Here is a 72,089-nt window from a genome sequence, read left to right as displayed (position 1 = left end):
ACCTACTTGAAATTAAATTGGTAAAAGTGCACATGGCCATGTTTACATAAAAAAAAAAAGGATCATTACTCGTAGAGAGCTGAATGTTTCTTCCACAAAAGCCTTCTTGGTGGAGTTTTTATTGTCCAGGAGAGCCTTTATGCCTCGTGGGGATGACTAATGAAGGCTGCATCGCCCAAATTTTGCCGCACAGAAACTCTCTAGATTCTGTTTTGATGTGCTCATTTTATTTATTCGGGTCGCATGTATTGCAGACAAATGCAGGTGTGCAAATGAGGGCAAACACAACTGCAGTCACAATAGGAATACGTGTATCCACTGTATAGAGCACAGGTGTCAAACTCAAGGCCCGCGGGCCGGATCTGGCCCACCACGTCGTTCTATGTGGCCCGCAACGACTTGAAAGGCATATGACCACCAACAAGTGGGTCACGGACCAGTTTTTAGTGCGTCGCGGGTCTTTGATGTTAATAAAATAAACCCTGTGCTTTTATTTTGAAGGGGATTTGTAATTTTTGATATTGGTCTATATAAAATAAACTGAATTGAATTGGAAATTAAAGTTATAACCGGTGCGGTGCAACCATGATGCTGAGGTGGCCCACGGTGAAAATGAGTTTGACATCTCTGGTATAGAGGTATATATATATATATTATATAATCTCCATTTTATCTGCTACGCTCGTTCTCCGAGTGCCTTTTTCCCACGAGGGACTTGACCTTTACATTTTTCTTGAACCCCACGGAAACTCGGGGACAGCGCGGCCGCTAGTGAGGACGAGGAAGTCCAATGAGGTCAACCTGGAAAACACACTCTGCTCCTCTTGGGCGGCATCGCTCGGTCGGTGGCGCCTGTAGAGCGGCCGCTCGACTGTAGACGAGGGGCCGCTCCTATATGTCCTGCTGCTTAGGCTGGTGTGTATATTATTATTTTATTTCAATTTATTTTCCCAGGAAAAGCCTCATTGAGATACAAACTGCTGTCCAGTAGCTAATTAAACACAGTTTGAGACATACAACATAAAACTGATAGATAATTAAAAAAAGAAAGATAATTTTTTTTAGATCTAAGCACGAGTAAAACCAAAACTAAGACTCAAGTCATCTTATCCCAGTTCACACAGGTGAGCATCAGACCTATACCTACATGTATTCTCTCCCATTCACACCATGTGATGTTTGCATGTAGGACTTTATCATATGGTACATATACAGTATATATAATGTTTAATTTGGCTCATCTCCCATCGAGATGCTAAGAGACTGTAAAATCCACTTAATTAAAATGTAAAGCAGTGACGTATACAGTCGTCGTAAAGACTTTATTTAGAGCTAAACGTCAGTTATTTGTATTTATTGACTCGCGGGTCAACTCTCTGTGGCTATTAGTTTATTTTTGAGGAGCAGTTCATCGCCTGACAGCAGAGAGTTCAACACAAGTGGAAAGGGCCGCGCGGCTAATAAGCTGCATTAGCTAGCCCTTTCCTTTGACATCGAGGCAGCTTGTTATTGGTCGAGGCTCAAGGGTCAAAGGTCACCTACATCCAGCCGGACCGGGCCTTGAGAAACATCTATTCCCCGTGACTTCGCCTGGAGAATAACATAATGTTAGAAATAAAATGACGTGTAAATAAGAGAGCAACCTCGCGTATATCCCCATGTGTGTGTGTGTGTGTGTGTGTGTGAGTTTGGTTGTGCGTCTTGGCGTCCACCGCTCGGTCCGCTGAAAGACATTCTTGCCCCGTGCCTTCGGTCTCTGTGGTCCCAGGGAGCGGCTGATTGTCCCACAGGCAGACGGGAGGAGGGCACACAGCTGCCACACACATACACACACACACACACACACACACACACACACACACACACACGAGAGGGCTGGCCAGAGGTCAGCGTGTCAGGAGAGCGCAGAGAGCGAGCCAGGGCGGCGTTGGAGCTCGGCCACTCTTGCAGCGTCCACCTCGGTGCCAGAAGGCGGAGCAGAAAACAAGTCTGGACCGACCTCCTCGATGAGGCCCGCCGCTCGCTGCCAGACCAGAAGAACGGGGACCTCGGGTTGGACCACCGTCTGGCTCCAGAATTCATAGTCATAGTCGCAAAGAACCTCGCCAGGTTCAAGCAACGGCGTGCAACCGCTGCTGTCCACGTGTCTTTGATCCAGATGTCTCTATTTTAATAGATTTTAACGTGGATGTTAACACATAGGAGTGGATATTGATATTATCCCTTAAAGTTTTCAATAATTCACCTCTTACTTTTAGATCATTTATAAATAACTATCTTTTACATTGAGCCAACTATTTAAACCATTTATCGATGAATTTGAAGCAGTTATTTCAACCAGTTATCCATTATTTTAAGTTTGTTCGTCTATTACTTTAAGTTATTTCAACTGTTTATCTTTCTTTAAGCAAACAATATATTCTTTAAAACAATGATTATACTTAATTCTTTTTTTTGACTGTTCATTAATTACTTTTTATTCCATTCTCACAAGTTGTGATGTCATCTCTCTCAGGTGTATGTGTGCTGTGCAGTCGGTCTACCAGCTGTTACCTTAGTGCTTATTTAGACAGTATATTTACTTTAAGGATCAGCATCATAACAATTTTTTCTTCCTGCACACAAACAAATATGTAGATGATCTTCCGTCATACTCTCTATGAAGCACCCCGTTGGGTACGTGCACCCCGGGGTGGGGAGTCTCCGATCTCGATGAAATAATAAATAAAATTGCATTTACTTTACGAGATAGAATAAATCCAGACGCTGTCCCGAGGCGGCTGTCAGACCGTTGGATTGAGTGAGAAGCTAAAGACTATATTTCAACCATCAAATTCAAAATGTCCTTTTTTATACCGAGAGGCCGAGAAAGACGAGAATATTCCTCCCGAGGCGAAGAGACGGAGATAAGACGTGCAAAAGATGCCCAGATATGCGTTTGCACTTGAATGCCTCATTTGTGTAATCTGCTGAACGTCTGTCTGTGTGTGTGTGTGTGTGTGTGTGTGTGTGTGCATCCATCAATGCTTGTGTGTCTTTGACAGCAATCCAAGGTTGTGCAGGTGCGTGTGTGTGTGTGTGTGTGTCCTTCCACCCCCGCCTGCTATCCAGGACCTCTTCAAGCCACTAGACTGCCTCCACCACCCCTTCCTCCAGACACACACACACACACACACACACACACACAGCTCTCCCATTCTTCGCCCTATGTCTGCACGCTGCTGAGGGCTCTTATTTGATTAGCTGCGATTTGCTTTGTGAAGCAGCGGAGCGTTGGGCTCACCGGGGGAGCCGCGCACAGCACACACGAACACTTTCACGGATGCATGCAGGGGGTCTCAGACAACACACACACACACACACACACACAAAGAAACATACGGGATACATGTGCATACATAAAGGGGAACAGAAACATATAATTATGGACGTGAGCTTTGACAAAGGAATATCTTGAGAGCGGCAAAACAAAAACAAAAAATGTCACTCTCAAAAGCATGCGGAGGCGACGTGTGAGAGGCCGCGGCCCTCGCCGCGCACTGCTCCTTTAACGGCAACTGACCGACGCCTGTTTACTGGCCGTGACCTCATTCCGGCCTTCTCAGGAAGTCACCTCTGATTACACGAGGATGACTGCGGAGCGATACCCTATCCATCGGGCCTTAGTCGCACTAACCACCTCCTTCAATAATGAATGCCAGGTCAATGTGTTGGCGAGGGTGTGCGTATGTGTGTGTGCATGTGTGTGTGTGTGCGTGTGACAACACAATAAGCGTCTGTCCTTGTGTCAATGTCGGACTCCCTGTGGCTTTGTGTTCTGTTCGTTCATCGGGGAAGACGAACACCCGACAGATTAAAGGAAACCAATGAGAAGTGTTTAAAGGTGCTGAGTCAGCAACAGGCTGGACAGTGTCAACATATTAATCTATTGATTTGTGGTCATGGACATTATTTTTCTCTCCATTTTTTGTTTGGTTATAAAAACAGTCATGAAGGCGCCACTTAATAAAACATGTTCAAGACACGCAGACACTGGTCTCAGGGTTGATTTATTTTGTCTTGGTGGTTAGAAATAACCACAACGCTGCTTTTATTATGGAGTATTTTATTTTGAAGGGGAACTTTACTTGGTCGGGGCTGAAGACAACAAGAAATCTGGAGATGAGGAAGAAGGGATCTGACTTCTCTAGCACACTTCTCATCTCATAAATACCCGAACATCCTAATTGACTTATACACACACGGCAGACTGTCTGTGACAATATCTCTATATCTCAAAATTCATCCATCCATTCTCATCCGCTTATCTCTTCCCACTGACCGCTGTGTAACTACGGCAACGTTCAGAGTAACGTCCCCTAGTTATTTGTCTCTCATTCCTATAACTTCTCCAATATTAGCATTTATTGATGTTCAAAACACACAAAGAACGTGAAAGCATGTTTTTTTTTGGCTCTCTCGGACGACGTTGGAAACATCTTGAAAACGTTATAAAGTGCAACGCACACCAATATGATCAAAAGAACATAAAAGAAAAAGTTCATATCTATCGCTCACAGACGACATTAGGCACTATTTTGTTTCTTCAGAACATCTATTTTGTATTTTCTAAACCCACGAGCACAAATAAATCCCGCCCTCCCCCCGTTTTCATTTCTGCTTCTCTAATCTAGCGCTCCTGTCTTTCTGCACCCCTCCCCCGCCCCCATCCACCCCTTCACCCCAAGGGGTTAATTAAAACTGATTGGGCCCTCGGAGACTCCACCTGCCTCTGACAGGTAAGCCACCGGGCTCACATGAGCGCCGTGTATATCCGCGTGACTCTGTGCGGGTGATATGTGCTGAGCACATGAACACGTGTTGGCGCATGGCGTGCTGCGCTGCTCACGGGTTCACGGCGGTCCCATCAGAACGCCGCGGTGGTGCCTGTTGCCTTTGAGACGTGTGCCTGTGGGTGTGGCATCCGCAGCGTTTATCTCTGAGATCTACGTGTGGTTTGTGTTTTAATGCGTTTCACTTGCGCGGCAGCGGCGGCGCCGCCCGTCCTCCGGCGCCACTTGAGGGTCTCACGCTTCACGAGCTGATTAGACTCTGCTGGCTGGAACCAATCGCGGCTCCGCTGTGAGTTCACGCCTGTCTGCCGCTCGGTCGCGTCGTTGAGAGCAACCGAGAGGAGGAGGAGGCGTACGCGGTCTGAACCTCAGATCACCACCATCACCACCATCACCCTCACCCTCACCCTCACCCCCACTATCACCCTCACCATCACCCTCACCCTCACCCTCACCATCACCCTCACCATCACCACCACCACCATCACCCTCACCATCACCATCACCCTCACCCTCACCATCACCACCATCACCACCACCCCATCACCACCACCATCACCACCACCCCATCACCATCACCATCACAACCATCACCATCACCATCACCACCATCACCCTCACCATCACCACCACCCCATCATCACCATCACCACCACCCTTACCATCACCCTCACCACCACCACCATCATCATCATCACCACCACCACCATCACCATCATGATCATCATCACCATCATGATCATCATCATCATCATCACCATCCTTATCACCACCATCACCATCACCATTACCCTCACCATCACCAGCTCCATCACCAGAGTCACTGCACACAGGAGGCTGATGGAGCCTTAAACTGTCAAATGTGTGATTGAAATAGTGATGTAAAACACAATGGCTGTGATTTTATGTGTGTGTGTTTCTGTTGTGTGTGTGTGTGTGTGAGTGTGTGCATATTTGTGCTGGCAATTGAGGTGTTTGTGTGTAGAGGCAAGAACCAGTGTTGTATAACAGCAGCTGGCAGGGGAGAGGTACACACACACACACATGCAGAGAGAGAGAGAGAGAGAGAGAGATCCCGCTGCTAGGTTGGCAAGTAGAACAGTCAAATTAGCCACTGGAGAACAAACCGATCCAAGCACTCTGCTGGGAAAAGGTGAAGGGGGAAAAAAAGCAATGGAACGGGGAGAGAAAGAGAGAAACCGCGAGAGAGGGAGAGAGAGAGAGATGGAGTGGGTGGACGAGGTGAAGGAAGAATGGCACGGACATGACAGAGAGAGAGAGAGAAAGGAAGATAAGAGCCAGCGCCGCGAGGAGAAGCCACGACAGAGTTGTAAACCAGGGGGGGGGGGGGGGGTGTAATTGAGAAAGGGGGAGATGGGCAAATTGAGCCAGCATGAGTAAGGGGGGGGGGGGGGGGGGTAGGGTGGTGGTCAGTGTTGGGCAAGTTACTGAAAATTAGTAATTAGTTACAGTTACTAGTTACTTCTTTTAAAAGTAATTTAATTACTTTACTAGTTACTGTATATCAAAAGTAATTAGTTACTAGGGAAAGTAACTTAAGTTACTTTTGTGTCTGCTTTTTTAATGTAATGAACAGTACTGAACAGTCAAACACAATAAACATATGTTGTAGACCTATTTATTGCAATCAACAGGGCAACAGGCCTTCAAATCAAGCAGTCGTACAAAAGTCCCTTTTAATACTTAACTTAATACAAAATAACTGTCTGTCATTTAACAGTGATTTTTTACCACATTAGGCCCAATGAAATAAAAGGGATTGGCCTACAGTATTAACACTAATTAAAAGAGAAAACAAAGGTGCCTTGAGGTGCTGCATATAATTGAGGGGGGGGGGGGTGCTAGTGAGAGTGTGCTCACCTGTGTGCGCGGATGTGTCGGCGTGTACATGCTGATCTGGAGTCAGTTTGGTAGGATTTGGGTATAAATAAATTATTTCATTTAAAATATGGATTTTTATTTAAAGATATTCATGTAATTTGCATGCAAAATAGGTCTACCCGAACCAGCGGACAAAAAATTCAACCCGCGGCAACACTTCAAAAGTAGCCCAATTCCGCGGGAAAACCGCGGACCTGGCAACACTGGAAGTGGCTGTCAATCACAGTGTGGCACCGTGCGTGCTGGTCGAGGGGGCGTGCCTGTGATTGGCGGAGTAGAGGGGAGGCGGGGTTAACCTCCCGGAAAACGGAAGTTAAGGGTGGTTGACGGGAACCGTTGTTGTTGATGTTCGAGCTGCTGAGCCGAGAGGAGCAGCTGTCTGTGTTGGTGGATGCCCAATAAAGGGAGGATTAATAACGTCGTCCCGTCTCCGTGTCATCAGTCCATAACGTCCGAGACGTTACAATATCATTGCGCCACCAAGGTCCTGCGATGTCAGATCAGAAGTAGCTAAAGTCGGCCTAGCTTATCTTCTTGTCTGCAAGTGTTCATTTTTCACAAAAGAGAGTAACGCGAGTAACGAACTCATTTAAATTTCAGTAATTGTAACCGTTAGTTGATTAAAAAAAATACTTCGTTACATGCTCGTTACCGCTAAAAGTAGTGGAATTACAGTAACTCCCAACACTGGTGGTGGTAGAGATTATTGTGACACAGCACCATGGGAGGGGGGGGGGGGGGGGTTCGGCTGATGTACCATTCAAGTTATTTTAAGGGACGTGAGAACATTTGATTTTAATAATAAAATATAAAAAAAGACAAAATCACAGAAGTGTCTGTTCCACACGATGGAATTCATCGTTTATATTCAGAGATCTAACAGAATGTCCACGGCCATCGACAGTAACGCCGGAATAACTGGAGATAAAAAACAACAAGGTGAGAGTAAACACGTGTTCCCTCGCGGTGCGGCGGCGTGCCCTTCATGGCCAATCAATTCAATTCAATTCAATTCAGTTTATTTGTATAGCCCAATTTCACAAATTACAAATTTGTCTCGGAGTGCTTTACAATCTGTACACATAGACATCCCTGCCCCAAAACCTCACATCGGACCAGGAAAAACTCCCAAATAACCCTTCAGGGGAAAAAGGAAGAAACCTGGAGGAGAGCAACAGAGGAGGATCCCTCTCCTAGGATGGACAGATGCAATAGATGTAATGTGTACAGAAGGACAGATTTAGAGTTAAAATACATTCAATGAATATGACAGAGTGTATGAATAGTTCATAGTAGGCATATTCCACGATGGAGACCTCCACGATCCATCAGGCAGATGGCGGTGGGGAGGAGGAGGGCGGAGTCTCAACAGGACAGTGGCGTAGTCATGAGCAGGAATTCCACGACCCAGACGATCCATCAGGCAGATAGGATCTATGCCGTCTCATAGGGTCCGATGACCCCATGAGACGAAAGTCAAAAGGACTTCCGGGAGAAAGCAGAGTTAGTAACGTGTGATTGAGAGATGAAAATTCATCCTTAAGGAGAGAAAAAAGAGGAGATAGGTTCTCAGTGCATCCTAAAACGTCTCCCGGCAGCTATAAGCCTATAGCAGCATATCAAGGGGCTGGACCAGGGCAAACCTGATTCAGCCCTAACTATAAGCTCTGTCAAAGAGGAAGGTCTTAAGTCTACTCTTAAACGAGGTGACTGTGTCTGCCTCCGGACTGAAATTGGAAGCTGGTTCCATAAAAGAGGAGCTTGATAACTAAAGGCTCTGGCTCCCATTCTACTTTTTAAGACTCTAGGAACTACAAGTAGTCCCGCATTTAGTGAGCGTAGCTCTCTAGTGGGGCAATATGGTACGACAAGCTCCTTAAGATATGATGGAGCATCACCAATCAAGGCTTTGTAGGTTAAGAGAAGAATTTTAAAAGTGATTCTTGATTTTACTGGGAGCCAGTGCAGAGCAGCTAGTGCAGGAGTGATGTGATCTCTTTTCTTAGTTTTAGTGAGAACACGAGCTGCAGCATTCTGGATCAACTGGAGGGACCTAAGAGATTTATTAGAGCAGCCTGCTAATAAGGAGTTGCAGTAATCCAGTCTCAAGTAACGAACGTGAACCAATTTTTCTGCATCTTTTGAGACAAGATGTGCCTGATTTTGAAATATTACGAGATGAAAGAATGCAGTCCTTGAGATTTGCTTTACGTGGGAGTTAAAGGACAAGTCCCGATCAAAGATAACGCCAAGATTCTTTACAGTGGTGTTGGATGCCAGGGCAATGCCGTCTACAGAATCCACATCACCAGATAATTGATCTCTGAGGTGCTCAGGGCCGATTAAAATTACTTGGTTTTGTCTGAGTTTAACATCAAGAAGTTGCAGGTCATCCATGTTTTTATGTCTTTAAGACATGCTTGAATTTTACAGAGTTGGTTGCTCTCCTCTGGTTTTATCGATAAATATAGTTGAGTGTCATCTGCATAACAATGAAAGTTTATGGAGTGTTTCCTGATAATATTGCCCAAAGGAAGCATGTATAAGGTAAATAAAATTGGTCCAAGCACAGAACCTTGTGGAACTCCGTGATTAACGTTGGTGGTTATCGAGGCGTTATCGTTTACAAATACAAACTGAGATCGATCTGATAAATAGGATTTAAACCAAATTAGTGCCGTGCCTGAAATGCCAATCGACTGCTCCAGTCTCTGTAACAGGATGTCATGGTCAATGGTGTCGAATGCAGCACTAAGGTCTAACAAGACCAGGACAGAAAGGAGTCCTTTATCTGCTGCCATTAAGAGGTCATTTGTAATTTTCACCAGTGCCGCCTCGGTGCTGTGGTGTTTTCTAAATCCTGATTGAAATTTCTCAAATAAACTATTATGATGTAGAAAGTCGCACAACTGATTTGCGACCACTTTCTCAAGGATCTTGGAGAGGAAGGGGAGGTTAGAGATCGGTCTGTAGTTAGCCAATACCTCTGGATCCAGAGTGGGCTTCTTCAGGAGAGGTTTAATAACAGCCACCTTGAAGGAGTGTGGTACGTGACCTGTTAGCAGAGACACATTGATAATATCTAATAGAGAGCCGCCAATTAAAGGCAAAACGTCAGTGGCCCACGGAACCACGGTGTGCCCTGAACCCTCGAGCCAGGCACCGCACTCTTCACCACGCAGCACCGCCGCTCATCGAAATGTTATCCAAATTCACAAACTGATCCACAATCTCAAAAAGGGAACAATTATTACGTAAGAAGTGGGCGTGGTCGCCGTGACGTCACCCATTGGTTCGTGGACGCTGTTTTTGAAGCCTCCAGTTTCATTTCGGCCGTCGCCATCTTGGTTTTTGAGCGTTGCGATATCAATTCTGTCATGATCTGGAGTTTGTGTCTCGTTTTGTGTCTTATTTTGAAGTTATTGTGTCGTCTGTCTCCCTGTGATTGTCTGCCCTGGCCCTGATTGTTTCCTTCTGTGTGATTGCTGGCTCCGCCCTCATTGTGTCCACCTGTGTCTCGTTCCCCGTTGTCCAATCACCTCCGCCTGCCTGTGTATGTAAACCCTGTTCATCTCATTCCGGCTTCGTACCGTTTGGTCCGCGTTTTGTCGTCCTGTCTAGTTTGTGGAATTAAATATTGGTTTTGCAGAAGTTATGTCGGCATTTGTGTCCTCTCTCGCTGCGACATCCGTGACGCCTCCTGACACATTCTGTTTTTTGCAACCAGGTGTGACGGAGAAAGGTGGAGCTAAGAACGCTGCACACACACACACACACACACCTAGATACACACACACCTACACACATACACAGACACACACACCTACACACACACCTACAAACACACGCACACACAACTACATGCATGCACGCGAGCAGCATACACACACGCCCACACACCTACACACATACACACACACCTACATGCACGCACGCACACACACACAACCACACACCTACACACAAGCACACACACCTACAAACACACGCATACACACCTACATGCACGCACGCACACACATACGCCCACACACCTACACACACACACACATCTACAAACACACACTTACACGCACGCACGCACACACCCACACACACACACCTGCATCTACAAACACACGCACACACACACACACCCACACACCATCTATAGACCCTCAGAGTAAAGAGAGGCAGAGGAGGACCGACAGGGTATTCTGAGCAGACCCACGACAGCTCGGTCCAGCTAATTACGCGAGGGACGGGGATGGGGGGGGGCGGGGGTGACTTGTCCTTTGGACGATGGTCAATTAGCGGCGGCGAGAGCCACGGGGCCGCGGCGGCTCTCGGCGTGGTCATCCTTCGAGGAGACAGCCCGGGACGCCCCCGACCCCCGAAGGCCGCACAGCTCCGTCACGGGAAATGTTAACGAGGTGTAAATGTGTCCCGTGGTTCACGGGAGGAAACAACCGGACGCCGCTCTGAAAATAGACACGCGGCGCCGGAAACAGACGAAGGGCGTCTCAGAGCCACGCGCAGCGGGTTGAACCATCTTTATTCATGTTTGTTGAACATTTGGGATTTGAAAAAGAATCAAAAAGACATGGAGTGTAATCCCGTAGATCCAGAAACTGAAGGTGTGACCGGCAACCATAAACCAACCTCCACACGGCGAGGGGGATTGTTAGTGTCCGTGAACTCATATTTCATATTCAAGGACTACTTTTATTGTGTCTTTGTATAAGCCCCGAAAGAAAAGAAGTCACGTATTACCCAAAATATGAAGAAATGAAGGTTGAATATCATGTAAAGTATTTGATTTGGAGATGTTTAAGGCCTCCTGTCCCCAAAGCGTTTAACGGTTCTCTGTAGAATCCTTAGACTTTAAATAAAACATTCATCAGTGAACTGTTTGTAATAATCCTGTGATTCCACGAGCAGTTACAAGAATTCAGAGGTGCAGGACCAAGTGCCCACCTGTGTGATGACGTCATCTCTGGTGGCAAAGTTATTCAAGGTCGACAACTACGAGAGGTCACAAAGGTCACAAAGGTCGCACACACACAGCTTTTATTATCAAACACACACATGTTTGTTTGAACACTACACATACACTTACACACACACACGCACCTACACACACACCTACACATACACTTACACACACACACGCACCTACACACACACCTACACATGCACACACACATGCACGCACGCACCTACACAAACACATGCACGCACGCACGCACACACACCTACACATGCACGCACACTCACTCACCCACACATCGAGATCCACACACACACCTACACAAACACACGCACACACCTACACACACCTACAAAACACATGCATGCACCCACTAACACACACGCTTACACGAACACATGCACGCACGCACACACACACACATACCTACACACTCACACACACGCACACACACACCTATATCTACACACACACACCTACACGTACGCATGCACTCTACGTGCACACACACACACGCACGCACACAAACACACGCACACAACTACACACACCTACAAAACACATGTATGGACCCACTAACACACACGCTTACACGAACACATGCACGCACGCACACACACACACATACCTACACACTCACAAACGTGCACACACGCATGCACATTAAATGCACACACAACTATACCTACACACTCACACACGTGCACACACACGCGCACACACACCTATATCTACACACTCACACACACATCTACACGTACGCATGCACTCTACGTGCACACACACACACACATGCACTCTACATGCACACATACACACACACTCCGTGGCCGTGCCGCTGCAGCCCCCGGGGGAACAGGGATGTTAACAGGCTTTGTTGGGGGGGCTGAGCTGAGGGTGTTTTTAATAGCTCATGATTACTCTGGAGAGGGGGAGCCCGTAATTACAACCACAAATGATTTCACGCCCCTCACCCCCATGACGTGCTCGCTTCCTAATCACAGGGCAGCACAGGAGGGGTGTAGCGGAGGAACCGGAGCTCCCACAAAGAGATGCCTCTTTGTTTTCTGACAGGAGCTCCAGAAAGTGAAAAGCTCCTCGTCTCTCCAGGTGAACGCGGCGCGCCGCGAGCAGCCGCACAAAGACCCTCGGCTGCTTCAGGTGAACGTAGACGACTACACCTCATTTATTATCTCTGAATTTAATCAAAACAACCCCTTCACTTACACTAATTACAGCTGTGAAACACACACACACACACACACACACAATGAAGATTAGCAGCCGTTGTATTCACGTTGTCGTGTTCTGGGATACATATTGATGAGATGACCAGATACCTCTCATTGTTGCGACCCTGTATCACAAAAATGACGTTCCCCCAGACCTAAAATGCAATTTGCAGTTACGTTTGACTGAAACGTATTTCTCTCCAGATTACGTTTGTATTTGACGTATTATAATTACAAATGTGTGAAGCGATGTATTAGTTTGCATGCATATCAGTGGAAGTTGAAGGGTAAATCATGTTTTATTAACAATTCCCAAATTATTTCCCAGATTTTTCCGGGTACCTGCTCTTTTTGTTTGATGAGAAGTAAACACGCCTGTAAATAACGCCATGAAGGGTTTATTGTTTTGAGTTGTTTGACTGTTTAGCATTTTCCTTATTGATTTTGATGTATGCCTTATATATTGTATTGTTTGAATAAATATAGACGTTTTATACTACTTCCGCTTAACAGATAAATCGGACTTTTATTTTGAAAGGTTAAAAGGAAGCGCACTTTTTTTTAGGTTAAAATGCGAACTTTATGGTTTAGATTACGGACAGATGCGCATTTTATAACAAGTTTAATCGTTGATTCGACCGGTATGGGGCTAACTCTGTTAAGGTGGTGATAGTGTACGAGTTTTAATTAATGTATTGTCACCTAAAGAAAGAAAATAATGGAGAGTCACCAGCAGTAAGTCTTCACGCCAATTCATATGATCCGTTACAACGCTTATTGCTGTCATAATACGCAGGCGAAACAACATATAACATAATAATAAATAAGACTAGAGGACGCTTTTTACAATTCATAACAGCATTGTAGAAAAGAGAGATAACAAACGGCAAAGATACGTTCATCAGAGACGTATTTGTAATTATAATACGTCAAATACAAACGTAATCTGGAGAGAAATACGTTTGTCAAACGTAATTTGGAGAGAAATACGTTTCAGTCAAACGTAATTTGGAGAGAAATACGTTTCAGTCAAACGTAACTGCAAATTGCATTTTAGGTCTGGGGGAACGTAATTTTTGTGATACAGGGTTGGTACCAGACGTCTCTTTTAACCTCCGTCAAGACTGCCTGCTTTTTTTCTTTTCTTCTTTTCTTCTCCCCCTGATTCCTTTGTTTTAGCCAATCTACATCATCCTTTCACATCTTCCCGAAAAAGCTTGAGAGGGGTTTGTTTATCCATCAAACATGTGTGTGTGTGTGTGGGGGGGGGGGGGGGCTTTCAAAACAAACCGCCGTGAGACAAACATCGCGATGCAAGTTGGTTTTTCCCCCCCCAAAAGAACGCTTCACGATCTTGACCGTGATGTCCTCAGACGTGGCAACAGTCTTTAACACACACACACATGCCCAGTCAGACCCCGTTAGCATGCTGCCCACACGTCTCTGGTGGCCGTGCCAGCCAGACACACCAGCGCATAACGGCCGCTCTGCAAACAGAGGAATGCCGGGTGAGAGGACGTCTGGCCGCGCCGGGCGGGCCCTCGATGCTGATTGGCCGCCGCCCCCCCCCCCCCCCCTGCAGGAGTAAAACAGTTAAATAGGGCTTCTCCTATTCTTCTTCTTCTTCTTCTCTTTCATTGTCTTGGCTCTTAAGTCTGAAAGAGAAAAAATGCTGGAACGCGGGCGAGTGTCTGACACCTCACCGACCGCTTTAACCTTGACTAACATCATATTTACATGTTCTAGTAGAATAAATAACAGTCAGAGCGAAAAACAGGTCACCCTTTTTTATATTAATAATGCTATTATGGTGATCCCTTGATTAATACTTAATAATTTCATAAAAAGCCAACAAGTTTTTGGTGAGACATTATAACAAGGAATGTTGGTCAAAACCCCCCCCCCCCCCCCCCCACACACACACACACCACCCAGCATTACAAACACTTTATATATTGTGTAATTATTTGATCTTTTTGATTATTTTTTCTATTTTCTTCCTTCAACAAGGGATGAATTACATGAAATATGATCCCTCGAGGAGACAAAGAAAAACACCCTGCCATGCGCTCGCTAAATTTAAAGCATAAAGAAAACAAACAAGTACATGAACGCCATTCTTTTTCCCCAAAAAATGGTCACGCTGCCATGTGACTGTGGACTTTATCCTCCATCTCACACATCGTGCTGTCGCATATGAACGAGAGGAATCATAACAACAACTCTCTGTTGGGCCTTTGCTCTCCTCCCACTCATCCACACTAGTCTAAATTGCTTCCTGAGATACTTCCGTGAACACGTTGAGGACGAGGGTCGGTGTGTGTCTCCCCTCCCTCTCCTCTGACGGTGTCGCCGGCTTTGTGCCGCCCCTCGCAGCCGCCTGGTTGAATGAACACAATCCCATTATCGGTGACAGTCAATTAAACACCTAAATGCCAAATTCTGAACGCTCGACGCTGTGACACAGAGGGCAATTGAAGATCGTTGGCCAGAGACGGATTGGCCCTGGGAGGGGAGAGTTATGGCAGCTTGTGAATGTTTTACTGCGATATCGAAGCACCTGATCGCCGACGTTTACAGGAAAGTATTTTGTTCTGAAGCTGGAGAAAGAAGAATGGAGGAAAACTAAGACCGGGCAGAAGGAAAAAGGTCATATTATCAGTGTGTGTTTGCTTTATCGAGAGAGGGAAGTCCAGTGAACATTTCTGTCACATTGTGTTGACACAGCAGGGGGGGGGGGGGGAGAAGATGAGGAGGAGGAAGGGGCTGAGCGTATAAAAAAAGAGAAAGAGAAAGAGAGAAAAAGAGCGAGAGGAGGAGTGTTTATTCTCTTTTCCTTCCCTCCTCTCCTCAGTCTTTTCCCTCCCTTTTTGTCCATTCAGTAGTGTATGTGCGTATGTGTGTGTGTGTGTGTGTGTACGCACTTGAGTCTTTTACTGATTACCTCACACACATGAAGTCTTTCTGGAGGGCTTTTAACGGAGGAGGATTATCAGGCAGCCGGAGCCTTTTAACCCTTTCTCTGCCCTCGCTGCTCCGACCGGGGCAGCTGACAAACTGACTGCATCCACACACACAAAAGGTGCGACATGCAACGGCGTGAGACTGTATGCGGAACAGGTGGAGCAGACACTCTTTTAGTGGATATGAGCTGAAGGAAAGAAGAGAAGAAGTAGCACGCTCCTCCTTTACAGGCGGGAAGTGACATAAAGAAAAAGGCCAATGTGCACATACAGATAAGTCAATAACAAATTATTTGTAGTTGATGTTTACGTTCAGTAAAACTAGATCTAACATTATAAAGCTATAAAAATGACATTACCCTTTTTAAATATTACAAAAGTACAAATATGACCTTCCTGCATTCGCATTAGCGAAGTCGAAATAGAAGATATGTAACAATAAACAGACGACAGGCGTCCTGGATATCAATGAAACGGCTTTCTGCCACATAAAAAACACAGAATTACACTTGATAAGCCAACAAGGAGTGTGAAATACTTCTATAGGACAAGTTGAGTGACTCCGGGTCCCATTAGCTCGTCCTCGCCGTGGCTCTGTGTGTTTGTGTTGTCGGTTCAGTGTTGTCGCGTACATACGATGTGGCTCACGGAGGCTCAGGGCCCCTGTGAGCCGATGTGTGTGCCATCTCTGAGGTGGTCGGGTGTTTGTCTCTTCTCCCTCCCCTCCCCATGTTTTCCTCTGTTTTATGTGTGTATCCTGGCCATCCTCTTCCATTCAATCCCCCCCCCCTCCTCCGTTTACCATGACAATGGCTGCCTGCAGAGACCGCTCTCCCGTGTATTGCCCCTGACCACCGCCGGCTACTGGCAGGGACCCCCATTCACTGCTGCAACCCACCCCGGACAATAAAGAGCCTGGCAGGACCAGCTAGACCCCCCCCCCCCCCTCTCCTCTCGTCCCCCTGTAAGCAGCCAACACCACACTTGTTGTGTCTGCCGTCTATACCGGGGGGGGGGGGGGGGGCGGTGGCTGTCGGTTTTATGTCAGCGGTGAAAGAGGAGGAGTTTTGTTTTTTTATGTACCCAATAGGACAGACCTGCACTTTCAATGGACAGGAAAACTGTTAAGGACAAATTGTTCAGCGTTTAACTCGAGAGCAAGAATAAAAGAAAATGGCGGATGACCAGATTGTTTCAAGAACCAGACATGGTAATAGCAGTCTGAGTGCTAGCTGTGTGTGAGCGTGTCCCCCGTCTGTGGTTTTTTCCTCCAACTCCAGGAACAAGAAATCATTTCATATATTCTTGGTGTTCTGTACTTGTGTGGTCTGAATCAGGATTTTTTTTCCTGCAGTGACAGCATCCCTCAAATTGAGGTTTTCTTGTACGCATGCATGTTGTTGTCGTCTTGGCACCATCATCATCAGGCTACAGAGTGATTTGATTTAATTAAAATCTATTTGGGCAGACACTAAAAATAGTCTGTTGTATCACTGAGACGGCACGACCGGATATGAACGAGCTGCGGACCGACACTCGTAGCGGTTGCTTTGCGGTCGCGGTGCATTTGTGGTTAACGTCTTTTTAGAAGTCAAACAAAAAAATCTAACTTAGTTAGATTAACGCAACAAAACCACTTAGTTAGGTTTAGGAAAAGAGATCGTGGCCTGGGTTGAAATAAATGTTTTTTCTTCTTTTTTGACTTTATACTATGTCACCATAATCACTAGTTTACTTGAGCTTCTACGTACATTGAAGCGTGAGCTCGAAAAGCTAAAGGGTGCCTTTGGCGTCAGTATAGAATGTTGAGCTGTGCTGGGAATGAGAACTGACGTAGGATGTAGGACGTAGGAGGGAGTAGACAAAAGACAAAGCAGGTGTTGAATTAGCACAAACGATAAGTAACATCTTGCAGGAGTCAGTGCTAACGCCATCAAGCTAAGCTAACGAGTTAAAGCGCCAACTTTCTGAGTTGAAAAAACAAGCGTCACAGTGTTATAGGTCAAATGTTTAATGTCGCTAACGGTAGCGACTTTAACCAATGCTATGTGAGCTTAGCTACTTTAACCAATGCTATGTGAGCTTAGCTACTTTAACCAACGCTATGTGAGCTTAGCTACTTTAACCAATGCTATGTGAGTTTAGCTACTTTAACCAACGCTATGTGAGCTTAGCTACTTTAACCAATGCTATGTGAGTTTAGCTACTTTAACCAACGCTATGTGAGTTTAGCTACTTTAACCAACGCTATGTGAGCTTAGCTACTTTAACCAATGCTATGTGAGTTTAGCTACTTTAACCAACGCTATGTGAGCTTAGCTACTTTAACCAATGCTATGTGAGCTTAGCTACTTTAACCAATACTATGTGAGTTTAGCTACTTTAACCAACGCTATGTGAGCTTAGCGACTTTAACCAATGATATGTGAGTTTAGCTACTTTAACCAATCTTATATGAGCTTAGCGACTTTAACCAATGCTATGTGAGCTTAGCTACTTTAACCAATGCTATGTGAGTTTAGCTACTTTAACCAATCTTATATGAGCTTAGCGACTTTAACCAATGCTATGTGAGCTTAGCTACTTTAACCAATGCTATGTGAGCTTAGCTACTTTAACCAATCTTATATGAGCTTAGCGACTTTAACCAATGCTATGTGAGTTTAGCTACTTTAACCAACGCTATGTGAGCTTAGCTACTTTTACCAATCTTATATGAGCTTAGCTACTTTAACCAATGCTATGTGAGCTTAGCTACTTTAACCAACGCTATGTGAGCTTAGCTACTTTAACCAATCTTATATGAGCTTAGCTACTTTAACCAACGCTATGTGAGCTTAGCTACTTTAACCAACGCTATGTGAGCATAGCTACTTTTACCAATCTTATATGAGCTTCGCAGAGCTGCCAACTTTTCAAAAAACCTTGGAGTGAGATTTTGTCGGGGGTGACCAAAATGTTGCCGCGCACGCAGCCACACACGTTGGTGGCTCAAATATCAGGAAATTTTAATTAATGTGGCGTTGTACCCATGTTGTACCCTGCATTCTGGCCTGGCAAAGGTCTTTTACGAGAATTCTTTGTTACCTTAAATAATTAAAATGTTTTTTAATAACTCTACTCTCATTTACAAAAACATGACTAATTCTATTGCACAAATGTCCTGTCTTTATGTTAAATTCTTTATAATACATCTTACTTGTTCAAAGTGCTGTTTGGAAAATTGTTGAGAGGGTCATTTTCCTAGGCCTGCAAATAAAGTGATACATGCTATTTGGGCAGCCTTAACAAACAATGCTCTGATGTTTTGAGCATGCAGGATACCAAGAGGTTAACATGGTGCTCTCCTGCTGCTCCTTATGACAGCTGAGTTTACATCACCATGGATCGGCAGTTGCTCGCCGCCTACCAGAGTTTTTCAACTCTTACTCGGACGTCCCGCCAGGAACAGTAACGGAACTATCTCCGTCCATTTTAGGCGCGATCTCACGCAAACGTCGCCGACGGAGGGGGAAGCGAGCTGGCGTGCTGGTCAGGCTGAGACGTCGAGCCAATCGACCCCCACTACCCACCATTTTACTGGCAAATGTACAGTCTTTGGACAATAAGCTATGCGAGCTACAGGCTCGTATTCAATTCCACCGGAAACTAAGGACAACTGCATCATCTGCCTTACGGAGACATGGATGTCGGAGGAGGTTACCGACTCAGCCATCGAGCCGGCAGGATTTTCCGTCCACCGCGGACAGAACAAAGACTCTCTCTGGTAAAGATCGTGGAGGGGTATGTCTCATGATAAACAGATCTTGGTGCAACCAAAGTCATGTACATACTCTCAAGTCGTTCTGTTCCCCGGACCTGGAGTACCTAATGCTCATGTGTCGACCATTCTGGCTACAAGGGAGTTTACAGCAGTCACCGTAACTGCTGTGTACATTCCGCCTCAAGCTAACACGGACATAGCGCTGAAGGAACTCTACGGGCGATCAGCGAGCAGGAGTCGGCACACCCGAGGCTGCTTTCATTGTGGCGGGGACTTCAACAAAGCGAACCTGAAGAAAGTTCTCCAAGTTCTACCAACACATAACAAGCAACACGCGGGGAGCGGATTTCGACCACTGCTACACTCCCTTCCGGGATGGATACAAAGCCCTCCTCCGCCCACCGTTCAGCAAATCGGACCACCGCTCCATCCAACTACTCCCGCCTACAGGCAGAGGCTAGGGCAGCAACCAATCGCTGTGAAGGAAGTGCAACGCTGGTCGGACCAATCGGAGTCTATGCTACAGGACTGTTTTGAACGTGCTGACTGGGATGTGTTCAGGGTCGCGTCGGACAACAACGTCAGTGAGTACGTCCTCAGTCACCGGGTTCATCAAGAAATGCATAGATGACGTTGTTCCTACCAAGTCGGTTCGGATTATCCCAACCAGAAACCGTGGATAAATGGCGATGTTCGCTGCACTCGCGCGTAACACCGCCTTTGACTCGGGAATATGGCGGAATACAAAAGAGCCCGCTACGACCTCCGTAAGACCATCGGCTCTGCCAAGCGGGAGTTCAGGAACAAGGTGGAGGAAAAGCTCAAGAGCCATGACGTGAGAGGTGTGTGGAAGGGCTACAGACAATCACGGACTTCAGAGGGAGAACCAGCGGTGAAGAGAACTCCTCTACCTCCCTCCCAGGCGAGCTAAATACATTCTTTGCTCGGTTCGACGTGAACGGCAGCCCGCCAACGGCAGCGCTGCCGAGGAGACCAGCCTGCTGATCATCTCAGAGGCTGACGTGCGCAGAGCCTTCAAGCGGGTGGACATCCGAAGGCGGCAGGTCCCGACCACATCCCGGGCGCCCTCAGAGCATGTGCAGACCAGTTGGCAGGAGTCTTCGCAGACATCTTCAACCTCTCCCTGTCCCAGGCTGTTGTTCCTGAGAGCTTCAAGATGTCCACCATTGTGCCTGTCCCCAAACACCCCAAGGTAACCTGCCTGAATGACTGGAGACCCGTAGCCCTCACCTCGATTGTCAGTAAATGCTTCGAGAGGTTGGTCAAGGACTTCATTTGTTCCATGTTGCCTGCCACGCTGGACCCATGGCAATTTGCATATCGTCAAAACAGATCCACCGATGACGCAATTGCCATGGCACTTCACACCGCCCTTTCCCACCTGGAGGGGAGGAACTGTTGTGTGCGAATGCTTGTTGTGGACTACAGCTCAGCGTTCAACACTATTGTTCCCGCCAAGCTCGACACCAAGCTCAGAGGTCTAGGCCTGCACTCTACCATGTGCAGCTGGATACTGGACTTCCTGTCGGGCCGCCGCCAGGTGGTGAGGATGGGCGGTACCACCTCAGAGCCGCTGACCCTCAACACGGGAGCCCCTCAGGGATGCGTGTTGAGCCCTCTCCTCTACTCCCTGTACACCCACGACTGCACGGCCATGCACAGCTCCAACGTCATCATCAAGTTTGCTGACGACACAACAGTGTTGGGGCTGATCACCGACGACGACGAGACAGCCTACAGGGAGGAGGTTGGATCACTGGTACAGTGGTGCCAGGAGAACAGCCTCGTCCTCAACGTCAAGAAGACCAAGGAGCTGATCGTGGACTACAGGAAGCGGAGAGGAGAGCACACCCCCATCTCCATAGACGGAGTTGCAGTAGAGAGGGTCAGCAGCTTCAAGTTCCTCGGCGTGCACATCTCCGAGGACCTCACATGGACCACGCACACCACTCACGTGGTGAAAAGGGCCCAACAACGCCTGTATTTCCTTAGGCGACTGAGGAAATTCAACATGGCCCCGCATCCTCAGAACATTCTACACCAGTACCATCGAGAGTGTTCTGACAGGTTGCATCACCGTCTGGTACGGGAACTGCACCGCCCTGGAGCGTAGGGCACTACAGAGGGTGGTGCGGTCGGCACAGTACATCGTTGGAGGTGAGCTTCCCTCCATCCTGGACATATACACCAAGCGGTGCGTGGCCAGGGCCAAACGGATGATGAAAGACAATAACCACCCCGGCCACAAACTGTTCACCCTTCTACCGTCAGGCAGGCGATACCGCAGTATCAAGTGCCGCACAAACAGACTGAGGGACAGCTTCTTCAGTCAGGCCATCAGGCTGCTGAACAAGGGCTGAGACCCTCATTAACACTATACACCAGAAAATATTCTGTGAATATCTATGGCCATGGTGTATATTTTATTACATTGTTTTATATATATATATATTGTATATATATATTGTATGTATATACATATATATATATATTGTCTCAAAAAAGTGTATATTTTATTACATTGTTTTATATATATATATATTGTCATGATGTGTATTATATTACATTGTTTTATATATATATTGTTAATACTTTCTTCTTTTTTTTGTGTGGATATTGTATAGTTTATTCTCATTCTTATTCTTTTTTTAGTTTGCTACTGCTGTCGGGTGTTTTGCACATAAGAATTTCACAAACCGATTATACTTGTATAAAAGGGGATGTGACAATAAAAACTTGAAACTTGAAACTTGAAACTTGAAACCACACAAAATCACACGCAACGAATTATTTCAAGATTTAAAGTTTAAGAGTGAGAACTTAATTGAACCACATGTCATTAACAGGGCTCTTAAATTTTGAAGACGGGCAAGAGTGACATCTCTATCCAGGATGCTTTATTTTCATTGGTTGCTGGATTAAATCTTACCCAGATACAACAGATACGTTTTTTTGTGATTGGCTATTGTGTAGCCCATTTCTTTTTTTGATTGGCTGATAAGTGGCACCTCGCAGCAGAACTCCAGGGGAGCGCTTGATTCCTCCACGGTGAGGGCAGCGCGGCCAGCTCATGTTTGCGCGCTGCGGCACATTAAAACATTAAATAGCCGGGAGTTTTTTCAGCGTGAGAAATACGATGTGTGGCGGGAGTGCGTGACGTAAGACCGAAATGCGTGACTGTCACGCTCAATGCGTGACACTTGAGCCCTGCATTAACACACCGTAGTCTCTGCTCGTTGTGTCTGTTTGAAAATCTTCTTCTGTTGCTGACTTCGGGACTCTTTGTGGTAAATAGGATGTCTATGCAGCGAATAGGTTTATAGATGCGCTCCTTAGCGCCATCTATCGTCGCGGAGTTTGAAAAGAAACCAACGCGCCTCGGCCCCAAATCAGAATTTCTTTTGCTGTGAGAAATTGGTTGTGTGGCGTGAGAGCGTGTGAAAACATGCAAAAGCGTGTGTCACACGGCGAAACCGTGAGAGTTGGTAGCTCTGGCTTCGCTGCTTTAACCAATGCTATGTGAGCTTAGCTACTTTAACCAATGCTATGTGAGCTTAGCTACTTTAACCAGGGGGGTATGTATTGTATCAGCCTCGGTAAACGATACAGGGCTGTGGCGTGCTGCTCAGATTCTAGAGATGATTGCCAAATTAGGAAATAAACCGCCACAAAACGTCGACCCCCCCCCCCACCCTCTCTCTCCTTGACGATGGCTGGAGGTCAGACGGGTTAGCAGCCGATTGTCTCCCCTTTAGCAGAAGCCACACATGATTGGCCTCATCTGAAGAGTTGCGTTCGCTCCAAAATCAGCAATTTAGTTGTGGGGCATTCACTAGGCCTCAATGTGATTGGAGGAGAGGGTTGTGTGTGTGTGTGTGTGTGTGTGTGTGCATGCCTCAGACCTTGGGAGGGCTGGCTGTGCAAGCCCGAGCTTGCCCCAGCGATGCCACAAAGCCTGTCAGAAATGAAAGATGACGGGAGCTGCAAGCCAAGAAGCGAAAGGAGGATATTCACCGGCGATTCTTACGAGGACAAACGCACACAACCAACCGTCGCACAAAACGCCTGACACATGAGATGCTTATTGGAAAGTCTGTTACTGAATCTGTACTTCAATCGCTCCGTTTAGAGAGAGAGAGAGAGAGAGACGAGGAAACAAAGAGCCAGCTCCTTATCTTGAGGAAGAGCTGCATCCAACCGGTATTGACGCAGGTGACCCACAGTCAACAGATTGGGGAGTTTAAGATTAAACAGTACAGGTTGTGTATGCAGCAGTGTGTGTGTGTGTGTTCCCTCAAAAAATGATTAAACAACAAACTAAAGTGGAGTTTACAGATGTCACCTGACAAGCAATGAGAGGAAAGCTTTTTGCTGTTGATTTAACCCGTAATCCATTTAGACGTATTGACAGAAGCTGTTGCAGACGGGGCGACCCATTGGAGGGCCACTGGGGTCGCTGGTGGAATTTTCCACTGGTTCCACACGGTACACACAGAAAAATAATGGTTCTTAAATGGTTTTTTAAAAGGCCTTTTGGTTCTACGAAGAACCATTACCTACCGAATAAGTATTTTTCTTTGTTTGAGGCACCATTAATGGTTCCTTAAAGAAACCGGGTTTGAAAGGTTCTTTGTGGAACCAAAAATGGTGCCTTAAAGAACCAGTTTACAGTTATTTGAAGCACCATTATAGGTTCTTTGAATAACTATTTAAGAAAATGGTTCTTTAGAGAACCCTGGTTTGAAGGTTCTTTGTGGGACCAGAAATGGTTCTTCTATGGCATCACTCTGAAGAACCATTTTCGGTTCCAGATGGCAGCTTCCTGTTTCTGTGTGTGAACACAAGACCTTTCCACTCGTGGCTGGTTCGTCTTTAAAGTCGGAAGCTTCAGAGCGATTCCCGACTTTTCAGAGACGACGATTTGTTTGATTGAAGTTCAAAATCAATTTCTAAACTCCCGGTGAAAAGGCTTCCTCTTTTCTTTATTTTTTTACAAAGGAGACCAATCAAAACTGTGGCCCATCCACATCAAACACACGTGAGCACATTTCAGAAATTGAAAAAAATGAGGGAGAAAATTGCACTTTATATGGAGTTCTGAAGATGACGTTGATGACAGTGTTTTGTGCGGCCTTCCAGAAATATACATGAGACGTTGATTTGGAGTTCAAATTGTGTTTTGGGGTCCGAGGAAGCTCTGATTTGTTTCTCTGGAGGAACACTGAAGGGAAAGAGAGAGAGAGATGGGATGTTTAAAAACAACTGGAATAGAGGTCGACTTGCATTGTGAGCGGCGCAAAAAAAAAGCTAAATGAACGCTCTCTCGCTCTATCGTGAATTTGTTTAATAATTAGCGAAGAAAAAATATACATAACCTGATCCTATTTCATGGTTGTCTTATTACGAGAAAAAAATAAGCATCTCGGCCACGCTGGGGAGGCGGGACGCGGATGTCCTGCTGTGAGACGTGAAGATGATGCTGCATTTATTTAAGGGTTTATAGGATGTATAAACCACCGGCTGCAGCAACTAGCCAGGTGAGACGATACAGCATCTATTTCTCATTTATTTTATGAAACCACTTCACTCTCCATCACTTTTCAACATTAACGTTCTCCGCCGTATTCACACTATCAAAGTACTCGTGATAATCCTCTGAGTGTTAGAGGATTAAATTATCATCAGCGGTGCATTTTGCGGGTTTCAGTGGATCCAGGTGGAGCTGTCACATCAACCAAAAAACAAACAATAAACCAACTGCACGGTGACTCAGATCTCACCTTCGCCGACATAATCGACTGACAGGTAACAGCCAGAAGCCCCCCCCCACCCCCCCACCCTCCCTCTCGGTCCAGGCGGGCCCAGACTTGCCCCGCACAATGATGAGTCCTGCTTGTCTTACACCCGGACACAATGGGCCCTTCCTCTCTTGACCCATTGCTAATTTAATTGAAACGAAGAGGTGTGTGTGTGTGTGGAGGGGGGGGGGGGGACAATAACAAGAGGAGCTCGATGTGGGCGAGCCGCATTCCACTGGCGGCGGTAATGACCGGGTACGATACTAGAAATGCTCGGTAGCTTTTCCCCTCGTCGCTGCACGACTACACGGGGTCATGTGACGTGAGACATTGAGTTGGACTTGACTCTGTGGGACAGGGCTATCCCTACAAAGAAATATATGAAATATACACGCCTTTTATAAATGTATTTTTGCTGGGTTATGGAGTCAAAGCTAGTGGAGGAAATTATTCCGACCGGTTTCCAATACACAAATTAGTAGACAGTGGTGCCAATGGCGACGGGAAGCCAGTGAGGGATCATTGTCACTGTGGCTGTTGTTAAAGATGTTTAAAAGTTGGTGTTCTTCTCATCTGGTGGACTTTTCTTTTATATATACAGTATATGACCTTCATTTAACCAGGTAAATCAATTGAGAACCAATCCTCATTTACAATGAGGCTAAAAACAACATGGGTCAATTAATAAACACAAGAAAAGGCGGATTACTGGATGTTCTTTGTAGAAATGGAAGGGGACCATATAAGGCACCATTTATATTGCTCAATCTAAATGTGACCATTTAATGTATTGTGTACCCGAGGTTAAACGCAGCGGCCTCAACGATAACCAGTGCGTTGGAAGAGGAAGTCTGGCTCCGATATCTGGAGGCCACAATAACTCTGACCACCAGCCGATGGGTTCAGAGATTAGTTTAAGGGTCATTTACCATATTTAAATGGGTTTATAATTCAGAAATATTCATTTGAGTGGTTCAGTAACAGATCCCCGTGTATAAAGTGGCATGAAACTTACTGCTGGTGAAATTACTCCTTTACACAACAATCAATTAAACTGGTAAACTATCACCACCTCATACGGCTCCATTTAACTATAATATATATATAGTTATATATTATGATACATTGGCATGTCAACAAACTTTATACTTTTTATCTCTGTTGTGTGAATATCAGACAACAATTCTATAAAAATAACTCTGGTGAGACGTAATTCACACGAGGGGGAGGGGGGGGGGGTGCATGTACAGAGTGAGAGAAAAGAGAAAGAGGGAATTATGAACCATCAGAGACTTCTGGTAGGACATCGAAGGAAGAGTATTGTTAGAGTGATCGCTAATGAGGTGTGTGTGTGTGTGTGTGTGTGTGTAGGTGCACCTGTGTGTGTGTGTGTGTGTGTAATTAGTCACTGCGAGCCAGTGAGTGGAGGATAAGAGCAGGTTTAAAGGACGGCTGGAGGACACATGGCGAGGAAGAAAAAGTATTGTCCTCTGGAGGTGACAGGGACATGTGTTTGTTTGGAGGGGGGGAGGGGCACTCAGGATGTAAGTCATATCACAGTACTGTACGAGACGTGTCCCCCGACTCCGCGCGCCGCCTGCGAATCTCCAAAGAGTTCCGTGCAACCCGATGTTGTTTATGACAAACTCCATCGGAGCTGAACCCGGAGACCCGGTCAGAGGGTTCAGGATCAATAGTTGCTCTCAGAAAGATTCACGTTAACGATGATGTCACTCCAGATGACAGAAACACAAATGATTCAAGAACCTGAGCAGAGTGAGGACATCTGGGTCTGAATAGATTCTGTAAAGTCCCTTCTGTCGTTTTTTTATTTCCTTTATGGTGTTGTATGTTTTGTTTTTAATCCACACAACACAACCATGTTTCTGGGTCAATAACATCTGAATATGGACACAAATATGCAAGTTTTAGTGCACTTAACAACTTAAATACCTGGAGGAAAGATAATCATGACTTAAACACTTAAACACTTAAACAAACACACACACACACACACACACACACACACACACACACACACACACACACACACACACACACACACACACACACACACACACACACACACACACACACACACACACACACACACACACACACACACACACACACACACACACACACACACACACACACAGTGGGTGTCGGTCCAGGTGGTGAATGGGGCCATGTGGTTTCAGGGGGCCTATAATATTACTCTCCATCAACTCTGCTGACATAGGTGGGGATCATCAGACAGGTGCGTGGTAGGCCTGCCCCCCCCCCCCCCGCCCGCCCCTCCCCCATCGCTCTATTTTACACACAATCACCCCTCCCCCTCTGGATCGGCCTCCTTCACCTGATGGCCTGGGTGCTGAGTCTGAGGAGTTTGTGTGTGTGTCTTCCAGGCACAATGAAGAGAGAAGGGTCTGTCAGTGGCCACCTGTTGGCCAGCTGTCAGGGTCCCATTTCAGGGTTGCCTTTCCCTGCAGACACCACAGCAGCCACATCCACCCATCCATCCACCCATCCATCCACCCACCCATCCACCCATCCATCCACCCATCTACCATGATCCATCCATTTGCAGTCTTTGCCTGCCATTGACATGAGAGCCATGAGTTTATTAATCGTCTCCGAAAAAAAGCCAACCATCTGTTAAAGGATAGATGAGGAAGACGAGGAAGAGGGGGGGGGGGTCAGTGGAGTATCTAAGTGTGTCTCGTTTGATGCTGATCAATGGCTCGTAGATACCATCCTCTTCATGTAACATTAACATCTCTATAGGGGCTGTGATGGAGAGTATGGGTGGGGGAGAAAGGGGGTTGGGAAGAAAAAAAAATTATGAAGGAGTGATGGAAATTGGGAAGCATGACATAGACGGGAGGAGGAGGAGGAGGTGACAGGATGGAATAAGATTGGAGAAGGGACAAGTGTGTGTGTGTGTGTGTGTGGGAGGTGGGTGGGTGGAGGAGGGGTGGGTGGGGGAGAGATAATTTCCTATGAGGAGGCTGCAGGGGACGGGGGTGGCTGTGAGTGGGGGGAAGGGGTCTAATGGCTTCGGGTGCTGCCTCTATTAGGCTGAGCACCCAGCAGATGACAGAATAAGAAGTCCCCAGATGATTTTTCAGCTCTGTATGTGGCCGGTCATTAATGTGTCACTATTAACAGCTTTTATGGCGACAAAAAAATAAGGGGGGGGGGGGGCAGAGAATATTAGATCACAGAGTGTTGTGTATGTGTAATCTATGACATATAGATCTTGCTTAACGCTGCTTCCATTGATATTTCCCCAGAGGAGCGACGGCAGCTCTTGAAGAAAAAGATAAACAACAACAACAGTCTTCATTTTCAATTTTCATATATTATCGTTACATTTTGAATATTGGCAGTTTTGCGAAAATGTATATCGTTACTGATTATATTATTCTATATTAAACATTTGGCTGAAAGACTTCAGTTCACTTTTGCCGTTGGAGGCCGGATTTAAAGTAAAGTTACTAAAATGTTCTTTACTTCTTTGAAGTCAACAACTACTCTGTAAAAAATGAGTATTTACACTCCGAATGTAACGCCATGTCAGTTTATTTAATACCGCACACGCTACAGGACACACACGCTACAGGACACACACGCTACAGGACACACACGCTACAGGACACACACGCTACAGGACACACACACTACAGGACACACGCTACAGGACACACACGCTACAGGCGTACACGCTACAGGACACACACGCCACAGGACACACACGCCACAGGACACACACGCTACAGGACACACGCTACAGGACACACACGCTACAGGCGTACACGCTACAGGACACACGCTACAGGCGTACACGCTACAGGACACACATGCTACAGGCGTACACGCTACAGGACACACACGCTACAGGCGTACACGCTACAGGACACACACGCTACAGGACACACACGCCACAGGACACACACGCTACAGGACACACACGCCACAGGACACACACGCTACAGGCGTACACGCTACAGGACACACACGCTACAGGACACACACGCTACAGGACACACACGCTACAGGACACACACGCTACAGGACACACACGCTACAGGACACACACGCTACAGGACACACACGCTACAGGACACACGCTACAGGACACACACGCTACAGGACACACGCTACAGGACACACACGCCACAGGACACGCCACAGGACACACACGCTACAGGACACGCTTACAGGGACACGCTACAGGACACACGCTATAGGACACACATGCTACAGGACACACATGCTACAGGCATACGCTGGGACACACACGCTACAGGACACACGCTACAGGACACACGCTACAGGATACAGGACACACACGCTACAGGCGTACACGCTACAGGACACACACGCTACAGGACACACATGCTACAGGCGTACACGCTACAGGACACACATGCTACAGGACACACACGCTACAGGACACACACGCTACAGGACACACGCTACAGGCGTACGCCAGGACACACATGCTACAGGACACACGCTACAGGACACACGCTACAGGACACACGCTACAGGACACACACGCTACAGGACACACATGCTACAGGACACACACGCTACAGGACACACATGCTACAGGACACACACGCTACAGGACACACGCTACAGGACACACACGCTACAGGACACACACGCTACAGGACACACACGCTACAGGCGTACACGCTACAGGACACACACGCTACAGGACGTACACGCTACAGGACACACATGCTACAGGACACACACGCTACAGGCCGTACACGCTACAGGACACACACGCCACAGGACACACGCTACAGGCACACACGCTACAGGACACACACGCTACAGGACACGCTACAGGACACACGCTACAGGACACACGCTACAGGACACACACGCTACAGGACACACGCTACAGGACACACGCTACAGGACACACACGCTACAGGACACACACGCTACAGGACACACACGCTACAGGACACACACGCTACAGGACACACACGCTACAGGACACACGCTACAGGACACACGCTACAGGACACACACGCTACAGGACACACATGCTACAGGACACACTTACAGGACACACATGCTACAGGACACACGCTACAGGACACACATGCTACAGGCGTACACGCTACAGGACACACATGCTACAGGACACACATGCTACAGGACACACGCTACAGGACACACACGCTACAGGCGTACACGCTACAGGACACACATGCTACAGGACACACACGCTACAGGACACACATGCTACAGGACACACACGCTACAGGACACACATGCTACAGGACACACACGCTACAGGACACACATGCTACAGGACACACACGCTACAGGACACATGCTACAGGACACACACGCTACAGGACACACATGCTACAGGACACACATGCTACAGGCGTACACGCTACAGGACACACATGCTACAGGACACACATGCCACAGGACACACATGCTACAGGCGTACACGCTACAGGACACACATGCTACAGGACACACATGCTACAGGCGTACACGCTACAGGACACACACGCTACAGGACACACATGCTACAGGACACACACGCCACAGGACACACACGCTACAGGACACACATGCTACAGGACACACACGCTACAGGACACACAAGCTACAGGACACACACGCTACAGGACACACACGCTACAGGACACACACGCTACAGGACACACACGCTACAGGACACACACGCTACAGGTGTACACGCTACAGGACACACATGCTACAGGACACACACGCTAGAGGACACACATGCTACAGGACACACATGCTACAGGACACACACGCTACAGGACACACATGCTACAGGCATACACGCTACAGGACACACACGCTACAGGACACACATGCTACAGGACACACATGCTACAGGCGTACGCCAGGACACACACGCTGGAGGACACACATGCTACAGGACACACACGCCACAGGACACACACGCTACAGGACACACATGCTACAGGCGTACACGCTACAGGACACACATGCTACAGGACACATACAGGACACGCTACAGGACACACATGCTACAGGACACACACACGCTACAGGACACACATGCTACAGGACACACATGCTACAGGACACATGCTACAGGACACACACGCTACAGGACACACATGCTACAGGCACACACGCTACAGGACACACATGCTACAGGACACGCTACAGGACACACACGCTACAGGACACATGCTACAGGACACACGCCACAGGACACACACGCTACAGGACACATGCTACAGGACACACACGCTACAGGACACACATGCTACAGGACACACGCTACAGGACACATGCTACAGGCGACACTACAGGACACACAAGCTACAGGACACACAAGCTACAGGACACACACGCTACAGGACACACACGCTACAGGACACACACGCTACAGGACACACGCTACAGGACACACACGCTACAGGACACACGCTACAGGACACATACAGGACACGCAGGAGGACACACGCTACAGGACACACACGCTACAGGACACACACGCTACAGGACACACACGCTACAGGACACACACGCTACAGGCGTACACGCTACAGGACACACACGCTACAGGACACACGATACAGGACACACACGCTACAGGACACACACGCTACAGGACACACGCTACAGGACACACGCTACAGGACACAGGCTACACGACAGGACACACGCTACAGGCACACACGCTACAGGACACACACGCTACAGGACACACGCTACAGGACACACACGCTACAGGACACACACACAGGACACTACAGGCGTACGCTACAGGACACACACGCTACAGGACACACACGCTACAGGACACACACGCTACAGGACACACAAGCTACAGGACACACACGCTGGACACACGCTACAGGACACACACGCTACAGGACACACGCTACAGGACACACATGCTACAGGCCACAGGACACACACGCTACAGGACACACACGCTACAGGCGTACACGCTACAGGACACACAAGCTACAGGCGTACACGCTACAGGACACACACGCTAGAGGACACACACGCCACAGGACACACACGCTACAGGCGTACACGCTACAGGACACACACGCTACAGGACACACATGCTACAGGACACACATGCTACAGGACACACACGCTACAGGCGTACACGCTACAGGACACACACGCTACAGGCCAATACACGCTACAGGACACACACGCTACAGGACACACATGCTACAGGACACACGCTACAGGACACACACGCTACAGGACACACACGCTACAGGCGTACACGCTACAGGACACACATGCTACAGGCGTACACGCTACAGGACACACACGCTACAGGACACACATGCTACAGGCGTACACGCTACAGGACACACATGCTACAGGCGTACACGCTACAGGACACACACGCTACAGGACACACACGCTACAGGACACACATGCTACAGGCGTACACGCTACAGGACACACACGCTACAGGACACACACGCTACAGGACACACACGCTACAGGACACACACGCTACAGGACACACACGCTACAGGACACAGGACACACGCTACAGGACACACACATGCTACAGGACACACAAGCTACAGGACACACATGCTACAGGACACACAAGCTACAGGACACACGCTACAGGCCGTACACGCTACAGGACACACGCTACAGGCCGTACACGCTACAGGACACACGCTACAGGACACACACGCTACACGCTACAGGACACACACTACAGGACACACATGCTACAGGACACACATGCTACAGGACACACACGCTACAGGACACACACACGCTACAGGACACACACGCTACAGGACACACATGCTACAGGCGTACACGCTACAGGACACACACGCTACAGGACACACACGCTACAGGACACACACGCTACAGGACACACACGCTACAGGACACATGCTACAGGCGTACACGCTACAGGACACACACGCTACAGGACACACACGCTACAGGCGTACACGCTACAGGACACACACGCTACAGGACACACATGCTACAGGCGTACACGCTACAGGACACACACGCTACAGGACACACGCTACAGGCGTACACGCTACAGGACACACACGCTACAGGACACACACGCTACAGGACACACACGCTACAGGACACACACGCTACAGGCGTACACGCTACAGGACACACACGCTACAGGACACACATGCTACAGGACACACATGCTACAGGCGTACACGCTACAGGACACACACGCTACAGGACACACGATACAGGACACATGCTACAGGCGTACACGCTACAGGACACACACGCTACAGGACACACATGCTACAGGACACACACGCTACAGGACACACACGCTACAGGACACACACGCTACAGGACACACATGCTACAGGCGTACACGCTACAGGACACACACGCTACAGGACACACGATACAGGACACACACGCTACAGGCGTACACACTACAGGGGACACACACGCTACAGGTACATGCTACAGGACACACATGCTACAGGACACACACGCTACAGGACACATGCTACAGGCGTACTACAGGACACACACGCTACAGGACACACATGCTACAGGACACACACGCTACAGGCGTACACGCTACAGGACACACACGCTACAGGACACACACGCTACAGGACACACATGCTACAGGCGTACACGCTACAGGACACACATGCTACAGGACACATGCTACAGGACACACACGCTACAGGACACACATGCTACAGGCGTACACGCTACAGGACACACACGCTACAGGACACACATGCTACAGGCGTACACGCTACAGGACACACACGCTACAGGACACACACGCTACAGGACACACACGCTACAGGACACACATGCTACAGGACACACACGCTACAGGACACACGCTACAGGACACACACGCTACAGGACACACATGCTACAGGCGTACACGCTACAGGACACACACGCTACAGGCGTACACGCTACAGGACACACACGCTACAGGACACACGCTACAGGACACACATGCTACAGGCGTACACACTACAGGACACACGCTACAGGCGTACAAGCTACAGGACACACACGCTACAGGACACACAAGCTACAGGACACACACGCTACATGACACACAAGCTACAGGACACACACGCTACAGGACACACACGCTACAGGACACACACGCTACAGGACACACACGCCACAGGACACACACGCTACAGGACACACAAGCTACAGGACACACACGCTACAGGACACACATGCTACAGGACACACACGCTACAGGCGTACTGCAGGACACAGGACACACGCTACAGGACACACGCTACAGGACACGCTACAGGCACACGCTAGAGGACACACATGCTACAGGACACACATGCTACAGGACACACAAGCTACAGGACACACGCTACAGGCCGTACACGCTACAGGACACACGCCACAGGACACACACGCTACAGGACACACACGCTACAGGACACACACGCTACAGGACACACGCGCAGGACACGCTACAGGACACACGCTACAGGCTACAGGACACACGCTACAGGACACACGCTACAGGACACACACGCTACAGGACACACAAGCTACAGGACACACAAGCTACAGGACACACACGCTACAGGCGTACACGCTACAGGACACACACGCTACAGGACACACACGCCACAGGACACACACGCTACAGGACACACACGCTACAGGACACACATGCTACAGGCGTACACGCTACAGGACACACGCTACAGGACACACATGCTACAGGCGTACACGCTACAGGACACACATGCTACAGGCGTACACGCTACAGGACACACACAGGACACACGCTACAGGACACACGCTACAGGACACGCTACAGGACACACGCTACAGGACACATGCTACAGGACACACACGCTACAGGACACACACGCTACAGGACACACAGCTACAGGCGTACAGGACACACACGCTACAGGACACACACACTACAGGACACACGCTACAGGACACACACGCTACAGGCGTACACGCTACAGGACACACACGCTACAGGACACACATGCTACAGGCGTACACGCTACAGGACACACACGCTACAGGACACACATGCTATAGGACACACACGCTACAGGACACACACGCTACAGGACACACATGCTATAGGACACACACGCTACAGGACACACGCTACAGGACACAGGCACAAGCTACAGGACACACACGCTACAGGACACACATGCTACAGGACACACATGCTACAGGCGTACACGCTACAGGACACACGCTACAGGACACACACGCTACAGGACACATGCTACAGGACACACACGCCACAGGACACACACGCTACAGGCGTACACGCTACAGGACACACACGCCACAGGACACACACGCTACAGGACACACACGCTACAGGACACACACGCTACAGGACACACAAGCTACAGGACACACACGCTACATGACACACGCTACAGGACACACACGCTACAGGACACACGCTACAGGACACACAAGCTACAGGACACACACGCTACAGGACACACACGCTACAGGACACACATGCTACAGGCGTACACGCTACAGGACACACGCTACAGGCCATACACGCTACAGGACACACGCCACAGGACACACACGCTACAGGACACACGCTACAGGACACATGCTACAGGCGTACACGCTACAGGACACACACGCTACAGGACACACAAGCTACAGGACACACGCTACAGGACACACACGCTACAGGACACACACGCTACAGGACACACGCTACAGGCGTACACGCTACAGGACACACACGCTACAGGACACACACGCTACAGGCGTACACGCGACAGGACACACATGCTACAGGCGTACAAGCTACAGGACACACACGCTACAGGACACACGCTACAGGACACACACGCTACAGGACACACATGCTACAGGACACACACGCTACAGGCGTACACGCTACAGGACACACACGCTACAGGACACACATGCTACAGGCGTACACGCTACAGGACACACGCTACAGGACACACATGCTACAGGACACATGCTACAGGGCACACACGCTACAGGCGTACACGCGACAGGACACACATGCTACAGGCGTACAAGCTACAGGACACACACGCTACAGGACACACACGCTACAGGACACACACGCTACAGGACACACGCTACAGGACACACACGCTACAGGACACACACGCTACAGGACACACATGCTACAGGCGTACACGCTACAGGACACACATGCTACAGGACACACACGCTACAGGACACACATGCTACAGGCGTACACGCTACAGGACACACACGCTACAGGACACACACGCTACAGGACACACATGCTACAGGACACACACGCTACAGGACACACACGCTACAGGACACATGCTACAGGCGTACACGCTGCAGGACACACACGCTACAGGACACACGCTACAGGACACATACAGGACACACGCTACAGGCACACGCTACAGGACACACACGCTACAGGACACACATGCTACAGGACACCCACGCTACAGGACACACATGCTACACGCTTCAGGGCACACACGCTACAGGACACACACACGCTACAGGACACACGCTACAGGACACACGCTACAGGCCGTACACGCTACAGGACACACGCTACAGGACACACACGCTACAGGACACACACGCTACAGGACACACGCTACAGGCGTACACGCTACAGGACACACATGCTACAGGACACACACGCTACAGGACACACATGCTACAGGACACACGCTACAGGACACACACGCTACAGGACACACGCTACAGGACACACACGCTACAGGACACACGCTACAGGACACACACGCTACAGGACACACACGCTACAGGACACACACGCCACAGGACACACACGCTACAGGCGTACACGCTACAGGACACACATGCTACAGGACACACATGCTACAGGACACACACGCTACAGGACACACACGCTACAGGACACACATGCTACAGGACACACATGCTACAGGCGTACACGCTACAGGACACACACGCTACAGGACACACACGCCACAGGACACACACGCTACAGGACACACACGCCACAGGACACACGCCACAGGACACACGCTACAGGACACACAAGCTACAGGACACACATGCTACAGGACACACAAGCTACAGGACACACATGCTACAGGACACACAAGCTACAGGACACACGCTACAGGCCGTACACGCTACAGGACACACACGCTACAGGACACACACGCCACAGGACACACGCTACAGGACACACGCTACAGGACACACACGCTACAGGACACACATGCTACAGGCACGCAGGACACACGCTACAGGACACACATGCTACAGGACACACACGCTACAGGACACACACGCTACAGGCCGTACACGCTACAGGACACACGCTACAGGACACACACGCTACAGGACACACACGCTACAGGCGTATACACTACAGGCGTACACGCTACAGGACACACGATACAGGACACACACGCTACAGGACACACACGCCTACAGGACACACACGCTACAGGACACACTGCTACAGGACACACGCTACAGGACACACATGCTACAGGACACACGCTACAGGACACACACGCTACAGGACACACACGCTACAGGACACACGATACAGGACACACATGCTACAGGCGTACACGCTACAGGACACACGCTACAGGACACACACGCTACAGGACACACACGCTACAGGACACACAAGCTACAGGACACACATGCTACAGGACACACAAGCTACAGGACACACATGCTACAGGACACACGCTACAGGCCGTACACGCTACAGGACACACGCTACAGGCCGTACACGCTACAGGACACACGCCACAGGACACACACGCTACAGGACACACACGCTACAGGCGTACACGCTACAGGACACACATGCTACAGGACACACGCTACAGGACACACGCTACAGGGACACACACGCTACAGGCTACAGGACACACACACGCTACAGGACACACGCTACAGGCACACACGCACAGGACACACGCTACAGGACACACACGCCACAGGACACACACGCTACAGGCGTACACGCTACAGGACACACACGCCACAGGACACACATGCTACAGGCGTACACGCTACAGGACACACACGCTACAGGACACACACGCTACAGGACACACACGCTACAGGACACACACGCTACAGGACACACACGCTACAGGACACACATGCTACAGGCGTACACGCTACAGGACACACAAGCTACAGGACACACACGCTACATGACACACAAGCTACAGGACACACACGCTACAGGACACACACGCTACAGGACACACACGCTACAGGACACACACGCTACAGGACACACGCTACAGGACACACGCTACAGGACACACGCTACAGGCCGTACACGCTACATCACACACGCTACAGGACACACACGCTACAGGACACACACGCTACAGGACACACGCTACAGGCCGTACACGCTACAGGACACACGCTACAGGCCGTACACGCTACAGGACACACGCTACAGGACACACACGCTACAGGACACACGCTACAGGCCGTACACGCTACAGGACACACGCTACAGGCCGTACACGCTACAGGACACACGCTACAGGACACACACGCTACAGGACACACACGCTACAGGACACACGATACAGGACACACACGCTACAGGACACACGATACAGGACACACATGCTACAGGCGTACACGCTACAGGACACACACGCTACAGGCGTACACACTACAGGGGACACACACGCTACAGGACACACACGCTACAGGACACACACGCTACAGGCCGGACACGCTACAGGACACACAAGCTACAGGACACACACGCTACAGGACACACACACTACAGGCGTACACACTACAGGAGACACACGCTACAGGACACACACGCTAGAGGCTGGACACGCTACAGGACACACACGCTACAGGCCGGACACGCTACAGGACACACACGCTACAGGGCACACACGCTACAGGCGTACACACTACAGGCGTACACGCTACAGGACACATGATACAGGACACACGCTACAGGACACACATGCTACAGGCGTACACGCTACAGGCCGTACACGCTACAGGACACACATGCTACAGGGCACACACGCTACAGGCGTACACACTACAGGAGACACACGCTACAGGACACACACGCTACAGGCCGGACACGCTACAGGGCACACAAGCTACAGGACACACACGCTACAGGCGTACACGCTACAGGAGACACACACGCTAGAGGGCACACACGCTCCTCACACACAAATGACAAGACTTCATGAAAAAAGGTCATCGCTAAGAAATTTCCTCTGCCCTCAAACAACCTCATGACCAAAATGTCAAGTGATTAGACGATCAATAACACCGGCTGGAAAAGGTCCCCATCTCTCTCTCTCTCTTCTCTAAAGAAAAGGATGCAGTGTTTCTTTACCTACTGTATCCCTATGAAATATGTTGAGCGTGTGACCTCTGACCTCCCCGTGTAGAAGGAAGGGGCCAAGTATAAGCTCTTTTTTCCGGACATTCCTGCAACATTAAAATCAACTTAATGCAGAACTACGTACAGATGGAATCATCTCTGCCGTGGTGCTTTATGTGCAGATCAGTGTGTGTGCTCTCGGGGATCCTCTCATGACTTACTGAAGGCCGGGGCAGTCGTGTGGGCGCATGTGTAGGAGAGCAGCAGCGGTAAGAGTTCTGCACTATTTAACCAAAGAGACCAGAAATGTGGCAGGAAGTCAAGATTCAGGCCCGGAGCTGCAGAAGTCCTGCTTGTGAGGGAGAGCTCGGTCTTTGGTTGCCACCTAGTGGGGCAACAGCCAAACACCACCAGCTATGTATATATATATATATATATATATATATATATATATATATATATATATATGATAGATAGACAGATGGATAGAAAGATATATGTATATATATACACATATATGTATATATACACATGTGTATATATATATACATATATATGTATATATACATATATATGTATATAATATATATATATATGGATAGATAGATATATGGATAGAAATATGGATAGATAGATATATGGATATGGATAGATAGATGGATGGATAGATAGATAGATGGATAGATAGTTATATAGATGGGGAGATATATTTGAGCCTCACCTGGATCAGGACACTTTGGCTGTCTTGGTTCTTTCCCTCTATGCAGACGTCACATCATGAATAGAGAGCTGCACATTGTGTCCTTGTTGTTTATTTATTGTTAAGTAGCTAAAACGCCACCAGCTTAAATACAAACATAAATTCACCTCAGTAAAACAGATTAACATACAGTGAGTTATTTACAGGTGTGACTCAGGGTGAGTATAAAAGAAACATACAATCCATTGGGGATTGAAGTGAGTTAAAGGCTGTGGCGGGAACGTTTCCTGTGTGGTAAAAAAACAAAGTGCCAACTCAGCCACCAAATACTGAAGTAAAAACACATCATAGTTTGTCATCTGGTCCGAGGTCGAGGAGCACAACCCAACACTGCTGAAACAAAGACAACATGTGTGTGGTTTCGTGTCAATAAGGCACCTGTTTGTCTCATTTCTGGGAGAGTTTTAAATGAAAAAAGAACATCCAGTAGATACAAAAGTACAAAACAAAACAAACCCTCCACTGGTGTGAGGGTGTACTGCTCCTTTTGGCCACTAAGCGGTGCTGCTGAGTCCATTTTCAGGTAAATAAATTGGCAGGATATTGGGTTTTTTTAGCTCTCTTCCGGTGTGATAGTCATTGATTAGCCCAGCTATAGATCAATGACACATGAAACCAGTCGTCAGTCCTCTTCAGTTAGCTTTACATGATAGTTTAGTTCCCAAGTCGCACATGCAGTTCGATATCCAACGTTCACCGTCATCGACGTCCATCATTTAGCCGACGGCCGATGGTTCAGAGGAGGTGAGCGTTCAGGTCGTACTTCTCGCAGAACTTGTCCGTGATGGGGATGCAGGTCAGGAACTCGCACCAGTCGCACTTCACCGGGTAGACGTAGAAGAGGACGGCCAGGGCGGCGAGCAGGCCGAGGAACACTAGCAGGAAGACGCAGATCTGGACCCGCTTCCGGTACATGTCGGTTTGCCCGAAGCTGAAGAGGAGGAGAAGAAAACCTGCGTTAAGCATCTCACAGTGAGAGCTGAAGATCCCATGAAACACGTCTGATCCACCTTGAAGTACAAGAACTGAGACCACAACATGTTGGAATATTAACTAACGGCGAGCTCATCCAGGACTTGAACCCTAAAACCTTTAACACCTCAGGAAAGGCGCATACACAAAGACCCACGGTGCTCATGTCTCTTTAAAGATGAGATACAGAACAATATACATAAAAATAAATAAAAAGGATGTCAGGATGTCAGATATTAAGTAACTCTTTTTATTAGTGGTATTCCCTAAAAATAAACAGTGATCATATTGTGTTTTTCCATTTATGACCTCTAGGGGTCAGATATACCAAATATATTGAGTTATCTTGCTTTCCGAAAAAAAGACTTGAAGGTGCAGGTGCAATGCCTTCATCCAAGAGACAGTTGACCTTTGAGGAGACAGGTGACCATTGAGGATTAAGTTGACCGTTAAGGAGAAAGTTGACCTTTGAGGAGACAGTTGACCTTTAAGGAGACAGTTGACTTTTAAGAAGAAAGTTGACCTTTGAGGAGACAGTTGACCTTTGAAGAGAAATTGACCTTTGAGGAGTTAGTGCTCTTCCAATACTACTCCCGGTCTAAAGGCTCTAACTTCTTAGGTACCGTACTAATATAACATGCCATCCATCTCCCCCCGACTAATCATTTGAGATCCGAAAAGGGACGGAGGGACACGCATCCCTCTCTTCGCTTACCTGATGTACGGCAGGAAGGCGAAGGACAGGAAGAACCCCGACACGAAACCGCAGATGTGGGCAAAGTTGTCGATCCACGGAAGTAAACCGAAGGAGAAGAAGAAGAGCGAGATGGCCAGCAGCTTGGTGAACGCTCGCCACGGCCGCTCCAGGATCTGCCAGCTCTGAAACAGCTCCACGAAGAGGCAGGCCAGGATGCCGAACTGGCTGCCCGCGGGGCCCACCTGAGGAAGAGGAAAGAGGAAGAGCGGTTGTGAGGAAGCTGTGAGGAACCGTGGTCCTCAAACGCAGCATCTCGGTGACACCGTGTATATACACCTCCGCTCTGTAGGGCAGAAAGATGGCCGAGGCCAAGTTGCCGGTGATGCCGCTGAGCACGTAGATGATGGAAATCCTCAGCCAGCCAGCCAGCTTCTCGATGTCCCTCAACACCGTCATCTGGAAAAACACCGACACCAGGCAGTGCAGGATCCTGCAGACACAGAGAAGAACCACCGCCATCTTACAATTCACCGACTTGACGGACGGAGCGGTTCTATTTCAGCGTCTCTCTCTCGGCGCCGCTTTGGACACGGAGGCCCGAGTGTGACGCGCCGCAGGGAGGTTCCAGTCACCCCGCATGGAGGAAGAGCGACAGCCAGAGGCGGGAGAACTGGTCTGGGATCTCCGGGTTGAGGAAAGGCAGCAAACCGCAGACGTCGTCCATGCAGGCCACCTGGAAAAGAGAGAGAGAGAGCGAGAGAGAGAAGATGCATTGACAGGAACATGAGGGTGGAAATTAAATGCTAACTGCTTTAAAACCTCCGTTTCGACCGGCTCCAGTGGCACATCCGGTCACTTATAAGACAGTAAACCTGCAGAGCGATGCCGAGGTTGTGAGTTTGAGAGAATGTAACTGTCTGTATGTGTTTCAGGAAAATGTTTCACATAGGGGCCTGAATATAAAGGCTTCTAATGATGGCAAATATAGGCCATGTTGTCGAGTCGGTGAATGAAAATCAGCAGTCACAGAGACTTTGAACATGTAACATCTTAATCATTGTCCTCTTATGATATAATAACTCGTGCAACTCCTTTGATATACCATGTGTGTACATGTGACAGGAGAACTAGGACAGGTTCAAAGGTGACGAGACACCGATGATGACCGACATGTCCTGGGTTCATCTTAATGGACTTAAGCCAAACATGATCAATTCGAGACCGCCTTGTCCTCTCATTGCCCTCTGCTGATATTACTCTACTGGGCTTCTGAGAACGTATAAACAGGGGGAACTTCATTTCTGACAGCAGCTGTCGGTCCTACCTGTGAGCAGAGGGTCGCCTCCTCGTGGAAGTAGCCGTGCATGAAGTCGCAGTACTCCCTTGAGGTGATTTCACATCTACAACATGAAACATGGGCTTCATCAGCAGATGAACATCTCCTTGTTTTATTGTCAATGAGCGCTGCTCCTCACCGTCCTTTGGTCCCGATGCAGCAGGGCCGGCCCGTGATGGTGCAGTCGATGTGGGGGAGGTTGGTGTGATTCCCAGAATTGTACCGTGTGCAAACCTACAGATATTAAAGCATTAAATATAGCCGTCATGTGAGTGCTGCCTTCAGAAAACTCCCCTTTTATCACTTGTGACCCCTCAGACAACGTCTAACGAGGAAATGACGTTCGACCCTCGACCTGTGAACGTGTGAATGTACTCACTGGCCACAAGGTGATGTCATCCGGCCACTCGTGAGGGGAAACGGAGGCCGGCTGCAGACAGATTCTACAAAAATCAAGCAGCAAAAGTTGAAAGAGGAATTAATGACAGCGAACAATGCAGTCCACGTGTGGACTAAAGGGTTGGGGTCAGTTACCTGGGGTCCTGATGGCAGACGGCGCCATGTTGGCGTAGCGTGCCATTTAGATAGGGGGCGCTTGGATGCTGAGGCCACTTCACAAACACTGCCAGGGTGCTCTGCAGTCGGGGGACGGACAGACGGACAGATCATCGTTAACACCGAGAGACCCCAAAATGGGACCAGGGGCGTAAAGTCAAGGGACCAGGGGCGTAAAGTCAAGGGACCTAGGGGCGTAAAGTCAAGGGACCAGGCGGCGTAAAGTCAATAGACCAGGGGCGTAAAGTCAAGGGACCAGGGGCTTAAAGCCAAGGGACCTGGGGCGTAAAGTCAAGGGACCAAGGGGCGTAAAGTCAAGGGACCAGGGGGGGCCCTTTCCCACTCTTTCTACACTCAGTTCCCACTGACCGAACACTCCTCCTGTAACGTCTGCAGGCAGCCGGAGCGATCGTTCCTCACACAGCAGCCCGACTCCCTCTCGCTCGCTCGCTTCTCCCGGATCAGTATCTGGATCTCGAGGTCTCGACGCATGCACGGGGAGAACTTGGCTCCCAGGTGGATCAGCGCCTCCTGCGGGTGGAGGGACGACATGACGGCCCGGTGAAGTTATCCGTGTAAAGATGATATTGAGACGTTATTCTTTTCATCAAATTGAATGTTCTACAAACACGTGAGTGGCAGAAACTAGATCAACCCTTACTTTTTAGACATTTCTCCCATTACCCTTTAATCTAAGTATCAATATGCAATTTTCTTTTTCACATTACATTTAGCTAACGCTTTTATCCAAAGCGACTTAGAATCATGTTACATTCATACACCATAGACACAGCTGCAGAAAGCAATTCAAGGACACATCTAGGGTGGGGATTGAACCGCCAACCCCACGATAGAAAGATGGACCTGTTAACCACTGACCTACAGATTAGTTGACCTACTCTAAAAAATGTCCAAGCTGCAAACGCCCCCCATCCTGGGTAATCTTGAGTTTAAGAGCGAAGCACAATCAGAAATAGAAGATGAACACACTTACTGAGCTTGGACCCACCCAGAAGTTTTGTTGTTGCACAAACTTCACATTTTCATAAACTCCCTTGTTCCTCAACACCTAAAAAAACAGAAGCAAAAACAGCATTGTACATTTCCAGTGGAAATTCAAGGCATATATTCACAGACGGTATGTTGAATCGTGATAAAATATACTTACAGAGTCCACGGTCTCATGTTGGGAGAAGCCCACGGGGGCAATGCCGTAGATGGCCACCGCCAGGATGGTGATGAGCAGATGGACACATGTGATCCAGTAAGTGAAAAAAGGCCTTGGGGGGGGACAGGAGGACAATTTGGGATGTTGGCACACCGAATCTGTTTCATTTCACGTCGGAGGACAGTCGACAATAGAAACCAGCTGACTCACCGGTGATCGTTCATGTCTTCCATCTGCCGCTTGACGAAGCTGTCGATGCGTTTGCGGTACGAGCGGTTGGTGAGGCGGCCGACCATGCCGAGGCCGTAGGGCCTCTTCTCTCGGGCGAACAGCTTCTGAACGGGAACCGTGATCCTCTGTCCCCGCTGCTGATGGCTGTTGACGCTCACCACTTCCTGTTTCAGACGCACCTTGGGTTGGACCAGAGGGCCATCTTTTGCCTTTCGCCATCCTCTCTCCAAGGGCCTGGACGGAGGGAAAGAGGGACAGTTTGAGAGCATGTCAGGGGTTAATGTCAAATACACGTAAGTACGACTGTGAGGCATGTAGACCCACAGCATGAGGTGACTCCTCTCCAGTTGGTTCTTTTCCAGCGCGCTGCCCGTGAGCTCGCTCTCATCCAGCTGTTTGAAGTCGGCCTCCGACAGTGTCTCGAAAACTTCGTCCGCGTAGCTGTATAGCTCGTCCTGCAGCCCGTCCTGAGGAGATAAAACAAGTCAGTCGGAATTTAAAGCTGAGTGTGCAACGGGATCTGATACGGCAAGAGACAGTCCCTGGAAATACAATATATGTACACTACCGTTCAAAAGTTTGGGGTCACCCAGACAATTTGGTGTTTTCCATGAAAACTCAAACTTGTATTCATCAAATTAAGTGCAAAATTGATAGAAAATATAGTCAAGACATTGACATGGGTATACATAATCATTTTTATTTGAAATATTAATTTTGTTCTTCAAACTTCAAGCTCAAAGGAAGGCCAGTTTTATAGCTTCTCTCACCAACATAACTGTTTTCAGCTGCGCTCACATAATTGCACAAGGGTTTTCTTTGTGCAATTCTTTAAAAAATAAGGACATTTCTAAATGACCCCAAACTTTTGAACGGTAGTAATAAATAAATATATATATATATATATATATATTTATATATATAATGAAGAAATATATATATATATATAGGTGCTTAAAACCGACAAATTAATGTTTCACTGATATAAAAAACAGAATGGAGCCTCATCGAGTGCTTCGAGCTAAAGTGTGGATGGTTACTTGCAATTATTCATATTTCGGACACAGTTATTTTGAAGGTCGTCCTGCGTTGTGCTCACTCTGGTGAAGAAGGACGTGTCCAGGTCATCCGTGAAGTCCACGGTGTCGTCCTCAAGGAAACTAGGGGGCATGAAACTCCGCCGGCGACATCGCCCGCCGGTGCTGTCGGTTAATGTCCGGCCCTGATGAGCAGAATCACACACACACACACACACACACACACACAATATTACTTTTAGTGAAATATTGTCCATCCACATGTGTGTGTGTGTGTGTGTGTATGTTGTGTGTGTATGAGAGAGAGAGACAGGAAGGAATGAAAAAGCACCTTCATCAAAGCCGCTGCGGCCTTGAGGCTCATGACGGCGACGGACTCCCGTTTGCGTCGGCGTGGCAACCGGTTGAGGGCAGAGCGCGAGCTGGAGAAGGAGCAGAGGGAGGCAGTGCCGGGCGTGACGGGAGTCTGCGGCACGCTGAAGCCGTCTACCTCCTCCACCATGCGGAAGGCACGACCCCGAGCCAGGGGGTCGACGATCTGCACGCGCACACACACACACACACACACACACACACACACAAACAAACACAATAAACACACAGCGACAGAGCAGTGATAGCACACATTTAAACTCGGGTTAGATTGATGGTCCAGGTTATGGAAAAAATGTTTCATCAGTTTCGGTTTTAGTGATAGAGAATTGATGATGATAATAATAATAATAATAATAATAATAAGACCTTTTCAACACAAGTCAGTACACACAGAAAAATAATGGTTCTTTAAAAGGCTTTGTGGTTCTACGAAGAACCATCACCTATTCAAGAACAATTTTTTTGTATGAAGCACCTTTATAGGTTCTTTAAAGTTACTCTTTTAGAACATGGTTCTTTAAAGAACCCTGGTTTGAAAGGTTCTTTGTGGAACCAGAAATGGTGCCTTAAGGGGGGATGGGGGGGAAAGCCATCAATAGAACCCGAGGCCAGGTTAGAGGTTACAGCGAGCGCTGAAGCCCTAATGTGATGTAAAAAAAAGAAATACAAAAGGTGAACATCTCCCCCCCCCCCACCCTCCCCTCCCCTCCCCCCGGCGCCGCCCTACCCTCTGCATGCCATAGTGGTGGTGACTGGGGTGGTAGGGTGGGAGGTAGAGGGGGGGAGGGGTCTCAGTGCTGGCCAGGGAGAGGTTGTCCTGGCTGTGGAGCTCCATCTCCCTCATCACCTGCGGCTTCAGGCCCCCGTACAGCTGGCTGCAGTGCTGCAGGCTCTTCCTCCGCCATCGCTGGGTGCTGTCGCTGTCTTTGCTCACCCCGAACCAGTCGGCCGTGCCCCTGGGGAGAGGACGGATTCTGGTAAGCAAATAAGTGACAACTAAATATTCCGACTTCATATTCCGACTTCATATTCCAGCAGCTCTTTTGTAAGGAGGACTTCCAGTGGAGCTCTGTTCTACAGTTTGGCTATTAAAGAATAAAATAATGTCTTCCCATTGTGCAACAACACCGACTCTAGGTGCTTCTGAAAATCATGATAACGGGCTGAGACCACCTTTCATGATTTTCGTATACATCAGTTTTAGCCCTCAAACGCACACACACACACACACACACACACACACACACGCGCGCGCACACACACACACGATCCTCAGACAGATTGAGCCGTACAGCCGTCCTGATTAGTGGAACAATGCGATGATTACTTGATTGATCGCAGCTGGTTGTCGGGGATCGGCTGGCGGCTTAATTGGTTTTTCGTAGGTTGATTGTATTCTCGTCTATCGCGATGAGTGTGTGTGTGTGCGTGTGTGTGTGAGTGTGCGTGTGTGTGAGTGTGACAGAGCGTCTTTGGAACCGTGTGCGCTACACACATGTAGCCAAAATGCACATTATAGTTTCATATAGTTAATAACAAATTCAAGACTAAGGAAAAAGACAGAAACTTTGAGCAGCTTAAGCTACTAGATGTTTGTTTTAATACCAAATTAGATGAATTTAAAACGCACACATCAGCTTTAGCCGCATCGTGCATGACGGTGAAGTTATTGGATGAAAAATAAAGCATCCACGGCACAGGTTCTTAATCTCGGGCCTGCAGCATAACAGATGAACAAATCCCTCCATTGAGTCCCATTTGATGCTCTCTCTCTCTGTCTCTCTGTCTCTGTCTCTGTGTACATGTGCATGTTTGATTATGTGGGCGCAGCTTTAGAGAGCCCGAATGAAAAATCCCGCCCCCCTTCTCCCCCCCTCCTTAATTAAACAGTGCTTTTTAACCGACGTCGAGGGGGGAGGCCACACAAGGGGGAAACTGTTTGGAGAGCGGAACACTCAGAAATAAACACTCGGTCCTCATCGTCTAGAAGGACGCCAGCTGGGGTAGCCTTTTAAGGCTGCACGGGGGCAGGAGAAAGGGGGGGGGGATGTTTGAGAAAGACTGGAAAGGTACAAATAAAATCCTTGTAAAATACAGATATCAATCCAGATCAACGTAACGTCCACGACGGTGAAATAAAATAAAGGACTACAGCGCGGATCCGTCACCTCATCAAAGATTAGATCTACTGAGCCAGTAGAGAACAGAGCAAATAGGGTAAATATGAACGATGATGATGGTTACTGAGTTTTCTGATTGGCTCAACTGTTATTATTATTATTAAATTTTTTTTTGGAGAGGTAATTCTTCCTTTAAGGTCACGAAGGTCAAGTTCCCAATGACTGGATGGTTAAGGATTGTCTCCAAGTAGGGATAAGCATTTAAAAATAATTGCTGATCGGAAATGCTGCTTCACATCGTGACATTAAACGTCTTTTTTTTGCACAATAAGAATCCAAAAATACCATCTGTATCATCTCTTGAAACACGTGTATTTTCAGATAATGGTGGAAGGCATCTAGCAACATTCATTCAAGTGCAATCATTAAAAAAACAGATTATACTTCTAAATGCATCTTTATACTTCTAGTTTACTTCCTTTATCTCACAGCTGTAGTTCCTACAACAAAATAAATGCGATAAAAAGAATGCATTAAAAAAAATATTTTACACCATCACTTACAATATATGGCATAGTTAAAATTATATCCAGTTATCCAAGTACAGTAAAAAAAAAAAAACACAAGACTAAAAGCTTGGAGAATATGAGCTGCCATCTTCTATTTCAAGAGAAACGAGATTTCTATCCTCAAAGCGCCTCTGAGGGCACACTCACCTGTCGAGAGAGCTCCAGGAGGGGTTCACGGTCTGGGTCATACCTTTGGGGGGCAGGGCAGACCGCGGAGCTGCAAATGCTCCATCGCCAACATCCTGTCCCCGCTTACCCCCCCAGACCGATCCGCCCAGCGCTAACTGATCCTCTGCAGCTTTGCGCCCAATGTTCCATGAGGGGATTTTCCTAATATTCAGGCCAGCGGTGTACCTTGTACCACGTGTCCAGACTCTCGGTAACCGTCCCGCTCGGCGTTCTGCTGGTCAATCAAAGGTCAGAGGAAAGCCTGCGTTGATCTCCTCAAGCCAGGCGAGTGCCTTGAAGAGGACTTCCAGTCCCCCCCTCCAGCTGGACTCGCTCACTGATGAGCGGGAGGATGTTACATTTTCTGACCTTCTGTCCCCAGCACAGAACACAATATGGCTTGTATGTGTGTGTGTGTGTGTGTGTGTGTGTGTGTGTGTGTGTGTGCCAGTGTCTGGCAGGCCTCCCAGTATCCGTCCTCGAGAGTTCGCTTTAAAGGATGTGACCTACTGGGCAAAGCAGACAGCGGCTCTGGTCCTTGACAAGCTCACACACACACACACACCCTCACACATACACCATTCAGAGCCTCAATGATCACTATCAGTGAGGTCCTCCTCTCTCTTCCTACTGCCTGGTTTTTGCAGGAGTGTGTCTAAAAAACTTGACAGGAAATGGGAGATTAGAAGGAGGGAGAGAGAAGAAGAAGAAGGACGGGGGCAGCATCATCATCATCGGCGGGAGGAGGGACAGAGGGACGGAGGGAGGGCATGCCTGAACATGACACACACACACACACTCATCCACCCGAGCAGCTTCAACCCCACCTTCGCTTAGCAGCGAGCGCTTTAAAGAAGTCCAATAGAGGGCGAGAGTTTAGGTCTAAACGAGGCGTCGACTTTATTCTGACTTAATGCCTTTTTAACACGTCACGCAGATATGGAGCACATTCATTCAAAGTCATGCGCTTTGACTTTCGCCTCTCCGCTGATGCATTTCAGTGGAATAGTTGCCGTTCTTTTAGCTCTGTTTGCTGGAATTGAATATTTATATATTATATATCAGCACATGAATGAAGAAGCCCAGAGATGTGTGCGTCTACACATTTAAATCAGCTGTTTTTAACAGTGTATTGAGTCCATCTGTATCCACTTCTATGATGTCAGGATGCTTATTGTGGTTCCATATTGATGGCTGGGATGTATATTCATTTTAAGACATTATAAGACCCATACCATCCAGTTTCCTCCTTGGCTTTATAGGTGGACCGAGCATCTTCTCTTAGAATATCATACAGTATATCATTGTTTGAGCTCCTGATTTACTGATGAATTATGAGTGCACTATTCCTTCCATCAAATCAAACTATTCGAGATCGCTTGTGTATTATTATCATTCACACTTTTCCCAAACCTTTGGCTCTTTACGAGAATGTAAATTAAAGTTCTGTGGGTTTGAAACGCCACTCGTCTGCTTCATTCGGTCGACATGGCCGTCCGATTGAAACTTCAGAGCCAAAACCCGACCGGGACCCCCCCCCCTCCAAACGTCCGTCATCAGCTCCCTCCCTCCCTGATCCACCTGTCCTGTACCTGATGATCTGTTTGGGTATCGATGAGCGGCGGCGGGTCAGTATCTTGGGGATGCAGGACCGCCTCCGGTCGCTGGACTCCCTCCGGGGCCCCCTCTGGCCCTTCGGGGGAACAGTGTTGACCCGCTCAAAGCGCACCCGTTTCTCACTTTAATGCACGGTGCGACGTAGAGAAGGAAGAAGAAATAGAAAATGAGAGGAAAAAGGAGGACAAGAAGAAGAAGAAGAAAAGTGAAGCCGGATTAATGTGTGTTAAATCAGTAAAGAGGCTTAAATTAGTTTGGTTAAAAGATTTATTAGTGGAGAAAGAAATGAGCAGCCGGAGGAAATCAGCAGAGAGGAAAAAGAAGAGAGCCCTGTGTGTGTGTGTGTGTGTGTGTGTGTGTGTCTCTAACCTCTTGATGGACTGTGTGAAGGAGGGCAACCTCTCCAGAGGAGGTCTGAGGTAGTTGTTGGAGGTTTCGAAGGAGGCGATGCTCGTCTGAGGGTTTTCGCCCGGCAAGCTGACGCTGCGGAGCCGTCTCATCGGCTGCAACGCACACACACACACACACACACACAGACACACACACAGACAGATGAGGCCCGCCGTGCCACGTCGTGTGCTTTGGATGTCTGAGAATGCACTTTTACTCAAATAAATTCAAATTCACATGCACAATCGTGCCGGTCGGCCTCCCCTACTTGTCCAAACGACGACTCCAAACACGGCGCTACACCGTTTTACGACTCGCTCTTACCTGCGAGGGCGAGTCGTCTGTCGTTAGCTGGATGGTGGGAATGTCCAGTTTGAGCCATGGCGGCTTCTTCCTCTGCAGGCTGCTGTTCCTGCTGCCCGGCTCGTCCGTGCTGGACATGCCTCCCCTACGTCCGCCAGCTGGACGGCAACAAATAACAAAAATTCAAAAAAAGTTCAGAAAAAGTTAGAGAACTTAAATAAATAACCAAAATGATGAGATACATCTTTACTAAAGAAATAAAAAAATAATGTACAACACATATACAAATATATACACATGTAAACAAAATCAAACAGTATATTCAAAATATAATACTGAATATTTGCATTGAGTGCAAATGAGTTTGAAGAACAACGCTCAGAACACACAGTCCAAAAATACGGTCGCTTACACATGACGACAATGAACCCCCCCAAAAAAAAACCTGAACAGCTTTGTTGAGTAATTGCACACAGACTGTAATCCACGTAATCCAGGTGAGGGAGTCAGGATTCTCAAAGGCAGAGAGACACACACACACACGTACACAAACATACACTCAAACTCAGGGCCTTTACCCTCATCCTTTACGTTTGAATAGACTAATTATCGATTCTCTAATAGTCTCAGGTGGTGTTGTTATTTCATCAGTTTAATTGGTCGCTGCAGCTGTGGCTGTTGTACGAATGCCCAATAAATATATATATTAAGGTCTGAAGTGGAGCTTCAGCACCACCAGATGGCGACATGATTCTCAGAGACAGGGCAGTCTTCTTACACACACACACACGCACACAAACACACTTTACATCCACGTACAAGTGGTCTAAATGCAGAGGGCCACTTGTACAAGTGAAAACCACAGAGTACAGTAAGCCAAAGCCTCCATCCTATTGTTTCCTGGTTCAAGGGTTTATGGGTAAAAGAAGGCATTTGGAGAGTAAAAAAAGATTTTCCGTCTTAGTACAAGCAAGTACGAGGAAGACGTCTCTAGAGAGGCCGGCGAGCAAATGAGGGCATTTACAGTGGCAACTTTTAAAATGGAGTGCCAACACACACACAATTCATTGGTGTTCCACGTGGGGGTTATGCATTGTGAAGCTGCTGAGCTGGTCAAACCTCAGCACCTTCCTGCTGCTCGCCGTGTCACTGGTGCCACACACTGTGCCAACACGCCGTCTACATTCTGCAGTCATATGGATGTAATAACACCATTGGATGAAACACAGTGGACGGGCTTTCAAAGAACTAACAGACAACCCCACACAATGTAGTTTGGTAATAAATGGCTCCTTAAAATAGTGCTCGGTTTCCACTGTTAGCGGTACATGTATACCTCTAGATAAAGGTATATACCTTTAGGTGAGGGTATATACCTCTAGCTAAGGATATATACACCTATATATAAGGGTATATACCTCTAGCTACGGGTATACACCTCTAGATAATGTTACACCTTTAGATAAGGGTATACCTCTAGATAAGGGTATACACCTCTAGATAAGGGTATATACTTCTAGATAAGGTTACACCTCTAGATAAGGGTATATACCTCTAGGTCAGGGTATATACCTCTAGCTACGGGTATATGCCTATCAATAAGGGTATACACCTCTAGATAAGGTTACACCTCTAGATAAGGGTATATACCTCTAGCTTAGGCCTGTTTGGGTGAATAAAGGCCTTGATTGGTAGTTATAGTGTCTTTTTCTCACACACTTGGTCTTGTGTATTTATTTCCAAATTAATTTGAGTGTGAAAGAAAGTGTCTGTGTGCAGCTCAGCTGGAGAAGACATTGTCGTTCCTCTAGTCTGGTTACGGTCCAAGGGGAAGTCATTGAGCTGGAGTGGAGGGGACTATTACCGGATAATATGACATCTGCACGGGGCTCTGGTGAGCCGTAACGACCGACCACCAACGAGCAGCTCCTCTAGACCATCGGCTGCGAGTCATTCATCGCTCTTGGAAAAATGAAAAGCCCCCACTCCACCATTTCCATAAAGCCATGCTCTGAACATTAATCTCCTCCATCCAAAACCGGTGCCGGAGACGAGATACTCAAACGTCTGGCATCGGCGAGTCTAAATAAAGAAGAAAGATATTCAACGCTTGGGTTTCTGCACTCAATTAATTCTCTCTTCACCTACATCGACGACATTTCCCAGGACGCTGTGCAGCAATGCCTGCAGAACAGGTGTGGACCTGTAGCTCTGGTAGGTAACACGTGGGTGTTTGGACAAACACAACGTGTGATTACTCAGCTGTAGATGGAAGCCGTAGCGGCACAGCGAGAGAGCACGAGCTGAGCGTGTGTTTCCACACAGCTCCACAAAGCTGTGAAACACATCACGGCTTGTTCATTGCATACTGATCTACTGAGGTTACCGTGTGTGTGTGTGTATTTCTCTACACCGGATCGCTACTCTCGCGATGAATGCATCCTGGTGACTTTGATGACCCAATTTCTCCAGTTTTTATTGAAATGTACACTGTTAATTTCTCAATGTACTTTGGAATTAAAGCATAGAACAAATACACAATTGGAGATTAAACGAATAAATCATGGAATCTGATTGTTTAACAAAATGTAACTAATCAAAGAATAGCCACCTTGTGCAGATGTAACAGCTGAACACACTCGTATGACATTATTTCAACAATGAAAATCAAATATTGTTCAGGAAGTTCTTCCAAACACTGGTGCAGAAGTTCTCACATACGTGTTGCACTTGAAGGTTGAAAAAATGGGGATGTTGTAAAACTTTTGCCCGGTAGTGTGTATTCCTTTCGCACAAATGTCATTGTTATGATGAAATCTAAGTGTAAAACTCAGGTAATTCCCACCAGCTGGACTTTGAGTTTAGTGCTAATTACCAAATCGGACAAAAAACACATCACTGAACTACGACATTATACCAAAACGTAGTAGCTGTAAACTCTAAGGCCTGACTAAACAATCACCTTTTGAATATAATGATTCTCCTCAATTGTAATTTTTTATAGAAATGTTGATAAATATATATATATATATATATATATATATATATACACTACCGTTCAAAAGTTTGGGGTCACTTAGAAATGTCTTTATTTTTCAAAGAAAAGCATTGTTTTTTCAATAAAGATAACATTAATCAAAAATACACACTGTACATTGTTAATGTGGTAGATGACTATTCTAGGTGGAAACGTCTGGTTTCTAATGAAATATCTCCAGAGGTGTATAGAGGCCAATTTCCATCAACTATCACTCCAGTGTTCTAATGGTACATTGTGTTTGCTAATCGCCTTAGAAGACTAATATCTGATTAGAAAACCCTTGTGCAATTATGTTAGCACAGCTGAAAACAGTTATGCTGGTGATATAAGCTATACAACTGGCCTTCCTTTGAGCTTGAAGTTTGAAGAACAAAATTAATACTTCAAATATTAATCATTATTTCTAACCTTGTCAATGTCTTGACTATATTTTCTATTCAATTTTCAATTCATTTGATGAATAAAAGTGAGTTTTCATGGAAGACACGAAATTGTCTGGATGACCCCAAACTTTTGAATGGTAGTGTATATATATATATATATATATATATATATATATATATATACATGTAGGCCGACACTGAAGGACACTTTTGCCTCCCGGCTGCCCCTGTCAGAGTGTGTTTTGGTCTGTGTGGTCACTCGTGGAAGCCGGTGTGTTCTCTCACAGAGGATAAATACACACCTGCATATAGAAACCTTCAGCAGGACGATCCACCACCACATCCTTTGCTCTGTGGTGGTGATGCTCAGTGTGTGTGTGTTGACGTGCACACTGACAGCAGCGCAGACGGATGTGAACATGATGACACAGTAAAGCACGATGCACATGCACACATGCTCACACACGTACAATTTGTTGTTGTTGTTGTTGCGATTCTCCATTGGGGGGGTTCTCATCTAGTTGACATCCTACATCATGATCTCTCTTTTTCTTATTTTTTTCCCTCCAGCTGGGTTTTCCATGACAGGCAGATTAGGGTCTGTAATCCCTACGCCGTGCATCACATGGCATCGTTGCTGCTGTCCGGCCACAGAGGCTCACACTGACCGCTGAATGGACGGCGATGTCATCACCGCCGTCTAATTGGGAGCCTGATTGGGAGTCAACTGCTTGGCTAAAGCAATGTTGTTGTTGTTTTTCTTCAATAATGCCAAGAGATGGTTGTTACCTATTGACCAGTATCACAGTAAATGACCTTGTGGGCCTCATGTGGCTATCGGGGTCGTAGCTGAACAACGGCAAAATGTGATCCTTTTTAAATTGTGTGTGTATGTGTGTGTGTGTGTGGGGGGCGGGGGGACACAATTCCTGACATGCAAGGACAGAATGAAACAAAGGCATGTCTTCTTGTCCCGTTGCTGCAAATCGGATTCTCACCTGCATATTTGGCATCAAGAAACAACAGCGACCAAAATCTGATCATTGCAGAAAAGCCGATCTTGGCACTATACGAGGAGCCCAAAATAATCCCAATAACCTCGGCCACTCTGGCTTCATTTGAGCAGGCTCTGTTTAAATGACGTCTATTTTCATTTCGGAGAATGGTGCCGTGGGGGAAGAGTCCTCGTCTTTTTTAACTTTTTTTTTTGCACTGCAAGAGAAAGGTGCCGTTAAAATGTCAATTACCAGAGCACTTCCAGGTAGGTTTGACCTTCATCACGCCAGCGTTGCTCTGCTCTATAACCTGCCCAACAACACCACCGGGTCCACTCTAACTTCAGGGTTAATGCAGTTGTTTTTCTGGACGGTGCTTTGGGAAGTCGTGGTCATGGGAACTGAGCGACTGCTCCAGGTGAAGGCCCGAGTCCTGAACTTCACATTGGTAAGCAGCAACCTGCATGTGGCATGCTATCATTGTCTGTGATGCTTTGCATGAAAGTATATGAAGGGAAGGATATGTAATGTTGTGACTTAAATGTGAAATTATTATAACCTCCTGTGGGCAGAGAAGCAAACATGTTTTACAACAGAAACTCATGTGGGGCGTTAAGAAATTAATCAAATGTTTCTGATTTGGGGAAAACGAAGCGTCCTCCAAACTCCCGACGCCGGAAGCTTCGAAAAGACTGTTTTCTTCTTCTCCATCACCCTGTTTGCTATGATATAACTAAGCATGGGTAGGTCATATAGATTAAGAGAGAGTTATGCTGTGTGCTCCCCCCCCAGCCCCCCCCCCCCCCCCACACACACCATAGGACTCTCATCTGCGCCAGATGTTACACTCATAGCACAGTATGTCATTTTCTTTCTGTTTGCAGTAGCATAAGTGTTTGTGTGTGTGTGTGTGTGTGTGTGTGGGGGGGGGCACTCTTCAAGTTCATATTTTTGTTCCTAGTGCCCTCCAAAATGTATGTGATCAAAAGTATGCTGTTATTGAATTTTGAAAGTGGTGTCCCCACACGGCACCTCCTAGTCAAGGTCCCCACGGGTTTACGAGTTCAAGTTGGTGCATGCGTGTGTGTGTGTGTGTGGAAAAATTCTGAAATCATATCGAGAGAAAAAAGCCTGAATTCCTTCATATGATGATACATGATACAACACCGGTTTCTGACGCTGACATCTATCTGCATGAAGGTTTTAACAGACTCACACCGAGGATCTCGACGAGATGAATCCATCTCGAGACCATCTGTCTGAAGGTTGCTTCGCTCATCTCGTGGCGTCTGTCTTCCATCTCGTTACCGCAGATTCAGAGTCAGAGAGAGAAAGAGTGGTTTATAGTCAACCAGCAGCTGTGACTGCAAACACACGTGCACAGGAAGCGCATACTCAAAGCTACTGTGCACAGATATGAAGGTAGATTTGTGTCTTCACCACGCAAACAAACAAAAAAAGAACATTTCTCGTGCGTAAGTAAATTAATTAATAGTTTTGCTGATGAAACTAGAATTTGTTGCTCTTTTTAAATTAGTACTCCTTTTAAGTCCCTTCACAAAAGATATAGATAGATAGATATATACTTTATTAATCCCCAAGGGGAAATTTGTCGTAGCAGTAGCAACACCAATAAACCAAACACACATGAATAAAAAATAAAAAATAAAATATAAAAACAGGGATGAAAGATATAGAAGCATACAAAGCAAAATATAAAATAAAATATATATGTATATATACAACATATATGCATACACAATACACAATACTAATGACAATTAAACTAAATATAAAAACACCAAATAAAGGCCTTTGAAGCTCCGTGTGCCCTCATGACACTTGGTTTTCTCATTCTATTTTTTTCATCTTCCTTTCCATCTTAACATCGTCTGCCATTGCGACAAACTCTCTCCACAGCTTGTAATCCACTTTTACAGAAAACCGGTGCCCTCGTGTTCTGCTCTGTGCCATAAAACAGACATTTAAATACAATCTGCCGGCGTTGCGGGAGCTCCAGGTCCTTCCCATTGACGCTAACGTTTTGTAATTGTTTATTGATGATTAACTGCTACATCGAAGCATCGCTAAAAGTTGCAAGATAACTGAGAGATATGATGTCTGCTGTTAGATATTGCTCCGTCGCTGTGGCACTTCGGTTCAGTCTCAGCTTGAGTGCACATCATCAGTAATTACCATGCGACATTATGGAAAAGATGAGTAATTGTTGCAGGGGTTCACTTCTCTTTCTTCTTCCAAAAGTGCTGGAATTCAAATGCACAAAGATTAGATCTGCAATAAATCCTAAACCAGCATATTCTAGGGGACGTTTCACTTATTGCCAATGGCTTAATCTATCCAGCTTACAATGTCAGTGACTTCTTCATCTGGTGAGCGCTATAAAACCGGATTGTGGTTCCTGCGTGGCCGACCACTCGTTGTCATGGTTGTCTTTGGTGCAATATGTTGGATCCATCTGCTCAATAATAAATGGTTTAAAGTAAGTGGGGTTGCATAGGTGAACCGATCGATTGAGAAAAATAAATGGCAGATTAATTGATGATGAAAATAACTAAATCCTTTTTGCAATATTGTTAAAAAAAGAGGCTTATGATTAAGAAAGACAGGTTTTCTCCTTATAATGTCTTTTGGCTTTAATAAATAAGAGCACTGCATACAAAAAAGTTGCTTAACTGTACAGAGATAAACAGTAGCAGCCAATCAGAGCAGATCAGAGGTCAGGCCGACATTCTTTGTCTGCCTCTAAGTGCAATCATCTCTCTCTCTACTACTGCAGCTGTCTCAGCAGGAGGGATTTAATTGGCAAAGTGAAGCCGAGGCATAGGCAGAGAAGGTTGAAATGCTCGGATAAACTTCAAACACTTTTGTTATGCATGATCAAAAAGTCTCCGATTTTTCTCATATGAGAAATGTCTCCCATGACTGTGACCATGAGTGATTAGGAGACGGTTGAAAAGGACTATCGTGAGTTTCCTTTACTCTAGATTGGCGTGTGGCCTGTGTGGAAAAGTTGCTTTTGAATCTGATAATATTCAAACCATGGCCCGCGGCACTTTGTTTCACACCCACACGTCTTCCAAAGTAGCCGGCACAGGAAGACAAGAAGAAGAAAAAGATGGAATGCAAATAAACCTAGAGGCTATAGTTGCCGTCTTCTGTAAAGATTTCAACAGTGAAAAAATGTTGACATTTAAAAAAAAAAGTTTAAAGAGTTCCGCAAGCGTTCGTCATGGTTGTAAATGTTCAGTGTTGCCGTGATTACACAGCCACGGCGTGCGTCTTGTCTGCAGATGAAGATGGAAAATACGGCAACGGACGGAGAGCGATGGAAAGAGCAGAGAAACATGTATGTCGTGTTGGGAGAAGATGAAAGGAGCGAGAAGGAAAGGAAATCCATCCAATCCGACGGCAGAGAATAAACAGTGTGGAGGGAAAAGAGTCTGGAAACCAAAACAAAGAGATGAAAAGCTACAAAACAAATACAGTCGAAATGATCTGAGGGTTTTGTGGGTTCAGAAGCCGAGCACTGGGTTAACACCGCTAGGTCTGTCAGCACTGCTGTTGTTGTACTGTTATCACCGTTAGCTATTATCTCCATTAGCCGTTATCACTGTTAGCTGTTATCACCGTTAGTTAGTATCCCTGTTAGCCGTTATTACCGTTGGCCGTTATCAGGTAAGCAGTTATCGCCGCTAGCCGTTATCACCATAAGCCGTTATCACCGTTAGCCGTTATCACCGTTAGCTGTTATCACCGTTAGCTGTTATCACCGTTAGCTGTTATCACCGTTAGCTGCGAGTTAATGTTAAGTTGAAAACAGTGTATGGAGGCAATAGATATGTCCTGAACATGAAGCGTTGTTTCCTTCTTCTTTTTTTACTCACTTTTTAAAAATGTATTTTTCAACAAAATAACAATATGTATTTTCATACAGCCACTTTCTTTGTACATTTTTCAGTTGTATGTCTTGGTACATATGATATTCAGGTATACAGTGTAGAACAAACAAAGAACAAACATTAAATGGTGCTCACGCCAAGAAAAGAAAAAAGAAGATGGGAAATAGGGATATTAATGAATAGATTGCATGAAGAATAATTAAATACAAATAATAAAATAAAAAATGTATGTAATAATTGTGCACTCCTGAGTGTAGTATTGTATGTGCTGTATATGCTTTTCAGAGCGGATTGTGTATGATGTGTGTGTGCACAGAGAGCAGCTCAACCAGAGGGCCGAGCAGCAGACAGTAATAACAATCATTGTAGTGAAGATAGGCTTCTGAAGCCTTAATGAATATGTGATTCGCTCATATGTAGCATCTTTAAACAGTCAATCATCAGTTGCCAACTGCAAAGTTTTAAAATAGGAACGACTTAACGGAAAGCCAGCTTTTTGCTATTCATCCCTCCAACTGATCTGGCGCCTCGTGGCACATTTAATTGCCAGACGTGCCACTGGAGAGACTATAATGGTTCCTCAGTTACTGTGTGGAGGAGAGGAAGGAGCAGAGAGGACGTCTGGTTTCCCTTCCGCTAGTCGAGTCTCTCGTTTAGTAGAAGCTGGTGACAGAAGACTGCAAGAGAGACTGCAGGATGGTGTGTGTGTGGTGGAAGATGAGAGACGATAGAGAGGCAGAGGAAGAGAGACAGGAGACTCTTTTTTTCTGGCCCGCCCAATATCTTGCTTAATCTTTTTTGAAGAACGGCCTCAACAAGCACAGCACACCTTGTGTGTGCTGACACAGCACTAACACAGAGGAGAGCACACACACACACACACACACACACACACACACACACACACACACACACACACACACACACACACACACACACACACACACACACACACACACACACACACACACACAAGAGTAACAGTATAGACTCATACCTGGAAGCTCATTTTAACTTCACAGTAGTGCTGAGCCATATGATGAAAATTAGATTGATTTGATAGATACTCATTTATATTGTGGATATGATGACTAGGTGGGTAAAGTAAAAGCTAGAACAGTTCGGAAAAGTTCAGAAAATGTCATTACTGTACTGCAATGCAGCCTTAAAACACTTTACATACATCAATATCTATAAAATATTGATGTACTTCCCAGCTGATTCTTTACAACAAAACCTAATAAAACATCTTTTTTTTTCTCCTTCTGCAGCCTTGAATAAAATGGAATGTGTTTGTTTGAAGTGTTTGCCTTTTGGTACTTTATTTTGCATTAGCATTATGGCATTTTGTTCTATATTCTCAGCATTAAGGACCTTCCTAAGTCGTCAAGTGATTGAGGCCAAATGGCCCTAAGAGGACTTACCAGGCCTTTTTTTAGATTCTATTACAGCTGCAAACTGAAAGACACTAGAGTCTGAAATATGGAGATACTAATGCATACTAAGAAAAACGATGTAGCACTCACCCATCACTCCTACAGAAAGCTCCAAGGGAACTCCTATGCACGACCTTCTGGCTGCTCGGCCAAGAAATACAAACTGAATTCCAAAAACATCCAAGAAAAGACCCCAAAACTCTAAAAACAGAGCAAACGGAGGTTTTGTTTAACTTCATGAGTAGTACTATGTTTGTACTGAGGTCTAACATAACTATTAAATCAACAGTATAGCTTCATGGTTGCAGAAACGGTAGAGGAGTCGATGTTGACCACATCTGAAGAAGTAGCCACTGTGAGTCACAGAGAAACAATGCTGTGAACATGGCCCGATGCTGAGGAACATAGTGGAGCATCTAGCAGCCCCAGAGACAGACGTTGTCCTCAGGAGTTGGTGGAGAGCAAAGCATAGCTACAAAGAGAGTGTACCTCAAGGTAAAGCCCCACGTAGAACTCAAAGAAACCCTGGTCTCCGACGCAAAAGTCCTTCGCTTTGCACAAATCCATCTCCCCTGACTTCCTGCCGATACCTTTCCCGTGGTACAATAACTTTCCTCATAGCTATCATACATATCCACACAGCCCTGGTCTTTGTATCCACTGGAGGATTCTCAAGGACACAGTGCAAAAGAAGAAGAAAAAAAAGGAAACTATTTCTCATTAAAGCTGCAAACGGACGTTTTCTTATTATCGTACAAAAAGGTGAAACGGTTACGCGACCTCTCCTTTGAGTTTAAATATAGCCGTACACGTCGTTAGAATCTCTTCATTGAGGTTTTACTGCGTATTTCATGGTTCTTTGTCTTGTAATGTAAGTCGGTAAACCCCACCGCGGTACAATTACATATGCCTCCTTGAGAATGATTGGCTGTTTGATGTAGATCGTGTGTGAGGAGAATCCAATCAGCCATCATTAAGTCACGCAGTGAAGAGACGAGGAAAGAGCTGACGGACAGGCTGACAAAGAGAGCAGCATCAGCCGAACCTCACAGGAAGGTCGCCGCCACAATAAGAGTCTACTCAAGCAGATATGAATAGACCTCCTTGGCAGCCATCCCTCCTTTCCTGCTGTCCGTTCACAAACTCACGCTGAGAGCGCCGATACAACTGCTTCCTGTGTTGGCTGGCCTTGTATGAAAACATAATGGTAATTGCCCACAGATGCCACATTGGGCAAGAAAGTGTGGGAGGGGGGTGGGGGTGTAGGGGATGGGTTTTTTGGCTCTGAAAAGAATATTGAGAGGGGAAAAATGGAGGTCATGATTGTGGTTTTCAAAGAAGAGTCGTACAGGATCTTCATGGAGAAGTCTGGAGTCCCTCAGGGTAAGACGAGCATTGGCATCAAATGGACTTTAACATTTGGAGACCAGTATATATGACAGATTATGGTCAGATTAAAATTCCTTTTTGACAGACAGCTCGCTATTCATCCAGACTTTTTGTGTGACGAGTTCAAGAAGTTCAGACTTCCAAATTGATGAGGCTGGCATTAATTCCTTAAATTCGACACCATGAAAACTAACAATGGATCTTTTGGATATCAGTACCTTTAACTGGTGTATAATTCCCTCTGGACACCATAGTTTTAAACTGAAACAGGAGTAAAAAAGCAAATTAATTTGTATTTACGGCTCGAGTTTGAGGATAATTACAAAAACTACATCACATGTCATGCTGTGCAAGTCGGGCTTCACCTCGTCACACCAGTGGGAACAATTCATTGATTGTTTTTGGTGTTGTCATTATTTTTTGGAGGAGTATATTGTGTAATATTTTGAGAAAAAACATTAGCACTTGGATTGTATCCTAAGTGACACGTTGCAGTTGCCAGGGTCCACATGGAAAGATCTTCTTCGTCGTGATTAGAGCAATTTCTTATAAAAATATTTTTTTGAACTGAAAACAAGAACTGAAAAATCTGCATATTGATACAGATAGGTCTTATCAGTTGGCTTAAAGCAGGGGTGCTCACACTTTTTCAGCATGCGAGCTACTTATAATATGTTATATATGTATTTATTTATATACACACAAACCCTGAAAAAGCAGGGTTGTCACATTTTGTTGGACTGTAAAAAGTAATTTACAGTGAAAAATTGGAGTAAACTCATGAGCAAGAACAGCTGATGTGGTGACGTCATCAAGTAGGCTGCTGTTCCAATCGCAGAAAGACCGTCCTCCCGTCCTCCCGTCCTTCGGAGTCTGGACTCCCAAGACCAGACTCTAAAAGAACACAAGTCTGTACTCAGTGTACTTTGAATTGAGAAACGGCTATTGTCACTTTAAATAACCCTTCAAGGTGTATTGTTTCGTGTTGATTGCCTTCTTTTGTATCTGCTTTATTTGTTTTTATGTATGCCTTTTTATATTGTATTGTTTTAATGATTTTGTATATGTTTTAATCTACTTCCTCTTAGAGCTATATCGGACTTTCATTTTGAAATGTTAAAAGGAAGCGCACCTTTATTTTATGTTAAAATTAAAACTTGACGGTACGGCTAAATCTTAGGGACGGATGCGCATTTCATATAAAGTTTTAATAGTTTTAATGGTCCCGTATGAGGCTAATGCTCTTACGGTGGTGACAAGGAGGTATTTAAGAAAGATTTTTGGTTCAATTGTATTCGCCGAAAGAAAGAAAATAAAGAAGTTCACCAGCAGTAAGTCTCACGCAGATTCAAATACGGGGATCCGTTACAGTCACCATGGAAACATTGTCACATGACATGCACTCTGGTTCTGTGCTGTGACGTCGCTAGTGAGTAGTGACGTCACGGAACAGCGAACCAGAGTCTATAGAGCGTATTCACTCACGTGACCACAACAAACTCTGGCGGCCATGTTGGGGTCCCACCACGGCATTGTTTTGCTTGTTTGTATGCCGCTCTTCCCTTAGAAATGACCATTATATCCTGAAGGAGACACGATTTCGGTTCAAAGCGGTGTGCCTTGTGATTATACTGTGCCTCATTGTTGGATGTGGGACTAATGATTCAGAATATGGGTTTATCAGCTCAACAAGAGGCTATTACTTCAACTTGTCATGCATCTACTTCGGCTTCACTCGGCGTATGAGCGTTAGGACTGAAGGAGCTGGAAGCGGCTTCATCCAGACACTCGTCCTGGAGGCGGAGCTGTGCGACTACGGATCATAGTATGAACCCAGACACGGGGCGCTTGATATTCCGACATTTGTGGTATTTCCACAACAAGTATAACGCAGAAATAGTTGTTAATGTCCCATGGTCGAGAGCGGAAATGAAAACTGTTTGACAGGAATGTGACCGGGCTATGTGCTGGTAACTAGGGGTAAACCACAAAGTGTTGAGCGAGTAAAATCAGGTAAAAAAGCGTTGCGAATATTCAATTCCAACCGCTGAAATCTTTCTTTGGTAATGCAGAAGGACATGAGGTCGCTGGCCTCTCGCATAATCAAACCGCGGACACGATAGCCAGGTCAACTTCTTCTGACATTTAATAAGTGGGACCCCAAGATGGCGCGATTGAGATTCTGACGTCACGTGAATACGCTCTATAACTAGCAGTGACTTCCAGCAGGAGTTACGTCTGTGAATCTCACAGAAACCCCCCTCCACCCACACTCAAAGAAATGACTCATTGGATGAACTCAATTAAATTGTTGGCAGGTTTTCCATCCAATAATTATATGCAACTCCAACTCAAATTTAGCACATCAGTGCAATCAAATGTAATTAAGTTAGTCCAACTCATTTGTATCAAATACATCTAAAATAAAATAACGATATTCATTAAATTAAATTAATTTGTGTTTGTCCAACTCAAAATATAAACTAACTAACGAACAAAATATGCAAACTCCACACAGAAGGAACGCCCCGACTGGGAATTGAACCCACGGACCTCTGGCTTTGAGGCAACAGTGCTAGCCACTACACCACTGTACAGCCCTGAAAGTGTCTTCACCTCATGCAAACAACTGATTTTCAGCTGGCGCATGCGCAAAGAGTAGTCCTCAATGAAACACATTTATTTTGAGTTGATATGCACACCATCTAACCTAAATAAATCTAATAAATGAAAGTATTCATACATTTTGTGTTACACCCATTAAATATAAATATCTATTTTTGTAATTGATTTATTTAAATGTATCAAACAATATTTAAATGTGTCACCTCTAAGAAGGGCTTGAATCGTTTTTTTGAGTGCAGGGAAGTGGCTGAATTGGAGAAGGGGGTGGGTGGGCTCTGCTGTGAGATCACAAAATGGGTGGGTGGGAAGGTGATTCTCAGAAATGAGAATTGCCAAGGACAATAGATAAAAGAGAAACAAAAAGGGAATTCATTTCTTCCATAAAGAAATTTAAAAAGTGTTCTTGAACACTTTTCGGGGGTGCAAGTGACTTTTTTTGGGTTGCTCCGTCCCGATGCGCGCAGACACGCCGGCATCGGAGCTCTGCCGCGCGCGAGACGGCGAGACAGAAGTGACATGCTGTTGTTTGGATACGATCAATAACAGACGGCTGTTTAGTTCAATACAAGAACAAAGACGTGCTCTTTAAGAAAAGGGACCTTACATTACTTCTGCTGTAATCTGGCGCTTTAGAGAAAATTATAGGGTGGCGGGCGGAGATTTCATTGGGGCGGGCCAATTTTTTTTTATGTCATGCGATCTACCAATACTACGCCGCGATCGACTAGTAGATCGCGGCGTAGTATTGAACACCCCTGGCTTAAAGTAATGAATGAATGATGAAGTACGTATGCAGCCTTTACCAAAACGCTGACTACTCAAATATTGGAAGAAAATAAAGCAGGGAGAAGCCTAATCAGGTGCTTATGGGAGTAAAACTATCTCTAGTAAGCAATTTAATAGGCTAAAACTGAAATGTTTCCATATTACTCCACAGTTTAAACATATCTGCCTTATAAAAAGAACGACCAGCTTTCGGTCCTGTCTAAAACTAAAATATCTCCAGTAACAGCTGACTTATTCAAAAGCAGTGAATATCAACTCTGCAAAGACGTTCCCGAGGTTTTCCTCACACATAGTTTGCATTTGATTAAAAAGATTCACACGGTGGACGTTATAAAGGAACCGAATACTTGTTCTTCATAACCCCTATCATACCCACATCCAGTCATCCCCCGATGACCTCTCAGTGATCCGTCTGGGCGTTCTTTACTTCCACTGTACAGTTGCTGATCCTTCAGTCTTATTTCTGTCTCTAGGCGGGTTAATGAAACTGAAACCAGACAACAGCTTGAGGATGAATTTAAATAAACACTACCGGGTCTTGAAAGAACGATTAATGTGACTGCAAATGTGTAGTCGTGTCAATGAGAGCAACGCAAATAAATACTGAGTGTGATCCCTGAAATGTACTGTACATTGTTTGTTTTTGTTTTTGCATTTTATTTTCGGATAAGGCCCCTCTGGTTTATGGACAGGCCCAACAATGTGTGTGGGTGAGGGGGGTGGGGCGTGGGACTCTTCGAGTTCATATTTTGGTTCCCAGGGCCCCCTAAAATAGTATGTGATCAAAATGATGCTGTTATTCAATTTTGAAAGTGGTGTCCCCACGCGACACCTCCTAGTCAAGGTCCTCACGGTTCTACTATTCCAAGTAGATGCGTGTGTGTGTGTGTGTGCAAATAAACAATAATAAATTGATAAACATCTGGCACAACGCGAGCAGTAAGTCTGTTTCTGTTGATCATCATCTCAGAGAGCAGAACAATAACTGATAACTGACATCACAAATCCAAGTTCCACTTCGAACTCTTAAATTCCTGAGGCTTTCGTGAGGGGGAAACGATAAAGAAAAAGAAGCGAGAGATGAAAAAAATGAAAGCCTAAGAGAGAAACAGAGGCGGAGAGTTGAAGAATGCTGACATGTGATCACTCAGAAAAGGCATCGATCGTGATATCAATGCCGGAGAGACGGGATCCGGATTTTTTTTTAAAGGTGATTCTGTAGACGACAGCGAAACCGACGAGCCTTTCCTCCACGCCGGTGAGGCATCTGAAGGCGGCAGGTATCGGCTCCATCTGCTGTCACGGTGACGGTGACACGTGTTGCGCAACCGGCACACCAGATGGTTTGCAACGACAACCGCGGGACACCTCCGTGCAGAGTGCGTACGTGCAAATCACGCCAGGGGGGGTGGGGTGTGTGTGTGGGTGTGGGGGGGGGGGGTTCCATTATTCTGTAGTCGACACGTTGGGAAAACAGTTCACGTGGTCCCCAACGAGTCAATTCAACGTTGTGCCATGTGCAGGTCTGGACAGATTACGCTGTGCAGCTACGCTGGCTAACATGTTATGGATGATAATGTTTAGTTCGCCATCTTAGGTTAGTGTGTCAGCACTCAGCATGCAAACATTCACGAGTTAGCTCTAAACTACCAAGTTATCGCCGAGGCTGATGGGAAAGGCGCGAGTTCATGCAGGTATTGGGTCATAAACCAAAAACATTGGCCCTGGAGACAATCCACTGGTGGGCAAACGGCCATGAGGAAGACATTGTGAACAAAATGCTGCAGGGCTCCTGAAAGAAGAAGAAACAGTTCTCCACCCCGGATGCACGCAGCGGACACGAGGGTGCATTTCATTTTCTCAGAGCCAGAACTCAAGCTCACGCTATTGTGTGACGGCTGCTTTCCCTGTCCGCCTGTTCCAACACGCTTAACAGACATCAGATACACTACCGTACACACACCGCACATCTTGCAGGATGCTGTCGGCTTCCTGTTTCAAGGTGTGTGTGTGTGTGTGTGTGTGTGTGTGTGTGTGTGTGTGTGTGTGTGTGTGTGTGTGGGTGTGTGTGTGTGTGTGAACATTCAGACCATGTGAAGCACTTTCTCTTGTGATTTTGCGTGTGAAAGTCGAGACAAGTTTTATTGCAAAGCAGTTTACAGTTAAAAGGCTCAAGATTATAGTTTTAGGTTAAAGGACCGTTTACTGTGATCTAAGTTTTTACTTTTCTTGAGAAAGATTTGTACTTTTTCATGAAAAAAATAGCAAAATATTACTAGTTACAGTTCTCAAAGATGTATATATACATATATATATATATACATATATATGTATATATATATATATATAAGGACTACAGATGCAAATTAGCTGTAGCTACAATCTAGTACAGTGCATCAAATGATAATATGATGATAATATATAGATAATAATAAAAATATCTTTAGGGTTTTTGGACACAGATTATAAATCTGCGTGTCACTTTTGGCCTATGGATATTTTTGCATTAGGCATTTTTCACCCGTTTGAATACTAACAAAAATATCGATTCATTAAGAAAATCAGCAGCAGGTTAATCGAGAGTAAAAAATAAATTGTCAGTTTCAGAAATAAGTGTCACATGTTTTATGTGCATGCTCCAAAATCACTCCCTGTCACCAGCATTTAGTTGACAAGAGATGTAGTTGGCTGAATAACAGAATATTATAAAAAATTAAAAATGTTGACGACCGTATTAAAAAATATTTAACAAAAACAAAACTATTGCAGTCGCATATCATCAAAAACACCTTTAAAATACAGTTCACAGTGAAAGAAAAACACCAGTAGCAATGGGCCCCTAACAGCTATTAATTACAACATCATTATGTTGAGATATGACAAGTATTGAATTATGATAATCTAACTTATTGTACCCTGAAATACCAAAAGACCCTTAAAGAATATGTAATTCAGCCGTATACCCCTCTACCTTCAGAGGAAAGCAATGTCGTAATACATTTATTCAATGCTCCATGTTGCAAAATCAGATTTTAATCACAAAATAAAACAAATTAAATCATTTAACTCAGTACAGCATCCCATGAGAGTTGAACACATGTAGCGCTGACCCCCTGAGTGCTGCCGGACTGGGATGACATAATTGTTGTAGGCCGAGCCAAGAAGTTACCATCTCACGTGGTTGCCTCGACAAAAGAAAAGCCACTTAATTAAAATCTTTTGCCGACCGATGAGCGTATTTCATCTAAATATCAAAAGCCCGTTAAAGAAGTGACACTTATACTCACTCAGTGGTTTGAGAAGTCATTCCTGCACAACTTTACATCCGGGGCTCCAGCAGCCAGACGTGGACTGCAAGTCAATGAGCGGGTTCACGCCGCTGCTGCGGATGACATGCAGGACTGAAGAGCCCTGAGGCTCAGCCCCCCCCCCCCATCCCCTCAGCTCCTGCTGCACAGAGGGTGCTTGTTTATTCAAAGTGGATCAATATCAAACGTATTGCATGTTCAGTTTGCACCGAATTTGACAAAAAAACCTAAAAGGCTCTCCGTGGGGTTCTCCTGCAGAACACATCCGCCCAGCAGGTGGTGCAGTTCTGGAGATACAGAACATACAGGTGTTGATTCATTTAGTACCACAGGTCTCTGGTTCAGGTAGATCCGTTATATATATGTGAAAGACAAGTATACATGAAACTTATATGAAACCCCTGGAAAATAATCTACAGTCACTCAAAAATAGTCGAGGAAAGCTGGTCATGTGTCGACAGAAGAGAGTCTGGAAGGTCCAGAGTCTCACCACTGAGTCTCCATGATGTCACTGGTTCAAACCCCGGCCACCGGTCCTGTTATGGGACCTGGACTTCAAGACCCGGGTCAAAAAGGTTAATCGTCTCTTTTGGCCTTTTCTGCACAGCTAGCACCCAACAACGGCCCCTTTCATCACAGCAGCACTCTCAAATCTATTTATTTATATTATGACCGTGTATGTGTGTGTGAGTGTGTGTGTGTGTGTGTGTGTTTGACTTGCATGTAACTTGATTTACTACAGCATTTTAGAGTATAATAAAAAAGGGGGGATTTGATCATGCTCTCTCTCACTCTCTCACACACACACACACACACACACACACACACACACACACACACACACACACACACACACACACACACACACACACACACCTTGGCCTTTCATCCAAATAGTATTATACCTATATAGCAGAAGGGGAGTAATGCCTAACACACACACACACACACCTGTTCCTCTCACTCTGGGACCCTATCATGGGACTTCACACGAACATGAATTTGAAAGCCTTGGAAGCCACTCCAGGTGCCAGCTCTGCCCTAAGAGTACACGTCACGCTTTAACTGAAACTGTCACGCGTGGGGTCTCCCCCCGCGAGCCTCGGGAGACCCCACCCTGACCCCCTGTGTGTCGCAGCGTATACCGTTAAGTAAATAATAAAACCTGCATACCTGCGCTGAGATCGAGGTGCTGGCAGCCCGGTGTGCTCGCAGACCGCGGGGGTGCGCGCGGACTGACAGCCCGGTGTGAGGAGCGTACCGGGTCTCGGTGTGACACACAGCGGCTCCGCGCTTACCTTCCCCCCAAAAAACGCGAGAACCCGGGGCTCGCTGCGGCCAGAGCCCCGCCGCGCCGACAGCTCCACCGGCGAGCGGCCAACGCGCCGCCGCTCACTTCATAAGTTATCCCCGCCGCGCATGACGCGCGCCGCGCGGGGCGCGAGTAAGGAGGAGATAGTTGCACTGTCAAGCGCGAGGGCGGCGTCCGCGTCTCATTAAAAATATACAACAGCCGAACGGAACCGCGGGTGTTCTGGGTCGAGCCCTCCGGGTCCTCTGCCGCCGTCCGCCCGCCGCACCGGCTCACTGTTTCGGGTGCGACTGCGCGTCGTCTCCCGGTCCGCCCCGCCGCCGCCGCCGCCGCCGCTTTGATGTCAGAACGCCGAGCGACCGAATACCTTGCTGCCGCTCCGCCTAGCGGTGATGCCGAGTAACTGCAGGTGGCTGTTGAAGTCTGCAGATTTTACTATAATTATTAGTTGTAAAGCAAGGACATCCCACCTGGTCTTACTGGTGAGTGAACTTTTAAAAAAAAGGGGGTGGGGGGGGGGGACTGTCAGGATATAACCTAAACTTACATCTTCACGTTTTGTGACAGAGTGTATTCCACATGTTGGCCTGTAAGGCAAAGCTGAATCCTCAGCTCTGTCAGATATAATTTACTTCTTGAAAGATGCCTCAAAACCACCAGGAATACAAATGTAAATCTTAAAC

The 72,089-nt window shown here is 46.7% G+C and overlaps 1 protein-coding gene across 5 annotated transcripts; it reads right to left on the bottom strand.

The window, feature by feature from the left end:
* Positions 1-40,710: 40,710 nt before the first annotated feature.
* On the bottom strand, positions 40,711-71,710 carry rhbdf1b (rhomboid 5 homolog 1b (Drosophila)). 5 transcript variants are annotated; one of them, XM_056429725.1, is made up of 20 exons: positions 71,268-71,710; positions 52,234-52,370; positions 51,889-52,022; positions 51,495-51,641; positions 47,773-48,001; positions 47,002-47,208; positions 46,733-46,855; positions 45,958-46,100; positions 45,613-45,867; positions 45,403-45,514; positions 45,229-45,303; positions 44,604-44,765; positions 44,214-44,314; positions 44,059-44,122; positions 43,819-43,913; positions 43,668-43,743; positions 42,976-43,076; positions 42,680-42,833; positions 42,362-42,585; positions 40,711-41,605 (listed from the first exon to the last, which is right to left on the bottom strand). In XM_056429725.1, exons 2-20 carry the CDS (start codon positions 52,348-52,350, stop codon positions 41,410-41,412), a joined length of 2,715 nt encoding a protein of 904 aa, XP_056285700.1. In that variant the 5' UTR covers positions 52,351-52,370; positions 71,268-71,710; the 3' UTR covers positions 40,711-41,409. The 5 variants fall into 5 exon arrangements, with proteins under 5 accessions (XP_056285700.1, XP_056285702.1, XP_056285703.1 ...); XM_056429727.1 differs by having other exon boundaries at positions 47,893-48,001; XM_056429728.1 differs by lacking the exon at positions 51,495-51,641.
* Between the last annotated feature and the right edge of the window lie 379 nt (positions 71,711-72,089).

This window comes from Pseudoliparis swirei, chromosome 13 (assembly GCF_029220125.1).
Source record: "Pseudoliparis swirei isolate HS2019 ecotype Mariana Trench chromosome 13, NWPU_hadal_v1, whole genome shotgun sequence".
NCBI lineage: Eukaryota > Metazoa > Chordata > Actinopteri > Perciformes > Liparidae > Pseudoliparis > Pseudoliparis swirei.
Note: the sequence above shows the minus strand (reverse complement) of the source record. Positions and strands in the feature narration are given on the sequence as shown.

Coding starts and splice junctions, on each gene's coding strand:
- rhbdf1b (XM_056429725.1), bottom strand. CDS start 52,350: ATGTCCAGCACGGACGAGCCGGGCAGCAGGAACAGCAGCCTGCAGAGG. Junction 45,515..45,612: donor GAAGACATGAACGATCACCG/GTGAGTCAGCTG, acceptor TCCCCCCCCAAG/GCCTTTTTTCACTTACTGGA. Junction 45,304..45,402: donor AACATGAGACCGTGGACTCT/GTAAGTATATTT, acceptor CTGTTTTTTTAG/GTGTTGAGGAACAAGGGAGT.